The sequence below is a fragment of the Anolis carolinensis genome, chromosome 1, assembly GCF_035594765.1.
Source record: "Anolis carolinensis isolate JA03-04 chromosome 1, rAnoCar3.1.pri, whole genome shotgun sequence".
Classification (NCBI taxonomy): domain Eukaryota; kingdom Metazoa; phylum Chordata; class Lepidosauria; order Squamata; family Dactyloidae; genus Anolis; species Anolis carolinensis.
The window spans coordinates 177,430,743-177,493,079 of NC_085841.1; the positions used below are offsets into that span (position 1 = coordinate 177,430,743).

General features: G+C 40.2%; 1 protein-coding gene across 1 annotated transcript; it reads left to right on the top strand.

Annotated features, from left to right (window-relative positions):
- Positions 1-51,564: 51,564 nt before the first annotated feature.
- Positions 51,565-55,267, top strand: LOC134295596 (uncharacterized). Its single transcript, XM_062968589.1, has 2 exons — positions 51,565-52,640; positions 54,182-55,267. Exons 1-2 carry the CDS (start codon positions 52,058-52,060, stop codon positions 54,217-54,219), a joined length of 621 nt encoding a protein of 206 aa, XP_062824659.1. The 5' UTR covers positions 51,565-52,057; the 3' UTR covers positions 54,220-55,267.
- Positions 55,268-62,337: the final 7,070 nt, after the last annotated feature.

The window sequence follows — 62,337 nt, forward strand, 5'->3', positions numbered from 1 at the left end:
CACCCTGAGAATTTCGGGGGGGGGGGGGGGGCTGAAGCTCCTCAACCCCCCCCCCCTCCCCTCGCTACATGCCTGCTTCAGTGGATATACCTTTCCCACAGTTTCCTCATTATAACTCTTCCAGGAATTGATTTCTCTTTTTAGGGATATATTTCTGTCCCTTTCTGTTGTCATACTCTCATTTGTAACTATGAGTCATATGTACATAAGTTGGATGTTTGTAACTCAGTAATATAACAATAAGACCCATGTATTTGCAGAGAACATGTTTCCAGCCGGACTGCAGTTACCTGGAACTGCAGATAGGATTAAATTAGCTTACTTAAAATTTAAAAATTGTATATAATGTGATTTTATTTTGCAATGGTATCTGTTCTATATAAATTGTTGTTTTGTAGATTGTTTTATATGAATTGTTGTTTTTACATTGTTTTTCGGCATTGAATTTTTGCCTATTTATTGTAAGCCGCTTTGAGTCCCCCGCGGGGAGAAAGGTGGGGTAAAAGTGATGTAAATAAATAAATAAATAAATACTTCTGGTCTCAGCATATCATAGATTTGCATTGGAGATCTATAGGTTTCTACAGACATATTCTCTCTAGGAATTTGTTAGATACTCCATTGGAGGTAGCATTGCCTGGAAGACTCTACAAATTCCTAGAGAGTTCATCTCCCCCTAAGCATGGGTAAGTGAAGCCATGGATATGGGTTCCATAACTACAGAAATCTTAGTGTATGGCAATTGCCTTTTCTTTAATAGCTAGCACTCAACAGCTGAAAGTCTGTGGGATTAAAATCACTGGGTTTCCCCCCAAGAAAGCCCTTCTTTTGTGCATGCCAGCCTGCCTGAAAAATCCCCAAGAAAAAACAAAGTGGCTAAGCAGGACTATCTGGGCAAAGTTGATCCTTCACATAACTTGCCCCTAGGCTTTCTTGAAAGAAGCATGTTTTATTCCCCCATTCCCATTTAATCCCCCAAGCTTCCTTTTAACCTTTCCCCATTAACAATCTTTGAAACATCTGTAAAAGTGACTCTCTGGCTTTGCACCTTGCTGTTAAGCTTTTACACATACTATCACACAATGGCATTCATACTTCCATGCACATAACAGAAGAGGTAGGGAAAGAAAAGAAACAAAAAACAAATTAGAATGAAAACAGGAAAAAGGGGATAGTGTGGGAGCAAAAGAGATTGAAGTAGGAAGACAGAATACAATGAATAAAACACATACATTGTTTTACAGATTAAAACCAGGACACATGCAGCCAAGCAATATCAGAATATAAGCAAGGTGGCAACAATTACTAATGAGGAAGAATGTGCAGGATGCAACAGCTTGCTTTTGTCTAAATTTACTGTTTCAAAGTGGGAGGGGGGGGATGACAAAGAAATTATCAAGTCTGCCATTGCCATAATGGGATAGTTGGAGGGTAAGGACTAGCATAAGATCCTCTTTACACTAGATATATAGCTCCATAGTATTTCTCTCAATTTTGTACAACTTGTTTCATATAAATTTCTCTAGGTAACATTTTGGATATGGATACAATCAATTCATACTGTAGAACCATCACCCTCCCCCCCCCCCACATCCAAGAGTCAGGGTCCATTCAGGCATGCCCAAGATCTGCCTTGGTTTTACTGGAAGAGTCCAAATGACGCCTCCAATAAAAGCGAATTAATGCAGAATTAACCAAGGTTTCTCTGGTTTATTCTGTATTAGTTAAACACCCCATTAGATCCAGATCTTGATGAAGGATCCAGGTGTAATGAGGTGCTGGGCCTGTGACTGTATCATGTGTTTCCTGGGGGTCAACCTCCATAGCCATCCTGGAGCCCAAAAGGTGTGAGAGGGTGCTCTCCCGGGAGGGTGCTCACCTCCTCCCCAGCCCCTGATTTACACCCTAAAACTTACTGAAAAGGTCCCTGGCTAACATTCCATGATGGGTCCAGGGTTCCGTCTATTATCCTCATTGGCTTTGGTCATGGTGGAAAATAGAATAAACTGTCACTGGCATATTTGAAGGTTTGCGTCTGTTTATTGATCTGCATAGAAAAAGTGTCTGAGTGAAAAAGAATGAGGTATGGCAAGAAATACCGGATTTAGGTAGGTCTTGATGTCTGTGCTCTAGTCAATACAATAGATGCCAGCCAAGTAAACTAAGGGGTGATCGACGTGTTGGCGATTTTAATGGGGACCCTATGGAGAGGGTGTGATTAGCAATAGGGGTAAGGAAACATTCATATTAATAAAATTAGATCATATTGGGAAAACCTTGTGGCATACATATGTCTTCTTAGAGTATTTTGAATTAATTATGCTAAGTACGGTGTGGTCATTCCCTGAGGTATGTGGTGCTTGTGCAACGCACTAGAGGGGTTTAAGGAAATAATTCAATTACAGGGGGCTTGAAATGGGTGAAAAGGTCAACACGGGCTCTAAATTAGTCCCTATGGGGTTCATCATTTTGAGGGCCAATGTTTGATAACAATCAGACACTGGCACTTGTAACTTTACCCTTGTGACATCATTAGGCCTCCCCTTCAATGACATCACAAGAGTGTGTCCTTATGCCTTATATTTTGGAGCTATAATTTCAAAGCCTGGGATAGTGCTGATCTGGCAAACCTCTCCAGAATAGCATTCAAAGGTGCAGCTATGTACCCAAAGTGTAACATAGGAAAAAGATTGAACATGCACTTAATTACTTTAATGAGCTTTTTTAAAGGGTCTTTCTTAAAGAAAATGAGATGATATGCCAAATATCCAAAACGGTAACAACTTTTCTGAAGAGGATATAATCTCCATCTAGATCAGTGGTTCTCAACCTGTGGGTCTCCAGGTGTTTTGGCCTACAACTCCCAGAAATCCCAGCAAGATTACCAGCTGTTAGGATTTCTGGGAGTTGAAGGCCAAAACATCTGGTGACCCACAGGTTGAGAACCACTCATTTAGAGAAAGATGGGCCTATGGTTCTCTTGCCCACCAAATACATAAAATGAGCTTAGTTGCGCATGTAGTCTACTACTTACTCTGAAAATAGGGACATTTCTAAACTGCATATGATGGCTGGTATCTTTAGCACTAAAAGGAATAGGACATCCCACATCCATGGATACTTGCAACCATAGTTAATAGGGAATCCTATATTTTTACCATACTTGGAGTGCAATCATATCATAGAATAGCAACAAAGGATCTAGAGTGGCCCACAAAGATTTCAGAGATATTTAATCTGTGGATGAGGTTGCACTGTTTTGCAATATGTACTGGCGAGTGCTTATTTCAAAAATTTGCATCTGCACAGGAGAAGTAGAAAATTCCATAATAACTGTTTGACCAAATGTAATCTACTAACTGGAAATCCTTAGATTATTTCTTGCTCTCCACTTTTGTTTAAAGAAGCTAGTCCAAATGTTTTCAATAAGGTCTTGTTTTATATTTCAGTTGAAATGAATTTTTACTATACTCAAAAGAATGCAAAGAATGGTCCATTCTGTAGAAGGTACGCCATCCCACCTTCAATAGTGGATCGTAAAGTCCAGTGTGATGTACTGAAATTTATAGGTGTACATACGATGGCTTTTCCACATTTAGACTATTAATGCCATAATTATGTCTAACTGATGATAAATGAAAGGCAGGCAGAGAGCTTGCTTGCAATTAAAAACAAAGATTGTATATGTTCAAATGCTGTGATATTATTTGCATATACTTTAATTCATCTGAGTGAAAAGATGAAGAAATATCACAGTCTGCATTGGCTGAAAACACTCCCTGCCTTTGATGTGTCTCTCATAAGCTTAATACAAGAATTTGGAATTGGGGGGGGGGTCTTTTGCTTGTAGTGCAGCTTCAGTTTAATTTTATTTCCCCACATCTAATTATGGAATTTCTCATTAAAGTAACAAGAAGCACATCTAGTTGAATGTCCTGCATGTGTTTTCACTTTTGAAAATCAATGCAAACCATATGGAGTGACTTTTTTCTTCTTCCTTCCTCTTTACACCAATGGTGATGTGCCTTTGAACACTGCCCAGCTTTAGCACTTACTGTGCCACTAGGAACCAGACAACAATAGGTTCCCATCCAGTTATTATGTGTTGTTGCTTATTCATTCAGTCGCTTCCGATTCTTCGTGACCTCATGGACCAGCCCATGCCAGAGCTCTCCGTCGGCCGTGACCACCCCCAGCTCTTTCATGGTCAAGACAGTCCCCTCAAGGATACCATCCATCCATCTTGCCCTTGGTCGGCCCCTCTTCCTTTTTCTTTCCATTTTCCCCAGCATCATTCTCTTTTCTAAGCTTTCCTATCTTCTCATTATGATGCCAAAGTACTTCATCTTTGCCTCTAATATCCTTCCCTCCAGTGAGCAGCCAGGCTTTATTTCCTGACTGGTTTGATCTTCTTGCGGTCCAAGGCACTCTCAGAATTTTCCTCCAATACCACAGTTCAAAAGTGTCTATCTTCCTTCGCTCAGCCTTCTTTATGGTCAAGCTCTCACATCCATAGGTTACTATGGGGAATACCATTGCTTTAACTATCATGTACCAGTTAACAAAGTTCTTTTGCCAGTGGAAGGACACTAACAGGCTATGATTACAACTTACTACCTAGGCTCAGAGTTGGCTGGGTGGAATGTTAAAGGATCAGCCAGTGCCTAGAACTGATGTCACATTTATTCTGTATCCAGTCTCCCTCTCAAAATATGTCTCAGGGTTCATCTACACCTATAAAAAAATCTGGGTATAAATGTTCCAGACTGCTCCCAGTGGTGCTCTGATGTAGCAGTGTGGAGGAGTACAGCTGGTCTGAAAATGATTTGCTGGACTGCCACCCTTACCTTTCCTGTTGCCCCTGACACCACAGCAAGTGGCCAGAGAGGGCATTGCTGGGCAAGTTTGCTGATATGATCATCACTTCCTTCTGCCTGGTCATGTGGGCACTTTTGCTCATCTCAGAACTTCTGAAGACAGCCAAGAGCTCTCTGTAACTCTCCAGCTGTAGCTGTCACAACAATGGAAGTGACACATCACCGATCCATCCCCTTTCCCCTGCATTGGACCTAGTCTGTTGTCAACACACTGCCTTCAATATTGGGTGGCTTCAGAATTTCAGCAAAACTTCAGAGCATGCCCTGACTTTGCTCAATGCAAAATTGAAATGGTTCAGTCTAGTTTACCACATGTTAATGGCTAGACATCCCTGGACATTACTGAAGACAGCCAGGAAAGACTTCTGATCCATTCTGGATTTTAGGGCTGGTCCTCAATTAACCTATTTTTACAACTCTTTGGAGCCACTAGTTCGTATTCCAGTTTACTTCTAGCAATCAAACTACTGTATACTGTTTTGTTCTATCTTCAACATCTTATCCTTGTCTTCCTGGTAGTGGCGTTATGGAGTCTGCAAGAGATAACCATAGAGTATAGGCAGCAAGTTAATAAATCCCTGCCATTTTCACACAAACTCATAGTATGATCACAATGTGCCAATGAGAAAAAAAATGCAAGTGCTGGGAAACACTCTTATGAGGATATACAGGACTATGAGTTCTCAAATCAGCACAATTTCACAATTGAAGAAAGATGTGACATTGAAGGTGCCCAGGCTGGGATGTATCTGACAGCATGGTTGGTTACATTGGAATATTAGGTTCCTGCAATACAGTCCTTCCTCCCAGCTTCCTTCTCATCCACCTTCTAATCTTCAGAGCACTTTATCTCAAACCAGGCATAAACTATGCTTGTAGTTTTTGTATGGATTTGTTTAGATATTCTTTCCAAAAAAGTAATGCTGCCATGTTTATTGGAGCGGAACACATTTTTGACAGCAACTATTGCTAGGCTCTCAAAGTCTTAACACTGTTGAGGGCTTGGCAAATTTAGTTTCATCCTTTGCACTCCCAGGCCTCTCCTGCTCCCCCCTTCAGTTGTATATTTTTTGCCACAAACAGCATAACTAAAGACACACCAGACCTGTTCCATTTATTTATAAAGCCTATTTAGATGCCAAAATGCTCGGAACAATCATTTCCGTTCAGTTTACAGGAACATTCAAAGTACTTCGAAGCATATTTTCAATGTAACTCATCACTTTGAAGGTTTGTCCAAGCGTTTGTTCACATTTATTGACAGGAAGTTGTTTTCATTGCTCAAATCAAAAAAAGGAGGTATTGCCAAGTGCTGCTAAACACACATCCTCTGAAACCCGACTTACTTTCTTGGTTTGTGCATTTTGTTCACCCATGCAGCCGATCTCTCAGATGTTACCCTCCTTCTTTACCTCCTATCATCATCATCATCATCATCATCATCATCATCATCATCATCATCATCATCATCATCATTTTCAGATGGAGAGCCTGAAATCTGCTTTCTTTAGAAAAATGTTGATGTTTATTATCAAAGGATTCAGGTGGCATAAGCTCTGGTTGTATGTCAAAGCTACCTCTGGAGAAGACTGTCCATGGAATTCCTTTGTGGAAATCCTTGTGTAATTGGGATGCCTGCTCTATGGAAAAATTAAATACATTGCTTTAGGACAGTGGTTCTCAACATGTGGGTTCCCAGGTGTTTAGGCCTTCAACTCCCAGAAATCCTAACAGCTGGTAAACAGCTGGTAAACTGGACAGGTTGAGAACCACTGCTTTAGGACATGTCTAGCTGAGGGGGGGAAGCTCATGATTGTCTAGAATTACTGTTCAAAGGACATATCTACCTGGGCCAAATAAAACAGATTCAGCTTGCAACTGCTGTGACAAACACTTGAGATACAGCTGGTTTAACAGCAGAACTGCTTCCAGCCATTAATCTAGCACAAGGAAATTGGAATATATTCTGAAATGACTAGGAAGCTCCAGAGTGATCCCAATGTTTTTGAGGTGTAGACAGTTGAATCAGATGGAATCCAGCCTGATCCAGTGTCTGCACATCCAACATTGCTGTGTTGGTGGCTGGAAGCAACTTCCTAGCAGAGTCTTGCTAGTGATGTTGCTTCTGGTGATCACATGGCTGCTGTGACCTCATCAGAAGTCAAGAGAAGTGGAACAAGAGAAGCAGATTGGGAGAACTGCCATGCAGTATATAAGAAAAGCAGAAGAGACTGGAAGTGCCAGGAAGCTGAAAGGGGTCCTATTGACTATGAGGGGGAAAAGAAACTGCCTTGCTTTATCTGACTACAGTCCACCAAACTTGGAGCTGTCTACGAATTGGACACATATTATCAGGTGCCTTCCAGATATGTTGGAATATGCATCCCATCAATATGGCTGATAGTCTTAACAGATGGTCATGATAGGAACTATAGGCCAATAGAGCTGAAGGGAGCTGATGTGGTGCAATGTTTTGAATGTTGGATTATAAATTTTAAATTGAAATGTTTATCAGATTTTAATGTGTAATGGTTGTGTTTTAGTCTAATGTTAATGTGATTTTAATCTATGTGTTTTAAATGGTTTTAGGTGTTTTTAGTTATTTATTTCAAGTCTATGTTGCCTCAAGTCTTGGGGAAAAGTGGGTAAGACATAATGATGATAGTAACTATTATTTCTCCAACCTTTCCCCCCTTCTTGTCACCTTTCACGAGCTGACCATAAAAGAGGCTGTGCTGGCTGTATGATAATTATGAAGGGCCAGCGAGTGGCCAACTGTTTTGCATGAGGAACTATTATGACACATATTTACAGTCAGCACCCCACATTCAATGCAATTAGGGGCAAAAGGTGCCCTCAAAAGCCGAACCATGATTTCTTAAGAAACCCTCTTTTACCTGAAAGAACATCTATCTAGCAATCTTAGGTCTTCCACTGTAATTCTATGGTTAACTACTTTCTCAAGACATTGACTATAAAATGATGCTGGAAGAGAACCTAAAAAGGTGTAGAGAAGTCTTATCTCCAGGAATCTGTAGGTTCTCTAGTGCAAGTCTACAGACAATTTAGAATCATATTGGAAGATGTAGAGATCCCCAGAGAGGTGATATTAATCAAATCTACAAATAATCATATCTGAAAAAGTCAAACCCACAAGTGTAGAGCGCCAGCTGTATTTGTAATAGTATGCTTTTTTAAAATGATGTTAATGTTGTGTGCTCCTCCAAGGTAATTTAGCAATGTATTTTGGTAAATTATCTTGAAGGACCACCCATCATCTGTTGCCTAATCTAATTCATGGCATTAGAATTAAAGCAAAAACTAAATGTAATAAGAGATAACAAATCAGGAAAGCACTCATGCCTTTTTATTGAGCATGGACACATAGGATAAAGGATGCTTGCTGCCATCACTATTATACCCACACAACCTTTGAAAATCTAGATGGAAAGAAAAGGGCTAAATCCAAATTGTTCTTTCATTTTTCCCTGAACTGCTACAGTTGCCTCCTTCTGTTGTTGTTGTTGTTGACCTTCAAATCACTTCTGGTAACCCAAATATGAAAATTTCATTGGAAGGTTGGCTGAGAGAGTCGGACTTGCCCAAAGTCATTATATGTGTGTTTCCATAACTGATGACCTCATCACATTGCCTAAAATTGGCAGCATACATTAGTTCCTCTCTATTTTCCCTATGGAGTCCGCCAGCTCCCATCCCATGATGTAAAGCTCCATGGTGCATATGCCGCCACAGTGGCAACACGGAAGGCTTTGCTGTGTTGCATTAGCAACAATGGTGGGAAAGCCAGGTGGAGGATGCTTCCCCCAGTGGGATGGGGTTAGGGGTAAGTCGGGTGACGTGGAGCATGTGACGACAGGTTTCCTATGCCCACCATTGGGCACCGCAAGATTCATGACAATTCTGGCAGCAAATGTGATGAGGTCATAAGTGAAATTTGAAGCCTGATCTTCCAAATTGCTAGTCCAAACTACAATGTCATATTCGTTTCTTTAGTAGGACAAGCTCCAGAAAAAAAACAAGAAATGCAATGCAGTGCAATGTGACTGTGATAAAAATGGAAGGTCACTTGTGATATCTCATATTCTATAGACATTGAATCCAGGACAAGTGAAACATTGTGTGTGGTTCCCTTTATTTGCCCTGCATCAGTTCTCAGTACTTTTTGAGGAGGATGAACAAACATTCTGGATTTTCTTGTGGGTGATGAGTGGAGAAGCCAGTGATCTCTCAAAAACAGAGGTGACTTACAGATATTTTGACAGAAACTAATATGACTGCTATGTTGGGATCAGGAGGGTGAAGCAGTCCTGCTCAGCTGGTAAAAGCATCATCCAAATACCATCTGCTGCCTCAGTCAAGAAGCTCAGGGGAATTAACAGGAGCTATAAAGAAAGCTGCATGTGATATAAAGAGCCGAGAGGCAACTTTCATCATGTTGTGCATCATATAATGTTGAAAGTTGCCTTTGGGCTCTTCATTTCACACTTGGCAAAGGGGAAGTTGGACTTTTCTGCTTTTTGTTAAACAGCCAATCAATTCTTGAATACCATTCCATAAAGGAAAACATAAACATTATTTTGCAATGGTTTTTATGCCCTCTTTTGACCTACATTCAACTTTATGGCCATTGCTGAAGGTGTCCTGCTACTGGAATTGGCCTCCAAGCACATTTTCTCACAGTAGCAATTATGCTACAATTGGAATTTGTTGGAACACCATCTTATTTCCAACTTCAATGTGATGCTCAGTATAGATGGGAATAGAGTTGGCATTTCTCCTTATCTCTTCCATATAAACAAAAGATAGGCTATGCAGTAGACAAAGATCCAAACCAAATCCTTCAGGATGCCGTGCATGGAAAAAGAACTGTAAACAGATCAACTGGTATTTGTCCCTATAACATTCACAGACTTCATGTGTTTTTAGGGTTAAACTGGTCCTGTCCTGCTATAGGCAAGTGCGGGCAATGCTCCAAAGTTTGCTAGAAATTCTTGATTTCAAGTCAATCTGGGCGATGGAATTGTGACCAATTTGGACAGATCTGCTGTCCAGGTGAGACACCTGTGCCACCATCTGTCCTTGCACTCATCAGCACAAGGAAAGGGGATGGATCATGCCCATATCTCTGGTGCTACCACCATTCCCAAGCCAGAACTTGTGCAAGGTCCTGGCTGATATCAATAGAGGTGTCTTCATGACCAAAAAGAAGGATGGTATTTGACTCTTTCCTTCTTTCTGGTCATATGGGCACCTCTGCTGATGTCAGAGCGAGATGTCCAAGACAGGAGCTCTTTGTCTACCTGAAAGCACTGGTGGTGACACAGAGGTTGAGATGATGGTCCAGCAGTGTTACAGTTTCAGACTGGCTGAACTAGTTAAGTGCCAATGTAACATCACAGGAAACTCAGCCAGGTGTGTTTGGTCACCTCCAGGGCAGTCTAGAGCATTTATTATTAAGACTGACCCTGAATTTAGCGGAAAGTGTACACTCACCCAAAGTGAAATATATCCATTACATATGGTGTAAATTGATGACCCATCAGCTTTTTTGATTAATAAAAAGAAGTTGCACTATTCTATTTCTGTGCCAACCAATCTGAAGTCCCTATTGAAAGGGGCCTTTAAAATTTAGAACCCAGGAAAATGCTACTTTTTAAAGGGCTGTTCTTTATCAAATTAGATTTGTAGAATTTGGTAGAAATCTTATTAGATTCATCTCCCTATGGCCCTGTGCTTTGGGGTGTAATTTGCATCTCTGTTTTTTTCAGAAGGTGGGTTTGGAAGATAAAAACATGTCTAAAGAAGAAAGAGGTAGACTCATAGAACTATAGAGTTGGAAGAGGCCTCATGGGCCATCCAGTCAAAACCCCTGCCATGCAGGGACACAGAAGGTGTGTCTTATGTTTCTTCAAGGTCAACCAGTGGGGATAAATGTTTTTGTAAGGGAGCTGTTCCTGAAGCTCAGGGCCAAAAATGAAAATGGTCATGTGTCTGTGAAAAAGAGACAGATGATTATCCACACTGCTCAGGTATAGCAGTTTGATACACCTTGAATAGCCATGATTCCGTTCTAGGAAAATCAAGAGATTGGTTAAGGGCCTAGAATTCTCTGCTAGGGGGTTCTAATGAACTCCCATGAATTAACATTTTAGTTGCCAAAGTTTCCCAATATGATCCTCAAGTCTTCTATTCAGGGGACCTTGGAAATTGCTCTTCAGGCTCAGCTTCTTAGGACCTCATCAGGCGGGTTAAATTGCCCATCATACAACAGTCCTAGTCAACCCATGGAGCTCACCGGCTCCCATCCAACAACGTCAAACTACTTCCGGTGGGGCTCCATGGTGTAAGTAGAGTAGGAATGTTTTAAGCCGGTACTACGACATCACGGGAGGCTTCCTATGTTGCATAGCCAACAATGGGGGGAAGTTCAGTGGGAGATGCTTCCCCCCATGGGTAGGGGATAAGGGAAAAGCCGGTCAATGCAGAGCGTGGGGCAACAGGTTCCCTATGCCTCATGCCAGATTCACCACAATGCGTGGTGAATCCCATAGTAATGTGATGTGGTCATAAGAGAATTCTGAGGACCCCACCAAATTATACACCCATGAAGCCATGGGAGTTCAAGTGGCATCAGACTGTTCCAAATAGGCAATCAGCACATCTAGAAATCCGAAATTTATCGAGGCTCTAAAGTTGCATTTCTGCTCCACTCCATTCCCCCTCATTCAAAAAGGCTTCCCACAGAAGAACAGATGCCAGAAAAAAAGCATGAGGAAGTCAGAACTTCCTCCAATAGCTACAGCTGCTAGTTCTCTTATCCCTGCTGGACCATAAATGTTTTCTTATCACAGATCTGGTCACTATCATCTCTCCAGAAAGGACCCGCTTGTTCAAGTTGCTGGTATAAGTTGTAAGGTTATAGCAACTTTAAGACTATATAAAAGAAGGGATTTTGTCAATCTGATAAAGTGACAGGAAATGAAAGGCATACTCACATAATTCAATGGTCCAAAGGCCATTGTGTGACATTATCACTTCCCTCACTAATGGAATGCGGGCAGATATAACACTCAAAGGTCATACGGTAAAGATTTCATTTTTATGTCTCATGATGGTTTAGACCAGCCTCATGAAAGTGATGTCCTGATTCATGTGTTTAGGTATTGGTTACAGACAATGCTATTAAAAGTGCCTAAAACAAGGATTTATCAGAGCTGGACTTTTAGAACTAGTGAGAAATTATGGGAGGGGAACTCAGCTGAGAGTTGACTGGCACATCTTGAAACATTTCATCCATACTGATAGCAAAAACAATAAGCACAAACACCATTTTTAGGTATTTCTCCTGATTTATAGTGCCGTTCTCTTCTAAACTGACACCTCAAAAGCTTGGAGATTTTCAGATATTTTCCTTCTGTTCTTTCATGGTCACTCATCTGTAACTGCTATAAAGTAAGGAAAGATGAAGGAAAGAGTTGTCCTAGCAATCCAAGACAGCTGCAGATGACTATTAAGGGCATGGTTCAGTTACACAAATCCTTTTCCTTATACTTTTCCTCACCAAGTTAGCAAAATTTTGTTTCTTTCGCCATATTTGAGGTGCTCTGTAGGAATTTCGTCAGAGGCTGATTATGATTTTGTAAATGTTGCCATGCTATTTTGCATCCATGCCCACTATTATTTATTTGTGAAATAAAACTATTACATGCTGACTGTAAGATGGAACTTGTTACATCTTGATTTTGGGTTTTTTCCCCCTTTTCTATGCATAAGAAGAAACAATTTCTGGAGAATGCTAGAGAATTCCAAGATCCTGATGTCTGGGAAATTTTCTCTTAAAATGATTGACTCCTTTTATCCAATGGTGTTGAGTTGAAGAAATTACAACTGTTTTGGTGTTGAAAATGCAAATTTAACATAAAGTATTGCCACACATATGTACACACAGAAACTAGGCCAAGGGAGAAAAGTACCCTATATACTTATGCATAAGTCTAGAAATTTTAGTTAAAAGGTTACTTATCCATAGGTCAGTGAAAGTACTGTAAGGTCACTCTTATCCCAGAAAAAAAATGGGAAGAACTTTGGAAGAAATGACTACAATTCACAAGAAGCTATACTGTTGAAGGAAATTTTTATAAAATGATTTACAGATGGTATATCATTCCAGAAAAACCTTTGAAGATATACAAAATATCAGACTTATGCTGGAAATGTAAACAAAAAACAGGAACTTTCTACCATGTCTGGTGGACCTGCCAAAGAGCTAAAGATTTTTGGATAAAAATTCACAGTGATATGGAAATTATACTAAAAAACAAAATAACACCAAAACCAGAAACCTTTTTATTAGAGTTAGTAGACAAGCAAATACCGAAACTCAGGGCTTCATCCCCATGTAAGCCATCCCGAGTCCCTTTGGGGAGATGGAGGCGAGTTATAAGAAATATATTATTATTAATAATAATATTATTATTATTAAGATAGAATTTTCCTCTATATAACAACAGTAGCAAGAATTGAATATGCAAAATTATGGAAGCAACAAACTATATCAATAGCAGACGATTGGATTACAAAAGTTTTCGAAATGGCTGAAATTGACAAATTAACTTTAATTTTACAACAAGCCAACTCACAGAAACTGCAAGAAGAATAGAAACCTTTTATGGACTTTGTAAAATAATCAGAAGAAGATAATCATAACAGGATTTGTGCACTAAAATAATATAAATAATATTAGTAATATTAATAATATATGATTGTATACTGTATTCTAAAATACAAAAGATTGAAAATAATTGTTGTGTTAATATTTCAAATAACATAATAGAATTTCCATGATGTGGCTGCTATATATATACACACACATACACTCATATATATAGAATCTGCATAGAAGATAGATCAGTGGTTCTCAATCTGTGGGTCCCCAGGTGTTTTGCCCTACAACTCTCAGAAATCCCAGCCAGTTTACCAGCTGTTAGGATTTCTGGGAGTTGAAGGCGAAAAACATCTGGGGACCCACAGGTTGAGAACCACTGAGATAGATTAATAAAATTACTATATGCATTACTAACGTATTGACAAAAGAACTGACTTTGAGGTATGTTAATGGATGGAATATTAAAACTAGGGGGGAAACAGTGCATGTATAAGCAAACTGATAAAATAATTAGAAGGAACATTTATTACACAGGCTCAGAGGAGAAGATAAAAAATAATAATGGGACAATATAAGAAGGATCAATGTGAATGTCAAATGACATTTGCTTTTGGAATAGAAGATACTGTAAATGGAACTCTTTAATATGTTAAAGAAGATGTATAATAATTTCCTTCCTCTTCACATCCTTGGTGATACAATAGACTCATGTATAGAATTAATTTACTAACAAAATTCTGTGACCAACTTATCATATTTTTCTACTATCTCCCATCTTTTCCACCCTTCCCTTGTTCCTCTTTTTATGTCATAACAAAGTGAAAATGAAATAAAAGAAACATTGCTTAAAAAAAAACACCCCCATTGTCTGAGTCAAGTGGTGAAAGACAAGAGCTTAGTCCATCCTGAATGAACCTTTAAAAAGCATTAACGCCTTGACTCTCTCTGCTGTGGCACCACTTCTGTTCCCCCCCCCCCCTCCTTGGCCATGGAAATAGTGGTGGTGACTTGAAGTGGCATTGATGCTTTCCCCGCTCCTCGAAATGACCCCCATCTTATCCATGAATCATATCAAAATTCAAATTTTTGGCCACAAAACCTGCCCTGAACTTATACATAAGGTTGATTTATCCATATGGTACTTCTCAGGGCAGAAGAGACCTATACTCTACATCACTATATCTGGCTCCAGATTAAACCTTTTGGGTTTTGAAAGGGGCTCTTCTTTGACAAAAGCATCCCAAATGACTAGATTAAGACTTTATGAAAAATGGATTCTAGCAAGGACAGTGGTCTGCATTATCAGCTCTATGATTAAACAGCATTGGGTAAAAGGAGACAATCACCCTAAGATTAATGAGAGTAAGCATTGTTAAATTCTGAAATTTGAGAGACTACCTCCCTGTCTCACTCCAGCTGTTAATCTTTGTCATATCATCATTTAATGAATTTTATAACTAGAATTAGCCTAGATTATTATTATGCTCAGTTTTTAATCCAGTTCATCTATCTTTAGGGATCCATGTGCAAGTGAGGATGATGAAATGCTTTCTAGGCTGCTTTCCTGGAAAAATGAGTAAAGAAAGGAGGGGATTATTTCCCTCTTTTCCTTAGGTCACGTGTAGGCTTTATGGCATCAGCAACAAATGACAGCACAGGAAAGTGCCGTCCTTTTTCTCCTGCATTACTGAGCACAGGGAAAAGGAGATAGTGGCATTCTCCCATGTGGACACGTTAACCGATCCAAATTGGAACTGGCTCAGCTGCCCAGATCAACCCTACACCAAAGTGCTGGGCTGCTCCAGAGTTTTGGGGAAGCCCCAGAGCATCCCTTAACTACTTCAAATACATGGTAAAATCAGCTTCATAGGTTTTGCCCTGCTTTAGGGGCCAGAAGTCACTGAACATTGTGTGGACATCGTGGAGTGGCTTCTGGTCCAATTTGGAGCTCGTGGCTTGTGTTGATATGCCCAGAGAGAATGAGAAAGAGAAAGAAAGAGAGAGAAAGAGAGAATATGCGACATATTACACATTTTTTCAAGATGCCTATTTTAGTAAAAGGTAAAGGTTTTCCCCTGACATTAAGTTTAGTCATGTCCGACTCTGGGGGTTGGTGCTCATCTCCATTTCTAAGCCGAAGAGCCGACGTTGTCCGTAGACACCTCCAAGGTCATGTGGCCGGCATGACTGCATGGATCGCCGTTACCTTCCCGCTTGAGTGGTACCTATTGATCTACTCACATTTGCATATTTTGACCCGCTAGATTGGCAGAAGCTGGGGCTAACAGTGGGAGCTCAACTGCCCCCCAGATTCGAACCAATGATCTTTCGGACAGCAAGTTCAGCAGCTCAGCGGTTTAATCTGCTGCGCCACTAGGGGCTCCAATATGCGACATATTACACATTTTTTTCAAATGCCTATTTTACTATCATTGCATTATTGAAAGAGATTATAAAGGGCCATTTCTTCGTGATGTGGGTGAGGAAATAGAGGGGAAATGTGTTAGAAGTCACATCTGAAAAACATGAGGCCATGCTTTTCAATGATGTAAATCAACATTTATTTCACTCTAGTCATTCTGACACTCAATGGCTAAGGAACTATCCCAACATTTTTTCTGTACTCTGCAGTTATGCTTTATGATTTAAATAGTTTTAATTAAATGCAGCCTGTCACAGTAAGAGTCCAGAGTCCGTTTCCGTTACTCTTGAAGTAATAGGAATATATTTTCATAACCTGTTAAGATTATGATTCCAATATGGTTAAACATTCATGCAGAGCAGTAAAAACGCAGAAGACTAGGGGTTTATGTGAACAGAGGTAAAAAGAAATTAAACAATAAGACAAAATATCCAGCCTCCCTTTCCCTTTAAAAGGTCATGCGCATAAAATAAGCATCAGAGACATCAAATAAAATAGCAAAAATATGTTTACTCACAATCTTGTATGATGATGGTCATACAGGCAAAAACATCTTAGTTCCAAAGAAAAACAGTTCAGGAAACTACATATCTCTTAACAGACAGGAACATCAGCATGGCATGGTCAGGAGCAAAGAGGAAGAGACAGGAAGAGGCATCTGTACATCACTTCCTGTGTGTCCCCAGAAAGGATACACCCATTTCCCAATTCATATGCAAAACCCCCTAAATGGTGTCATCAACTCTGGAATGTAGCTTGTCAGGTTACTAAGCAACAGACATAACTACTACATAAACCATCCCACATTGAAAATGCATGCATGATTGCTTAGATAACCCAACAGCCCTCCTCAATCTGTCATGCATTTTAAACAATTAGTCCCATCTTGACACAGAGGTCTTGGAAACCATCTCTAGGTAACGGTTTAGTCAAAATGTCCGCCACCATCTCCTTTGTTGGACAGTATGTCAGTTCAATCATTCCATCTTGAGAAAGTTTGCGTACAGTATGGTACCTTATCCCAATATGCTTTGTACGCATCATCATCTTCTCAGACTTGGCAAACTTGATACAACTTTGGTTGTCCTCAAACACTTGAATAGGCTTCTGCTCATCAATTCCAAAGTCAGTCAGAAGTTGATGAAGCCACAAAAGTTCATCTGATGCTAGGGAAATGGCTATGTATTCTGCTTCAGTAGTGGATTTAGCCACTAATTCTTGCTTCCGGCTGGCCCAAGTGATAGGACCATTTCCGTACATAAAGAGATATCCGCTAGTTGATTGACAATCTGAAGAATCACTAGCCCAGTCAGTATCTGAGTAACAAATCAATCTTGGTTTGTCACTTACTGGTAACTTCAATTGTAAGTCCATTGTTCCTTTCAGGTATCTTACAACTCTCTTGACAGCTATCCAATCTCTCTGAGTAGGTGCACTGACCTTTCTGCTTAGAATTCCAACAGCAGACAATATATCCGGTCTGGTACTGGTAGCTAAATATAGGAGCTTTCCTATAGCAGTTCTATACTGGTTGTTGTTTGGCAAAAGTTCACTTTCTTCATTGTTTCTCAAGAAATCTGTAGTCATTGGTGTAGCTACTGTTTTTGCATCTTGAAGTCCAGTAACTTCCAGCAAATCTATAATCTTTTGCTTCTGACTCAAGAGAAAAGATCCATCTTCCTCTCTCTTGATTTGTATTCCAAGATAGTACGTAGCATCTCCAAGTTCTTTCAATTCAACTTGTTTGCTCAAATGTTGTACAACCTCGGTGTAATCACCATCTGATTCAGTTGAGACAATAAGATCATCTACATAGGTCAGAATAAAAGTACAATGTCCATTCTTGGTTCTAGTGTACAAATACTGATCTGCTTCTCCTTGCTTGAATCCCAATTGCTTCAGCATTTCATCTAATTTGTCATTCCAGGCTTTTGCTGATTGACGAAGTCCATATAAACCCTTGTGAAGTTTACAAACAAGGTGAGGTCTTCTCTTGTCCTCAAAACCAGGTGGTTGTCTCATAAATAGACTTTCCGTAATCTTTCCATGCAGGAACGCAGTCTTAACATCTAGATGTCGTACAGTCATCTTCTTTGAAGCTGCAATACTTAGAAGTAGTCTTATGGTGCTGTGTTTCACTACAGGTGCAAAAGTTTCATCATAATCCACTCCATACTTCTGAGAAAATCCTTGAGCAACTAGTCTCGCTTTGTAGCGCTCTATTCTTCCTTCTGCATCTCTCTTTAATGTGAATACCCATCTGCATCCAATTGGCTTCTTACCAGGTGGAAGTTCAGTTAATGTCCAAGTTCCATTCTTGTGTAGAGCATCAATCTCTTCTTGTGCTGCTTTCCTCCACTGTTCAGCTTCTGTGGCAGGTAGCATCTCAATTTCTTCTATAGTAGACGGTTCACTGGATAATTTTGACTCTGCAAGGTAAGACAATCTCGAGGGTGGTACACCTCTGTTAGGACGCAATGAATACCTGTGAGTTTGTTCTGGAAGACAACCTACCTCCGCAGATCCATCTACTCCAGGACACAACTCACCAGCATCATCTTCTGGCCCTCCTGTTTGCGTACTGCCTCTAGCGTCTGTGGTGCGTTCCTTGCCTCTCTGGATGAACTCCGGTGACATTTCCAGTGTGTCAATTGAAGAAATTGTTGGTACATCATCAATGGACTCTGTAAGCTGTAAAGTAGTATTCTCTTCTTCATCTGAAAAATCTAGCACAGTCCCTTTTAGATTGACTTTGCTCTGTTCATCAAAATGCACTACATGTCATGTAGATACTTCACCAGTCATTAAGTTCATGACTCTATAGCCTTTATTTGCAGGTGCATAACCAACTAAAATAGTTTGTTCAGATCTACAGTCCAACTTGTGCCTTTTCTGCTTGGGATTGTAAGCATAAGCTATACTTCCAAACTTTTTGATGCGTTTCATACTTGGCACATTACCAGTCCACAACTCAAAAGGAGTTTTAGTAGCACCTTTCGTTGGTAGACGATTCTGAAGAAAAGTAGCAGTGGCAAAAGCTTCACCCCAGAGGCAATCTGGAAGATTTACATCTTTTAACATACACCTTGTCATCTCAACTAGAGACCTAAGCTTCCTTTCAGCCACTCCATTTTGCTGAGGAGTATAAGGAACACTCTTAATATGCTGAATTCCATTCTCTCCCAGGAACCTTTGTGTGTGATGTGAAGTATACTCACTACCACAGTCAGTTTGAATAGCTTTTGGTGTGTATCCAAACTTAGTCTTCACCATAGCAACATATCTCTGCAACATGTCTTGAGCTTCAGATTTGTCTTTCAGAATATAAGAAACACAAAACTTTGAAAAATCATCTAAGAAAATAACTGCATAATTATTTCCTCCAAATGAAGTTTTAAAGGGACCACAAATATCACTGTGAATTAAATCTAGAATCTTAGTAGATCTCTTTTCTGTTTTGACTGGAAAAGAGGGACTCACTGCTTTCTGTTGAACACAGACTACACATTTATCAAAAACTGTATTGCTTATCTCAATGTTTGTAGCCAAATTGTCCTTCTGCAACTGCAGAATTGCATTTGCATCTCTATGACCAAAACGTCTATGCCAAATTTCAAGATTCTTTCCATCAACATGTGTCTTAACCATGTTGGCTTGCTCAGATGAAACACACAATTCATACATTCCATTCTTTTCAAAAGCTTTGGCATATAAAACACCTTCTTTTGTAATATCACATTGACCATTCTCAAAATGAATTGCAAATCCCTTCTTGTCCATGGAACTAACACTTAGCATATTGCATTGAAGTGAATCAATGTAAAGAACATCTGAAATCTCAGTTACAGCAACCTCATCAGGCAAACTACATTTCACAATACACTTTCCAGATCCTTTTATTTTCAATAAATCTCCATTAGCTATTCTCAAATCACCTTTAACTCCCTGATTCAGTTCAACAAAATTCTCAGAGTTATTTGAGCTATGCTGTGTTCAACCTGAATCAACAATCCAAACATCTTCTTTGTCTTTGTTCTCATTAATTGTTAAAATAGAATGAGCAGCCATCAAGCCTCTTTGTGATTGTCTGTTTCCAGCAGGCTTGTTTGTAAAAACTTTCTTTTCTTGCTTTACTTGCTTATTGCCACCAGATGGTGTACCATCTTTCTTTGGTAGGCGACAAAATCTAGCAATGTGACCAAATTTTCCACAATTAAAACATGTACTCCCCTTTGGGCTGTCCCTTGAAACTCCGCCCCTATGAGGGTGGCGACTTGACGCCATGTAACTTGATTCATTTGCTTTGGGGCTATCCACATGTGAACTTCTATGCTGATCATTGCAGAAGTCTCTGAACCTTGCAACGGCTAAATTAAAAGTTATATCTGGATTGGACTCAATTGAAGACAAAAATGGGTCAAAAATATTTCCCAAAGAGCCGATCAATAATCCAACCTTATGAAAATCTTCAATGATAAAACCAGACATCTTTAACTTATCAAGCATTTCTGTAAAATTCTCTAAATGTTTATCACACTCTTTCTTATCATTAAGCTCTGTTTTCATAAGTCTCTTCAACAATCCAATAGCAGCCAGCTTTGAAATATGGCCAAATGTGCGTTTTAGTGCATCCAGCATATCCTTGGCTGTTACACAATCTCTTACATACATCATTTGCTTAGTTTTCAGAGAAGAAGTGATCAAATATCTGGCTTTTGCATCCTTCACTTTCCAATCTGAAATAGCATCCTCATTAGACTCTGGACATGTTCTCTCAATACAATCCAACACTCTCTCATACTCAAGGAGTATCAACACTTTATCATGCCAATAATGAAAATTATGGCTGTTCAAATCGTCTCTCAACAAATACACTCTCTCTCTATCATCCATCTTTCAAACAAAATTCCAAAAATCAAAATTCTTCAATCAAAAAATATAGGAATTCCAAAAAGAATGAAAGATCAAAATCAAAATCTCAAAATATTGGCTTAAAATGAAAAATTTGCCAAAAAGAAAAATCAAAATGGTTCTCTGATAAGCACATGCACAGGAGAAAGGAGGAGGAAAAAAAGTGTCCTTTTAAAAGTCAAGCCTCTGGCTGGCAAGGCCTGCAAACATTCAAATGGCGACCATGCAGCCAGGCTATTTACAACACAAAGGCTTTGCCTTCAGGCAATCTTCAAGCCTCAGCCAGAACAAAAGAAGCAGGAAATGCCTTCTCAATGTGTGTGAGCTCTCTTTACTGTAGAGCTCAGAAACTTCTCTCCAAACAAAGAGTCAAAACAAAATTTTACCTCTTAAAATTCCTCTTTTAAAAATATATCCCCTTTTTGTGTCTGAGCCCATAACCTAATAGGAATATATTTTCATAACCTGTTAAGATTATGATTCCAATATGGTTAAACATTCATGCAGAGCAGTAAAAACGCAGAAGACTAGGGGTTTATGTGAACAGAGGTAAAAAGAAATTAAACAATAAGACAAAATATTCAGCCTCCCTTTCCCTTTAAAAGGTCATGCGCATAAAATAAGCATCAGAGACATCAAATAAAATAGCAAAAATATGTTTACTCACAATCTTGTATGATGATGGTCATACAGGCAAAAACATCTTAGTTCCAAAGAAAAACAGTTCAGGAAACTACATATCTCTTAACAGACAGGAACATCAGCATGGCATGGTCAGGAGCAAAGAGGAAGAGACAGGAAGAGGCATCTGTACATCACTTCCTGTGTGTCCCCAGAAAGGATACACCCATTTCCCAATTCATATGCAAAACCCCCTAAATGGTGTCATCAACTCTGGAATGTAGCTTGTCAGGTTACTAAGCAACAGACATAACTACTACATAAACCATCCCACATTGAAAATGCATGCATGATTGCTTAGATAACCCAACATGAAGTTTGAATATTCTTTTTAAGAGGGGGCAAGTGCTATGGTTTTGTTTATTTATATGATACCACCTGAATCATTTCAATTATTTCAGGATGTTCGATGTGAAAATGCAGAGAAGGGTGAAGGAAGAGACTCCCTGTGTTGTTATAATTATGTCCAGAACTGGATGCCAGTGTGTCCATCACTGAAATGCTCCCCTTTGATGCTCCTTGACAAAAGCAGGGAAAAATATGAGAGAAGTGGGCAGGATAACAAAGCTGAAGAATTATGTCCCTGAGCCGAATTCATCTTCAGACATGCCTTAGTGTATAAATGGAGGCACTATGATGTCTCATTCATAACTCTAGGCTAGAAGCCAATTACTGCCATTTAGGATGTGTACATATGAATTTCATAGGGCTTCCTTAGGCATTGCCTTCCACTGTAGTAAAGCCTACAGCTCCTGATATTCCTTCACAGCTCGCTGCCTCTCCAAGTATTATTATGGCCCTGCTTTACAAGCAGAACATCACAACCCACAACTTCGTGCCAGCTAAGCATAGCTGTTTAATACAAAATAACATGTTTGTAACCTGTTCATAATGATGGGTGATGTTAAGATGCTAGTCATTAAAAATGACTAATGCCAATTTTAAAAAATGTTCCTATAGATGCCTATAGATCCTGCATATGCACCCACTCATTCAGCATTACAAGTCCAAGAAGCGATTAGAAGGAAAATTGTTCTCATTCCATTATATGAGCTATACCAGATAATTGGGGAAGTTTGTAACCACACTACATTTATCGCAGCCACAGATATCATCATCTGAACAAACAGTTCCTGACACCACCATCAACAACATACCTTGAGAAATTAATATTTTCATTTGGCCAAAGATGTCACCAAGATTATTGCATATGCCCAACCACAGCAAAAAATGGGGTACAAGGGAGTTACACTCCCAGTGCAATGCTGTTTCATTAATAACTAATTGGAAAGATTCCAAAGGGAAACATTTATGAAGTGATTTTTAAAATATCTATGAATAACCATGTTTGGTAACATAGCCACATTGCTGGTTTACACATATAAACCATTGCATTGTAAGTCCAATTACATTGTATAGGTTCATGCTTGCTTGCGGTATGTCCATAAGGACTATTGCCTTCTAGAATATCAGTAATATTACATTCTTACAGGCTTTTTCTCTCATAGATGTCTGTTTGGGATTTCAAAGTGCACATAAAGTTTGAGGACAAGATGTGAAGAGAATTCAGTCCTGTCGGTGTATATTTGGTATGACATGATTGCTGCGCTTCGTAGTCTGCACAAAGTTGTAGCACTTCACAATCTCTATGTGTTACTGCATATTTTCCTGACTTTAGAAAATCAAATAACATGATCACCGCGATTTTTTCAAAATACCCACCACACCTAAAATTCATTTTTCTTCTCATTTAAAAGGAGAAAAGATATCAATTTTTTTTCATGCATTTTATAATATTCACTTTTCTTCAAGGCTTGTTGTTGAACTCATACTACCACATGTGAAAACTCCCAGATTCATCAGAAAACAAAGGCTGTGTCCACATGGTCAAAATAATATGGACTCACTACTCAGTTGCTGTAGTGAGTCCAGATGTTTTATGGGATGGATTTGCAGTACCTCCGGTGTACTCAGCCGTTACTCTGTGATAGCGGAACACAGGACTTTCGCTGGCGCACATCTACACTAGAGGTTGAAGCTGCCTTCAAACTGCAGGGCTTAGAAAACACATGCTACAAAAGCACAATGAAGTGAGAATTATGCTTAATTACAATGGCAGTTCAAACAAAACAAACTCTCAGAAGTTTGCAACTGCATTATACAGTCAGTGTAGATCCATATTTAACCGCATTGAAATGCATTATGGGCCTACATAAAATCATAGAATCATAGAATCATAGAGTTGGAAGAGACCTCATGGGCCATCCAGTCCAACCTCCTGCCAAGAAGCAGGAAAATCGCAGATGGCAGTCCAGCCTCTGCTTAAAAGCCTCCAAAGAAGAAGCCTCCACCACACTCCGAGGCAGAGAGTTTCACTGCTGAACAGCTCTCACTGTGAGGAAGTTCTTCCTAATGTTCAGGTGGAATCTCATTTCCTGTAGTTAGAAGCTATTGTTCCGCGTCCTAGTCTGCAGGGCAGCAGAAAACAAGCTTGCTCCCTCCTCCTTATGACTTCCCCTCAGATATTTGTACATGGCTATCATGTCTCCTCTCAGCCTTCTCTTTTGCAGGCTAAACATGCCCAGCTCTTTAAGCCGCTCCTTGTAGGGCTTGTTCTCCAGGCCCTTGATCATTTTAGTCGCCCTCCTCTGGACACTTTCCAGCTTGTCAACATCTCCCTTTAGCTGTGGTGCCCAGAATTGGACACAGTGTGATTCCAGGTGTGGTCTGACCAAGGCAGAATAGAGAGGAAGCATGACTTCCCTGGATCTAGACACTAGACTCCTATTGATGCAGGCCAAAATCCTGTTGGCTTTTTTTGCCATCGCATCACATTGTAGGCTCATATTTAACTTGTTGTCCACGAGGACTCCAAGATCTTTTTTTGCACATACTGCTGTCGAACCAGGCATCCCCCATTCTGTATCTTTGCATTTCATTTTTTTCTGCCTACGTGGAGTATCTTGCATTCGTCTCTGTTGAACTTCATTTTGTTAGTTTTGGCCCATCTCCCTAATCTGTTAAGATTGTTTTGAATGCTGCTCCTGTCTTCTGGAGTGTTAGCTATCGCTCCCAGTTTGGTGTCGTCTGCAAACTTGATAACCATGCCTTCTAACCCTTTGTCTAAGTCGTTAATAAAGATGTTGAACAGAGTTGGGTAACACACGACTCCGCATTGAAGAAGTTGAGGAGGAAGTGAGGAAAAGACGGGATAAGGATGAGAAACTACGTGAGATGGGAGGCCACCCCAGAAGATAGGGAAAGACAGCAGGGAGCGAAGGAGAATGGTTCCCTCCCCTTTTCCCTCTTTCCCCCTCCTAGGACTGCAGGACTTCATAGTTTGAATCCCTATTCAAGAATGAAAACTTATTATCTTGGACAAAAGTCACAGCCTTTCAGCCACAGAGGGAGGCAATGGGAAAAAACACTTTGAACAAATATTTCCTAGAAAGGTCCAAAAACAGTGCAATAATAATAATAATAAAACTTTATTTATACCCCGCCACCATCTCCCCGTGGGGACTCGGGGCGGCTCACAATGTTACAAAAGTAACAGCGCAAATACACCAACAATATACACAGTTTAAAACACAACCCCAAATTGCTAAAGGGCTGCCTTTGTTCATTATTTTTGGGGGGTTCTGCTATTGATATTAGTGCAGTTATATTTCTGAAAGACCGACATGAACTTGTGGCAAGATTAAACATATTTATCATTGCAGACAAAAACATGCCGGCTCCAGATGTATGCAACTTATGCACAATCATTTCAGAGATATACAAGATTCCAACAGTGGGGCTGAAACATATTCTTTTCACATTCTCATTGAATACAGTGAAATCCTTAAAGTTTGCATGAATTTCAAAGACCCAGGAACGGACTCTTCAACAAAGTGCTTTTGTGTCTTTTTTGAGAGTGCTGTTTTCTTGCTATGATCAATGGCTGACTGAACATGTGCATGCATAATGCACAGAAGCATTACTTAAGGTTTTGCTCCACCTGGCATTTACTCTATTTCAGCCTGTCTGAGACTGGATTTGGAAGCATCTGGGATAATAGTAATATAACCAGTATTTTGGTTGCTTTTTTAAAAATGGATTCATAGTTATGAAGAGTGTTTTATCATTCATGAAATTGAATAGCAACCACATCCAGAGAATGGTTGGAGGACAGGGAAGGGAATTGTTGTCAAATAAGAATTCAACCCCATGAAATTTTTCCTTCAGTCCTTACATTTCTGGTATTCCAAACAATGAAACATTTCTATAATTATTCCCTACTTAAATGATTACATTTACTGAATTTGCAATCCTTGGTCATTTTGCCTGCTACTTTTCTTGGGATGCTAACTGTATTTCTAAAAGCTCTGTGGATGGTTCAAGTCATTGCAACATTAAAAAGTTCAGGTCTGAAAGACATTTTAATGAGGTAGAGAAAAATATTGGTGGGAAACAATGCCCTTATTTTATTAAAATGGCAGGGGACAGACACTGGACACAAAATAACAATGATAATATACTTTATTTATATTCCGCTCTATCTCCCCAAGGGGACTCAGGGTGGATATACAGAACACGTATATGGCTAACATTCAATGCTGTTATACAGTTAACAAGGACAGACAATACATAGACAATGTATAGACAGAGATCAGGCTTTTCCTAATCTTTTTCATTTCTGGCATCTGGAGCTGTGCTCGACTCCAGCCATGGGTGTGTGTGTGGGGGGGGGGTATGTTTCTGTCGCTCCACCTTCCATGCCAAGGACCTTTGTTGTCCATGGACATCCTCCAGATTGAATTGCCTTCTGGGCACCTTTTTTATAACCTCCACATTTTTTTAAAGCTTATCTACTCACATTTCTGCTTTCGATTTCCTAGGTGGGCAGGGAGGCAGGGGCCAAGGCTGCGTGGGAGGCAGGGCCAAGGCACGCTGGGCGGGGGGGGGGGGGGCGGCGTCAGAGCTGGCTCCGCCTCCCACGCTACTCCCGCTCGCCCGTCTGGCCTTTTCTAGCTGGCCAGACTGCAGCGGAGGTCCCTGCAGGCCGCGATTGCGGCCTGCAGGGACCTCCGCTGCAGTCTGGCCAGCTAGAAAAGGCCAGACGGGCCAGGGCGCACTGGGCGGGAGGCGGGGCACCGTCAGGGCGGTGCCCCGCCTCCCGCCCAGCCTGACGGCGCCTCCCCGGGCCTGCGCCCGAGGCGGCGGCGTCAGGTGCCTCAATAGTGGGGCCGGCCCTGATGTGGAGACATGCTGTTGCAAGCATAAGGAGTGCTTGATAATAACAACTGAGCACTTGGTCTTTAGCGTGATCATCCTTTTCTTCACATAAGAAGTCCTTTTCTCCTCCTCCCCCTTAGCAAGAGTTCTAGTGAGTGAAGAAAGTTGGGCAATTGAAGAGTGGTCTTCGAGATCACTCCTTTCCCTTTCAATGCAAAGTGTCAAGGAAAGTGTAGTCTCTTTCCGTTTGCTGGCCTTTCTTTCTTTCTTTCTTTCTTTCTTTCTTTCTTTCTTTCTTTCTTTCTTTCTTTCTTTTTCTCCCTTTCTCTCTCTTTTCCCTGACTCTTTATAGCTTCCCTTTCCATCTGCTTTTTATTATCACCTCCACTTCTAATCCCCTCCTTAGCTGTTCACATAATCACCCTTTATTTGTGAACCTGTGTTTTCACCCTTTGATCCAAGGCTTTCCTTTGTACTTTCTAGTCCTCTTTTATCCAGGCACATTTTGCCAGGATCTTTTTTGCCCTTTGTTTGCTACAGTCTATTGTTCCATGGCATGGTAGTACAGCCAAGCTTATTACAGTCTCCATACAGGAGATGAATCCCTTTTTTTCTTTTCATAGGATTTCACCAAGTCTGTTGTCTTGTTTTGTTTCCTTTCAATTATTTCTTGCTTTAATATTATGTAAGGCATATGTAAGTAACTCCAAGTTACACAAGGACTAGATCATATTTATATGATTACTTAAATCCCCTTATTTTATTCATTTTGTCTTATTGATAATCAAATATAAAATTTACACCCTAATATTTGCTTCCCAGTAAGAATATTTAGAAACTTACAGACAGCAGGCATAACACAACCCTTGTTTTAGCAGCCATTTCATTTGCTCATTTATTTATTTGCTTTTTTATTTGGCTCTTGATGTTTTGTGAGTTTTTTTTGGGGGGGAGGGGGAGGAAGTCCTGCATTTTTGTAGGTGTTTAAAAAATCAACTCTTCATATCTCACTTTCTGTATTTTTGCACCAGTTGTCTAACATGGCTACCTTCCTACACCTCAAATCTATGTATTTATTTCCTATTTTAACCAACCAAACTATTGCTCAAGATAGCTCAAAAAAAAAGAAAAAAAAAGGAAAAACTGAGAAGCATCCTAAGAAATCCGCAGAAGAAACTGGAAACATGTCTCAAAATGATCAAAAGGCCATTATTTTATTTGCAAAAATGCCTGTTGTGAGTTAGCTTGTTTATGCAATTAGATTCCTGAACCCCTGTGGATACCCAAATCCATGGATGCTCAAGTCTCATTATATATAATGACACAGTAAAATGTCCCTTTTATAAAATGGTCTGATTTTTGGAAACACGTGGAGTTTTTAAACAATACTTCCAAGCCATGGTCTTCTTCTGGGACTATTTAGGGTTTAAGTTCAGATATTGAGACAATTGCTGTGGCTTCAGGGGACGAAAGGGCAGCCGATCACAACTCCATTGTGCCTTGATCCCAGCAGCTGGTGAGCAGCTCTTGTGGAGGGTTTTGCACCTATTAAATACCCCATTAGATTAGGGCCTTCCTAAAAGATCCGGGTCTAATGGGGTATTGGGCCTGTGGGGAATCACCCCCTGAACTAACTGGAGGTGAGTCTCCATTTTCTATTTTGCATCTTTTGGGCTGTTGGAGCCCAAAGGTGCAAGATGGTGTCCATCTGCTCCCCCAAGCCCCCAAAACAAGCTTTAGATTTTACAAAGTACTGGGATGCCATTACGCTGCTCCAGCAGTCCTCCTGGTGTATAGAAATTATGTGACAGGAGACAGAAGGGAGTACTGCTGATCCCCTCCCCGTCTCCTGGTGCATCAATTTTACATGCCAGGAGGACAAAAGAACCACCCAGTAATTTTTTAAAATTTGAAACTTGTTTTGGGGGACTTCTGGGTAACTGATTACCATCCTGGTAGTTACTTGAATGGCGTCTAGACACCCTGCCTGGGAAAACCCAGCTTTCGGGCAACTTTTGGGGACATAAACCCATGCAAAAGTGCATTTTGTAAACCCACTTTGGTGCGAATTTTACCCCTGTCTGGAAGCATCCTGAGATATTTTCCAATGTATCGGATCCTCCCTCAGAAAATACCCAAATAATATAAATACAAAAGTTCAAGTTCACCTCACATCCAGAGAGCCTTATGACTCTTGCCAACAAGGGGCCGGGCTGCGGCGCAGCTGGCTAGTAACCAGCTGCTATAAATCACTACTAACCGAGAGGTCATGAGTTCGAAGCCTGGGTCGGGTTAAGCCTCTGACCATTAATAGCCCCGGCATGCTGTTGACCTATGCAGCTCCGAAAGACAGTTGCACCTGTCAATTAGGGAAATTTAGGGACGCTTTATGCGGGAGGCTAATTTACAACACCATAAAACTGCCAGCAAAACACGAGGAAAGGAATGAGGAAGTACAGCCACTACTGGACAGTGAAGCAACAGCTCCCCCTGTGGCCGGAATCGTGAAGTTGGAAAAATGTTAAAAATGCCTCTGAGTCTGTCTAATGTATGTTGTTTGTCTGTTGGCATTGAATGTTTGCCATATATGTGTTCATTGTAATCCGCCCTGAGTCCCCTTCGGGGTGAGAAGGGCGGAATATAAATACTGTAAATAAATAAATAAACAATGAATGTTAACCAAACAAGGCACGCAAATTCAACATGACAAACTCTAGGTCCTGGTTGGGATTTGAAGGAGATGACCTTGGATGTTGGAAGTTATAGTTCACTCACAAACAAAGAGAATTCTGAATTCAACCAACAATAGATCTGGATCAACTTATTTATTTATTATTTTATTATTTATTTATTTCCATAATTTTTATCCCACTTTTCTCACTCAAAGGGACTCAGGGTGGCTTACAAAACTGGCAGAATTCGATGCCAATATACAACAATACAAAAGAATAAAACATAAGCAATTAAAAACAGATTTAAAATAATACAAAATACTTGAGCCATTCATCCACAAAACCTTGTACATAAACCTTAGTCCAGATACATAGCACACATACTGAACTTTGAATACTGGCAGAGTTTACGGTAATTGACCCACAGTGTTGGGAATTGTCGTTCACCCATATCTTTTTCATTTTCTAATGGATGTATTCATAAAAATAAAAAGCAAATAATTACAATTTCTTATAAATAGCATTACAAAAAGACCTGATCTGGGCATCTCCAGGTAGCTAAGCTACTATGAAAATAAAGAGCAATTTTGCCTTGAAAGCACCAGGGACCAAGAAAGAATAAATGGAAAGCAAGGAAAGAAGTAAAGATGTGGAGATCTCAAAGTTGCAAAGCAACTGCTATACAAAAGTTCTTACCATTTAATAAAATAAAGGACATTTCAAATGCTTTTGAATTGATGTGCTTATAAATTCAGAAATGGCATCTGGAAGTGTTTTGCTGCTAAACAGTGTAAGCAGTGCAAGTTTTCACTTAGTCCTCCAGCCTTGTAGGGCCATCATTTCCCCCCATTGTTGTGGTGTCTGCAGATTATTTTCAGAAAATTGAAACAATCTATGTTGTTCCGGAGGTGAAAGCCCTTTTCCTCTGATCTAAGAGAGAGCTATTGAAACAGGCCAACAAGGCAAGGAAAAATTACTGTTCTGCTTCTTTTTCAGGGTAACCATCATGAACTCTTGAAAGGAATAGCTCCATGTTTCCTAGAAGTCACTAGAAGAGATTTGGTTGAGGAAAGCTTTATAAATGCCAAAATAGCAGTAAAGAAATAAAATTTTTATCCATAAATAATTCAAAAGTTTATATGATTTGTCTCTTGATTGAAGCTGCTTTGGTAACTATTTAATACAAAACACACACGCACGCACACACAAACCACCATTCACTTTGAGATTGGTTGGACTGCAAATCTTAGCAACCCTAGCCAGCAGAGGTGAAGCATGCTGGGAGTTGTAGTACAAAAGCATGATTTCCAGTCTTCCCTTAGGGTATTTCATTGACATTGCTATTTCAAGACACCCAGCACTGAAGCAATTTCCCTTGCAATTTTAGCCACTTTGGCTGGGATATAGTGTCACTGCTACATTATCTTGTGTGCTATTTTTGAAGAAGAACAAACTTTGATTTCTATATCAAAGATACTCTCATCTGCAACCAGGTGTCCAATGCTCCTTTTCCCAAGGGAAAAGAACTGAAACAACATCTTCGGCCAGATGCGATCCTCCCTAAGAACTCACAGGGGAAACGAGCTAATTAGCGCTCTGTCTAGCCGCTAATCGGGCGCTTTTTCATGTTTGCGCTTTCTCTGAGCGGCTAGCCTCCCAAAATTCTCTTCTCACAAAGGGGGGGAGAGGTGCTGGGAATAAGCGCCTGTTCAAGGTCCTTTTTAATGAGCTCCGGGCTAGAATTGTCAACAAAAGGCATCTGGAAAGGAACAGCCTCTTGCTGAAACGGCAGAAATCCCATTTCCTCATCACTTTGATCCATAATGGTGCCATGGTCACGACCCAGGGGCCCATGGGACATCACACACACTGGATTTGCCACAATCCCCCCACTATCACCCACAACTTTGGTGATATCCCCCTGCTATCACCTGCAATTTTGGTAAATCCCCCCCCCCTCCGCTATCACCCACAATTTTCACTTTCATGTGATAAGGTCCTTGATCTTTCAAGTCAACTGGAGAGATTGTCTTGGAAGTGTCGCATGCTTCTGAGGATAACTCAGCATTCATTTGGAATAATAGAGTGGCTCACCATTAAATATTTAACTTTTTTAAACTATTCTTTGTTTTAAATGCATGGTAAAACAAACTCAAGCCTGCAGTGTTTAATTTAATGTGTATTTCAGGGACTGCATAAAAAGTGTATGTTCAACCTCATGCCAGTTGCCCATCTCTAGTGTAGTGTATTCCTTTCTATCATGATAGGTATCTTAGGCCTGTGACTTCCACAAAACCAGGGACTCTGTGGAAGTCACAGGCCTAAGATACCTAGTATGATAGACGATATTTTAAGTAAGTGGATTTTCAGCAGTGAATGGGGGCTGGGAGGCCAAATGTGCATAAGCCTGTTCAGCCATCTGCATGGAATGGAGCAGAGACTATGTGGCGCGTACGGCATCCACATGCCAAGTGGCATCCTTCCAGCCCACCCATGTGTGTCATCACGAACCATGACCATATGCAGAACACATGTTCAGCGGTGTGGGCCATGATCATGATAGGATGAATAAATCAAAAATCACATTTACAACATGTCAATTGTGGCTTTTTGAACATTTTTTCCAAAATAGAAATCGGAGAGCCAATTGACTCATTGGGTCACAAAGGCAAGGGTGTCATTAATGTAGGACAGAAAAAGCCACCTTTTCTTCTCTTTTCCTATGTTTCAAGCCTTGGGAAAGTTATATCAGAGCACCTATATTTGGCAATCTCACAATATTCTTGGAAGCAATTCAATAGGACTATGTACTAGGTAAGCAAATGAAGTAAAACTCACAGCAACCCGAAGTAAGCTTAAACAAAAAATGTAGACCTGGTGTATGAAATCTTCCCTCCTTTTCCTACAAGATTTTCTTTAAAATGGGCTAAGTTTCTGCATGGAAGACATAGCCATGGTGACATAGGCATGATCTCTCTTCTTGTGTGACCCCCTCCCCCACCAAAAAACCTCACCTTAAAGGCTAGGCAGCAGCCACACCAACTGGAGTTCTGCAGTGATTGCAAGTGAGATTCTGGGGAGGGGGGCATTTGTGATCATGGCAATGGTGCCATAATTGTAAATGTGAATACATATACATGTTTGTCTGTCTGGGTTAAAAGGTAAAGGTAAAGGTTTCCCCTGACGTTAAGTCCAGTCATGTCTGACTCTGGGGGTTGGAGCTCATCTCCATTTCTAAGCTGAAGAGCCAGCATTGTCCGTAGACACCTCCAAGGTCATGTGGCCAGCATGACTGCATGGAGCACCGTTACCTTCCCGCCGGAGCGGTACCTATTGATCTACTCACATTTGCATGTTTTCGAACTGCTAAGTTGGCAGGAGCTGGAGCTAACAGCGGGCGCTCAAGCCGCTCCCAGGATTTGAACCTGGGACCTTTTGGTCTGCAAGTTCAGCAGCTCAGCGCTTTAACGCACTCTGTCTGGCTTATAACACTGTAAATACTCAATGGGATGTCAGGCATTGTAAAACTATTCCCAGCATAACCACAATGCTGGAGGCAGTGGAGGAAGCACAGACACAGGAAATACTTCCAAAATTTTGTCTTAGTTTTAATCTTTTGTCTTGGCTGTGACCCTTCAGACTGCAGATGAGGGCTCACTTGACGACAGGAGCAAAACTGAAAGTGCAGCTTGACACCATTTTGACTTGCAATTTTGCAAAGTCTTTACCTTCTCTGCCCAAGAACTGGTGTTTTACCAAACTACTGATTTCAGGAACCATGGTAGCCAAAGTGGTGTCCATAACATTGAGCCATGGTAGCTAAAGTGGTGTCAAACTGCATTGATTCTACAGTGTAAATGCACCCTGAGAGAGAAACTCCAGCACTACACCAGAGACATATGCTTCAGATGGAGAAGGTCCTAGGTCAGTGGTGGTGAACCTATGGCACGCGTGCTAGAAGAGGCATACAGCACCCACTGACATACATGTCACCACCTGCCCCTGCTCACCATCCCACCCCCCCCGCTTACTCGCCCACTTGCTCGCTTGCCGCCTGCTCATCTGCTCACTTGCCTTCCACCTGCCCCCCACTCACATGCATGCAGCCATGCCCACTTGCTTGCTTGCCCTCTTGCCTTCCCCTCTGTTTGCTCTCCCACTTGTTTCCCCATCCCCAGCTTGTCCCTTTTGCCTGCTTGCCGGCCCACCCCCTGCTCACTTGCCCTCTCGATTAGTCATCTCCCGCTTGCTTGACCACCTATCTGCTCACTCACCTGCTTGCCCACCTCCCTGCTTGCTTGCTTGCTCACCTGCTCACCCCTCGCTCGCCTGCCCGCTTACTTGCCCACTTGCCTGCCCTTCACTCACCTAATCCCCCCGTTTGCCCCCCCCCCCCCCGAGTTACCCCACCTCCACCCCCACCCCTACTTTGGGCGTTTGGTCTCTAAAAGGTTCACCATCACTGTCCTAGGCTGAGGATTTGGCACTCTCTATTTCTAATACTCTGGAGAGCTTTCTATCTGTCAAGGCAGGAAATACACTGGAATAAACAAATCAGTAATGTAATAGCTTTCTGTAGAAGGCTTCCTGGAAAACAAAAATGGTTAATTACTGATAGAAAACGACTATCCATCTTTGCTGTGTCTTTCTAATTGCATTTAGGCGATCCTCATTTATTGTTTTTCCTATGGGTTGGACACAATACCATATTGCTATTTCAATTTTCCATTTCCTTCCGGGTTTTAAAATATCAAGGGAATGTTCCTCAAAAAGTAACCAGCAGCATGTGTATATGGTATTTGTTAAAGCTATATATTATGGCAAACCACAAGGTGTAATTCTTTGCTGATTTTATTCTCAAAGGAAGCAATGAATACATTTAGGATTTTCTTCTCACCATGACGAAGTTTTCACAAACTGTTCAGTTTTCAAAGGCTATTTGAACTTCAGGACTTATTTTGTGAAAAATTGTAAGTGGTATGTTTGTGCAGAAATGGCATTTTTTGTGGAGGGTTAACCTCCCATGAAGGGTTATAAACTAGCCAGATTAGAATGGAAAAAATACAAACACAGCATAAGAGACGGTGCCATATATCAATTTTGTCTCCAGGACATCTGATAATGCCTCTGAACATGCTATGCTTTGGGAGGTTGTAGAATAACTCTTACGATCACCAGTCATTGAAAGAAGCCACACCAGTGAATTTGCCCTGTGTTTAGACCAAATCAAAAATGCCTATCAATGCTTTTATGACAACCACTTTGAGATTTGACTATCCTGTTCTTTTCCACCCCAGGACATGCTGCCAATCCTTTTTCATCCAATAGATCTAAAATCTAACCTTATATAGGAGACATTAATATTCATTCTGCATGATTCCTTTTTTTTTATAAACATACATCAAGCATTCCTTCTATTTAAAAAAAATGAAAATCCACAATTTCCTTAGTATTATTATCCCCATCTTCCTCTAAAATTTAGACCACATCCTACAGCGTTACAACATGGAGTGGAATGATGTGGCTGTTTTGCTGATGGAACCCACCACCCTCCCCTGCTCCGGCTCAATGCAGTTTATAATGTTTTCTAGTCTGGATTCCTTCATTATATTCTAATTTATTAGCTTCCAGTGGTAATAATTATAAATGTTTCTCTTTTAAAGAAAAATAATTTCCCTTTTATACCTTGAATATTTATTTCCTGGTATCTTAGTGCTTCGAAATAAATTTAGCTTTTAAACTATTCACATATTTTATTTTGTCATACATGTAATATGATCATAATAAAAGGGATGTGTCAGGCTCATTAATGAGAATCAGATCTGAAAGGTAGCTTAAAAAATATTGGCCCAAAATCAGCTGGAATATCCAACACCATGTCTACTTATTTTAAATCAGTTAGTATTAGGTGAGGCCCAGTGTAATTTGAATTAGTTGACATTGTTGTTGTTGTTGTTGTTGTTGTTGTTATTATTATTATTGACACAACGACGTTGTATGACACAGCAAACAAGATAGATATGCTGGATTTCGTTTCACAAAATCACAAGTCGAACACTTCCCAAGTGTCTAGGACTGTGTGATGTATTTTCGGATGATGCGTGCAGATCCCAGTAAGGTGGCCTTTTGCAGTTGGCAGATCGTAATTTTGTCAATGTCTATTGTTTCCAAATGCCGGCTGAGATCTTTTGGCACGGCACCCAGTGTGCCCATTACCACCGGGACCACCTGCACTGGTTTCTGCCAGAGTCTTTGAAGTTCAATCTTGAGGTCCTGATAGCGGCTGAGTTTTTCCTGTTGTTTTTCTTCAATGCGACTGTCACCTGGGATGGCAACATCAATGATCCAAACCTTGTTCTTTTCCACAACTGTGATGTCTGGTGTGTTGTGTTCCAGAACTTTGTCAGTCTGGATTCGGAAGTCCCACAGTATCTTTGCGTGTTCATTTTCCACAACCTTTGCAGGTTTGTGATCCCACCAGTTCTTAACTGCAGGGAGGTGATACTTGAGGCATAGGTTCCAATGAATCATTTGGGCCACACATAGTTGTGCCTCTGTTTGTAGTCTGTCTGTGCAATTTTCTTACAGCAGCTGAGGATATGATCAATGGTTTCATCGGTTTCCTTGCACAGTCTGCACTTTGGGTCATCAGCTGATTTTTCGATTTTGGCCTTGATTGCATTTGTTCTAATGGCTTGCTCCTGGGCTGCAAGGATCAGGCCTTCTGTCTCCTTCTTCAGGGTCCCATTCGTGAGCCAGAGCCAGGTCTTCTCTTTATCAGCTTTCCCTTCAATTTTGTCAAGGAACTTTCCATGCAGTGTTTTGTTGTGCCAGCTGTCAGCTCTAATTTGTAGTGCGGTTTTCTTGTACTGGTTTTTTGTCTGCTGTGCTTTGAGGAGTTTCTGATTTTTGACTTCAATCAAAGCAGGTTCTTCACTTTGCTTGACATATTCTGCCAGGGCATGTTCTTCTTCTTTGACTGCTTGTTTTACTTGTAAGAGTCCTCTGCCCCCTGATCTTCGAGGCAGATACAGCCGGTCAACATCACTGCGAGGGTGCAGTGAATGATGAATGGTCATGAGTTTTCTTGTTTTTCTGTCCAAATTGTCCAGTTCCACCTGTGTCCAATTTATAATGCCAGCAGTATATCTTATGACAGGTATGGCCCAGGTGTTTATGGCCTTGATGGTGTTGCCTCCATTGAGCTTGCTTTTGAGAATTTTTCTGACCCTTTGTGTGTATTCTTTACTGACCACAATCTTCACATGTTCATGCTTGATGTTGTCCAGCTGTAATATGCCCAGATATTTATAGGCCTTTGGCTGGTGACACTTTATTGTTTGGCCATTGGGCATATTGATGCCCTCACTTTCAATTATTTTTCCCTTCTTCAATGCCACTGTTGAACATTTGTCCAAACCAAACTCCATGTTTATATCAGTGCTAAAAATTCGGACAGTGTTGGTCAGAGATTGGATTTCAGTTTCCGTTTTCCCATATAGCTTCAGGTCATCCATGTACATCAAATGTGAAATTTTGTGAGAATTCTTAGATGTTTGGTAGCCGAGATTTGTTTTTTGTAAGATTGTTGACAGAGGGATCATGGCAATAATGAAAAGCAGAGGGGACAATGAGTCTCCCTGGAAAATTCCTCTCCTGATGTTGACAAGTCCATAACTTTCATTTCCAACAAACAGTTCAGTTTTCCAGTGCTCCATCATGTTTTCAATGAAGGTGCCAACGTTTTTACTAATCCCAATGGCGTCCAGGCACTTGATGATCCAGCTGTGTGGGAGTGAGTCAAAGGCCTTTTTGTAGTCAATCCACGTCATGTGAAGATTAGCTTTTCGGCTCTTACAGTTCTCCAGAATCATTTTGTCAATCAATAACTGGTCTTTTGTGCCCCTGCTTTTCCGTTTGTTGCCTTTCTGTTCATCTGGCAAGATGTTTTTTTCTTCAAGATAGTCTTGAATTCTGTCAGCTATGATGCCAGTCAGTAGTTTAAACATAGTGGGCAGACACGTTATTGGCCTGTAGTTTCCTGGTGCTGCTCCTTTTGCTGGATCCTTTTGTATCAGGTATGTTCTTCCAGTTGTTAGCCATTCACTGATACTTCCTTTCTGCAGCATCTCATTGAATTGTTGGGCCATTTTTCCATGTAAACTAATCAGATGTTTGAGCCAAAATCCATGAAGTTGATCACTACCAGGCGATGTCCAGTTCTTGACTTTTTGCACTCGTTTGCTGATCATTTCAGTTGTTATTTCCATCTGTTCCATTTTGTTCTGTGAGAATTTTCCTTCAAACTCCTTTATCCACCCAGCGTTTTTGTTGTAGTTCTTATTGTTTTCCCAAAGCTCTTTCCAGAACTTCATTGTTGCAGTTTTTTCTGGTTTTATGGTTACTGTGTCTGTTGTTTGGTTCAGGCTCTGGTAGAACCGTCTTTGGTCTGATTGAAACAGTTGATTTTGTCTGTACTGGATGATTCTGGCTTCATACCTTTCAATTTTTCTGGCTGTTGCTGTAATTTGTTCTTTCACAATTTCCAAAGCTTCTTCAATTTTTCTGGTGTTCAGCCAGTACTTTCGGATCAGGTATTGCTTGATTTTGTCATTCTTCAGTTTCTTCTCTTTCATATTTTTCAGGTTACTTGCATCTGATCTAAGCTTTTTGATTTTCAACTCTAGCCTGACCTTCCACTTTGGTTTTCCAGTCGATTTTCTTTGGGGCTGCCTTGGTTGTAGGAGCCCAAGCTCTTCTGTTACTATCACTGCTGCACTGTAGGCATACTGGTTTGTTTGTTCAATTGATGTTATTTGGACAGTGGAGAGTGCTGCATTCACATCTTTCATGAGAGGCGCCAGTTGTCTCTTGGGCACTGTTTTTAGAGTTGGGAGCCGCTTTCTTATTGCATTTGCTGCAGCATGAGCCATGATCTTATCCTTGAGCTCTTGTTGTCTTGCTGTCAAGGTTCCTGGTGGTTCAGCAGATGTTTCAAGTGCTGGTTCATGAAATTCTTGCAAAAGCTCCACCCTTTCTTCTGGTTCATTCTGTTCCACCATTTCAAGTGTTGCTGGAGTCTCTGCTGCTGTCTGTGCTGTGTTCTGATGGTAATTTACTTTGCAAATTTTCTGGATTTCTTCGAGTTCAACTTCACTGAACACTTTGTTTCTGATTATGAATCTTCGTTGGTCAGCCAGTCGGGGTTCTGTTATCTGTGAGTCAGGGTACTCTTGTTTCCATAGCTGATGCATCCTTTTTTGGTAGCCACGCCTTTGAGGTTCAGATTTGTAGTAGCATTTCATAATTGTGCGGTTTTCTGGCATTGTGTATTTCTGCCGCTTCTGTGACTGTTCATTTGGGTTTTGATGATTCCGTAGCCCACTTGTCAATGGATGTCCAGAATCAGCAGCATCCACCGCGGTCCTTTTTATCCTGGGCAACGACCGAGCCAGTATAGACTTCGTTTGGGTTTGATTCTCCATAATGCTAATGGGTTAGGTGCTCTTAGTTCTGCTCCTCAGCTGAGGCCTCTCTGGCTTGGTTGGACCTACCGGTAGTTACACTACCGCCAGCACAGCCCTCAGTCATCATTGGAGCAGGTAAGCCCCCCCACCACGTCAAGGTGGCACCTGCGGAGGGGGTTATTATTATTATTATTATTATTATTATTATTATTATTATTCCCTGCTTTATCTTTCCCTATGGAGACTCAATATGGCTTAACATAAAAGCATTAGCATACAATTTTAAATATACAAATATGCAAACATTAAAACAGAATTAAATATAAACAGCTATTTTGCACAAGCTCCTGCCTTGCCCTTTAGTTGAGTAAATGGCCGCTATGCTAGGCTATTAATTGTTTGCTAATGGTTATGTTTTTATAATGCTTATTATTTGTAAATTTTACTGTGTTATATTTTAACCTGTGTTGTCTGGACTTGTCCCCATGTAAGCCACTCGGAGTCCCTCTGGGGAGATGGTGGCAGGATACAAAAATAAAGTTATTATTATTATCATCATCATTATTATTAACAGTGTTAAAAATCCAGAGTTAAAATCCAATTAAAACATATTCAAGTTAAAACAATAGCACCCCCTGACTTGATCTTTAGCACTGTTAGCTGCTCTGAGTCTCCTCTAAGAGAGGAAAGGAGTATGCAAAAATAACAACAACAACAACAACAACAACAATAACAACAACAACAACAACAACAACAACAATTAGTAGTTGTTATAATAGTCATAGTATTCCTAAAGGAAACACATTGCTATATTCCTTCGATTCCAAGACACACTTTCCTCTCATATAAGCATCTCTAAAAATAGGATAGAATCGCAGGTATGTCTTACACATTCTTTTTGTTGGTGGCGATACTCAGATTAGTGTAATAAAGTCACAAATAAATCAAACTTGCAAAAGTCAAATTTGCATATGTGGCGAGCCAACTGTTTACTGTGTTATTTAAGTTTCTCTGCAGCCAGAATAGCTTTCCTAAAGGAACCGAAGTTTCACTTTTCAACTCATTCCCATTTTCTGGAGAGTGGCCACCAAAACAGACTCAATACACTCCCAATATGAAACCAGATCGACATGCGCTGTCTCTCTACAATTAACCATGTTGTATAATCCCAGCCATACCAACATATATAAGAATGCTGTTTTCTTTGTTCAAATAGAACTCTAGGAGAGTGTGATTCAATAACCAAAAGGCATTTCAATTAGCACAGAAAGAATAAGCATCAATTTTAACGTGCTATCTTGCTCTGACTTTCACATTTTCCCAAGCTTTTCACACAGAAAAGGTTGATTAGTCTAAATAAAGAAGCATTAACTACTAGTGCTGAGTAATGGATAATGTCTTGCTTTTTATGCTGCCAGGAAACCTTATGGCATTGCACATTCAATTTATTCATTTCAATGCGCATTTTGGAAGGACTTTCAAGTGTTCCAGATTATTATTTTTAAAATGGAAACAGACGTATGCTGAGTGGGAATAATCCAGCCTGGTATTTATAACTTGACCCTTCTAGCGCACAGGAATAATTTTCAAGTATATACCTTTTCCATTGTTCTTTTATGAAGACATTTTAAAATAGTTTCCTCAAAATACTCTTAGAGGTTACAAACAGAACCATGTGACAGGAATGCTATAAATGCAGTACATAGAAATTTTAGCTAACCAACATTCCTAGATTTCAAGATACAGAAGGAGTTGGGCAAAAGTGAACATCATGGAGAATTGCAAGGATTTTTAAAGCAGATGTTAAGGACCCTGGTACAAATTAGGGTTTTTTTCCCTTTTCTCCAGATGTCCTTCAGCCTTATTGTGACACCTCTCACCTAGTTTCAGGCATGGCTTTGCACTGGTTTTGACAAGGTTCACAAGTTGTATCCCCCCCCCCCCATCCACCACCATGCTATTGTTCAGGGGAGAAAAGTGAAGAAACAAACATCTGGAGAACAGAGCTGCTTTTTCCACTATTTTGAGCTTTCCAATTTGGGAGGGGGTGTTGTTTGCATTTGATAAATGTTACAAAGCGCTGCAGGGCAAAGATTGCAATCAATAGAAAGTGTGATTCACTACTTTATTACTCTTGACTATATATAAGTTAAACCCCGCTAACATTAAGTGCCTTACTCCTAGAGGAACTTTGTTCTTTTGTCCAATGCTGAGGTAATTGTGAGCCCTGGCCGGCGTTTTGCTGGGAAGCGGATGGGGTCCAAAATTTGCTAGCTGCATTGCTCATGTCACGGATATCTGCCAACCCTTGTAATTCTGATTTTTTTTAATAAAATACACCGGTTGGGAAACAACTTTATGGATGCACTGCTCAGCATATTGAAGTACCGTATGAGGATCACGACACAAAAGGGTAGATGAAAGTGTTAGTAAGCAATGTATTAAGAAAGGAAGAGCTGAAAGCTTGGTGGACAGAGTATAAGCACACTCTCAATTTGCTTTTGTTGCAGCAAAAACAACAAAAGAAGGCATTTAATTAATGCATGGTGGTTTCAATAGAAGAAAGAAAATACCAGGGAGATGATATAAGGCAGTGGTTCTCAACCTATGGGTCCACAGATGTTTTGACCTTCAACTCCCAGAAATCCTAACAGCTAACAAGTAAACTGGCTGGAAATTCTGAGAGTTGTAGGCCAAAACACCTGGGGACCCACAGATTGAGAACCACTGAGATAAGTCAACCTGGGAATTGGGGGGGGGGGAGGTTCTGGCCCATCTCACCTGTCTGAATGTATCTCCTCCTATGAGCCTTCTAGAACTCTTAGATCATCGGGGGAGGCCCTGCTCTCGGTCCCACCAGCCTCGCAGGCACGGCTGGTGGGAACGAGGGACAGGGCCTTCTCGGTGGTGGCTCCTTGGCTGTGGAACACCCTCCCCAGCAACATAAGGCAGATACCAACTCTCCTAGGCTTCAGGGAAGCCTTAAAGACATGGTTGTGCACGCAAGCTTTTAATGAATGAGAACATGGACTTTACATGACCTGTAACAAGACTTGAGGATTCTGGATGAATGGATTTTAATCTTGGACATTCTTAAAATTTTATATAATGTGACTTTATTTTGTAATGATAGCTGTTTTATATGAACTGTTGTTTTGTAGATTGTTTTATATGAATTGTTGTTTTTACATTGTTTTTAGGCATTGAATTTTTGTCTATTTACTGTAAGCCGCTTTGAGTCTCCTCAGAGAGAGAGGTGGGGTAAAAGTGATGTATATATATATATATATATATATATATATATATATATATATATATAAAGATATATCAGCGGCACCTATGCTACGACATCATCACATGGATGCCCCCCATGCCATTTCACCAGCCTCCATGGTGAGACAGCACGGATGTGGGCAATTCCATCACCCCGCTCTTTGTTCTGGGCAGTGATGCTTCCTCATCACACAGAGGAAGCGTCACTGAACATGGGAGCCTTCTCGTGTTAGGAGGGAAGTGTCCTACGATGCTTCCCCTCCAAGTGTGGCTGGGCCTTCAACAGAAAGTCCAGCGTGCCCATCCATCACTCTCCTACCCCTTTAGAATCCCGGGATGCTAAAAAAGGTAAGTGTGATGAGGTCCCCAGTCAACCTGAACATTTGCTGGAGTTTATTTTCTATTTGTTTCAGCCAAAATCATTCTCCTCTGATGACTCTTACCAAACTGTGCAGACTCAATGAAGATTCAAGAATGTGATGCCATGACAGTTAAAGTCATCAGAGTGCTTCAATGATGGTGGTAAAACATGTTCAATGGTTCCATATTAGAAATATTGATATACCTCCACATACAAAAATCACCTGCAAACACATTTCTTTGGCCCCTTCTACACAGCCGTATAATCCAGATTATCAAAGCAGATTTGTCTCCTATATCATCAAATGGGAGCACCCCTCAAGGTCTAACTGCCATTCTGGACCAGGATGAAGAAGGCAGGGCCAGGAAGACATCTTTCCACCATGTCTCCTGTATCAATTTAACAATATAATAATATATAATACTCATATTATACTATACAAATATTATAATATATTGTATATACATATAACATTGATAATAATATGATGTAATGCAATGTAATAATAATAATAATAATAATAATACACTATTATAATTGTATATTTATATTACATGTAATATTACTAATACTATTGCAATATAGTTGTATAGTACATTATAATAATATATAATGCTTATATGATGCTTATATTGTGCAAAACTAATAATATAATATATTGTATGTATATATAACTTGTAAGCTACCCTGAGTCCCCTTCGGGGCGAGAAGGGCAGGATATAAATGTTGCTAATAAATAAATGGGGCCCCTGGTGGCACAGTGTGTTAAAGTGCTGAGCTGCTGAACTTGCGGACCAAAAGGTTCCAGGTTCAAATCCTGGAGCGGAACGGGCGCCCGCTGTTAACCCCAGCTCCTGCCAACCTACCAGTTCGAAAACATGCAAATGTGAGTAGATCAATAGGTACCACTCTGGCAGGAAGGTAACGGCGCTCCATGCAGTCATGCCGGCCACATGACCTTGTAGGTGTCTATGGACAATGCCAGCTCTTCGGCTTAGCAATCGAGATGAGCACCAACCTCCAGAGTCTGACACGACTGGACTTAACGTCAGGGGGAACCTTTACCGTTTACCTAAATAAATAAATAAATAAATAAATAAATAATGCACATTTGCTTTGAACTGGATTATATGAGTCTATCCTGCCATATAATCCAATTCAAAGCAAATAATCTGTTTATATGGCAGTGTAGAAGGGACCTTAGCCAAGACATCTTTTTGACTGAATAGACAAACATCAAGTCATGCGAATTCCCATCTGAAACAGTTCCCTCTTTCAAGTAATACATCCAGATGCAGGTTTACAACTTTAGTAATATCTAAGAAAATAAGATAAAACACAGAAGGCATAGTTACAAAGAAGTACCCAGGGAATCTCAAGCCATCTCCGTTACATTTTCTTCAACATCATTCCCTACTTTTGATATTTGGGGAACTATTGTTCCTGTTTTAGACTGTGAACATGTGCTGCACTTGTCCCATAAAGCTTCAACAGGTGTCAATCAAATAGGTATCACCCTGTAAATCTGCTTTAACAACTCGGTTTTCAAATCTAGGGCCTAAGGGTAGGTTTATGAGGTACCTTAATAGCTATGCAGGTGCAGGGTAAAGAAGAGAGTAAGGAACGAGGTCAAGAGCACAAGCCGTAAAGGGAAGTAGGTTTTTTTTTTTCATCTCCGTGACTTCGATAAATTCATATTCTTTATGAGTAATATAACCGGCTAGAACAAGTATTCGTTTATATAATTCAGATCAGGATATGTACAAAGTGCACCAAACTATTCTTTCTAATCTAATCTGTAGAATTAATGCAGTTGGACACCACTTTAACTGTGATGGCACATGGAATCCAGGTATTTGTAGTTTGGTGAGGCACCAACCCGCTTTGGCAGAGAAGGATAAAGACTTGTAAAACAACAGTTCCTAGGATTCAGTGACAGTGAAACATGGTACACACTGTAAAAGTACTGCAGTTTGACACTGTTTTAACTTACGGTTTTGCAAAGTCTTTAGCCTTCTCTGCCCAGGAATTCTGGTGCCTCGCCAAACTACAAATCCCAAGATTTCATAGCACTGAGCCATGGCAGTTAAAGTGAAGTGATGTCAAACTGCAGTGTAGATGCAGCCTTGGTAATGGATCCAAACATTCTAATTATTTGGCTGAAATGCTATTGGAAATGGGCAGAGTGTAATGCTGTGCCAGCATACCTATGCTGGAGGTCCAGAAGGTGAAGATCCTTTTCCTCCCAGACGGGCAGTAGTAACCAGAGAGTGTAAGGCAAACATACCTGTTTGCTGATGGGCAGCTAGTAGACGGGCATGGCATTGGTACTTCTTTACATAATGATCGGAAAAGTCCTTATGAAAGAACATGCTTCTGAAATTACTGAAAGGATTCCAGCTGTTCTCTGTCACTATGTTTTGTTTTATTGCTACAGAGAAATTGCCTGAATTCCCTAGTATTTATTGTTTTTGTGTTTCTTACTCATATTGTCACTTAAATTTTCTCTTTTAATTCCGAAATATCTTTCCGTTCTGATGAAATTTCCCACAGTCCATGGGCCAAAGTCTTTCAAAATAACTCCAGTCTCAGTACAACGAATTCTAACTTTTAGAACATGGAAATGCATCAGAGGCATTCAAGTCTGCAAACATGGCCAGTCTTTGCCTGGTGGAATGAAGGAGATGTCTGCGGAGCTCAATGAATGCCTGCTGGACACAAGATTTATTAGAGATAAATATTACCTAATGCTGGTGGAGGATTCTGCATAATCATTTCTTCTTTCCCAACCCAGTGTTTCATCTTTAATCCCAACATTTATGGGTAGAGAATAATCATTGTCAGCTGACGTTAGTGATAAGTGAATGTTAATAATTCCTTTTTGTTGTGCTTCGAGCCAGCTATTACCCTGTTTCCCCTAAAATAAGACATCCCCAGAAAATAAGACCTAGTAGAGGTTTTGCTAAATTGCTAAATATAAGGCCTCCCCCGAAAGTAAGACCTAGCAAAGTTTGTGTTTGAAAGCATGCCCGCCGAACAGAACACCAGAGCATGCAGGATCGGTAAATGTACATACCATAGAGTGTTGTACATGGAAATAATGGTAGTAACAAGAAATTCTTGATAGGATTCACAGTTTGTCTGTTATGCTGGTTTGTGATGACAACTACTGTAGAGTATATAATAAATGTTCATTTTTTTGTTCAACAATAAATGTGAATTCTTCTTCATGGAAAAATAAGACATCCCCTGAAAATAAGACCTAGAGCATCTTTGAGAGCAAAAATTAATATAAGACACTGTCTTATTTTCGGGGAAACACGGTAGCATTTGCTGCAAAGTTGTCTTCATCTAAAATAATCATGTAATGTATTTTTGCATTGTATTTGGAGACTGCGCATGACTTAAGAAGGCCATGTAAAACACTGTGAACATGTTTCTAGGAGATCCTACTTCTGACATGGTGCTAGATAGGTGTTGGTTATATGTTAGCCTTCCTTCCCAACCTGCACCTTGGTGGTAATTTCTAACCCACCTGATATGGGCCTTTGTAGCATGATGCCACTGTCCTATGCCATTTGTACAATCTGGGATAGTGGCAACTTACCGACAAAGATACTCTATTGCACCACTGCTTCATCAGTACAAGATCCCATGGCTGCACTTCTGTGTGAGAGAGGCTATTCCACTCTCCCACTCTGCCACTTTTCCTAGTATTTTTTTTTATCTTTTAGACACTTGTTGGTAGAGTGGGCTTAATAACAAAAGACCCTCCTCATAAATATACAACTGAGCAACTCATTGGCATCAGATTGACCAGCAGCACCAGTAACCCAAAGTGATAAAAAGGTAAAAAACATACAGACCAATGTTATATCTTCCATAGGAGGCTTTTCTTTGTAGTAAAATAATATAGTTGCACTATTTACAATAACAAGGTTTCCGCAACACGAATAAACAAATACTAGTAGCTTTACACGTAGCAGCCTTCACACTCTGAACCCTATTTCCCCCTCAACACTCAGGGGGTGCTTTTATTGTGCTTTTCTTGCATGGCAGAAGGGAGTTGGATTGGATTGGGTTGATTCTTATTACTGACACCAAGACAGAGTATGATACAGCAAATGAGATGTATATGCTGGATTTCATATTAAAAAATCGCAAGTCGAACACTTCCCAAGCGTTTAGGACTGCGTAATGCATTTTCGTATAATGTGTGCAGATCCCAGTAAGGTGGCCTTTTGCAGTTGACAGGTTGTGATTTTGTCAATGTTTATTGTTTCCAAATGCCGGCTGAGATCTTTTGGCACGTCACCCAGTGTGCCAATTACCACCTGTATTGGTTTATGCCAGAGCCTTTGCAGTTGAATCTTGAGGTCCTGATAACAGCTGAGTATTTCCTGTTGTTTTTCGTCAATTCAACTGTCACCTGGGATGGCGACATCAATAATCCAAACTTTTTTCTTTTCCACTACCGTGATGTCTGGTGTGTTGTGTTACAAAACTTTGTCAGTCTGAATTCGAAAATCCCACAGTATTTTTGCTTGCTGATTTTCCACTACCTTTGCAGGTTTGTGATTCTATTATTATTATTTTATTATGACACAGCAAACAAGATAGATATGCTGGACTTCATATCACAAAATCACAAGTCAAACACTTCCCAAGTGTCTAGGACTGTGTGATGTATTTTCGGATTATGCGTGGAGATCCCAGCAGGGTGGCCTTTGGCAGTTGGCAGATCATAATTTTGTCAATGTCTATTGTTTCCAAATGCCGGCTGAGATCTTTTGGCACGGCACCCAGTGTGCCGATCACCACTGGCACCACCTGCACTGGTTTCTGCTAGAGTCTTTGAAGTTCAATCTTGAGGTCCTGATAGCAGCTGAGTTTTTCCTGTTGTTTTTCGTCAATGCGACTGTCACCTGGGATGGCAACATCAATGATCCAAAACTTTTTTCTTTTCCACAACTGTGATGTCTGGTGTGTTGTGTTCCAGAACTTTGTCAGTCTGGATTCGGAAGTCCCACAGTATCTTTGCATGTTCATTTTCCAATACTTTTGCAGGTTTGTGATCCCACCAGTTCTTTGCTGCAGGGAGGTGGTACTTGAGGCATAAGTTCCAATGAATCATTTGGGCCATGTAGTTGTGCCTCTGTTTGTAGTCTGTCTGTGCAATTTTCTTACAGCAGCTGAGGATATGATCAATGGTTTCGTCGGTTTCCTTGCGCAGTCTGCATTTTGGGTCATCAGCTGATTTTTCGATCTTGGCCTTAATTGCATTTGTTCTGATGGCTTGCTCCTGGGCTGCAAGGATCAGGCCTTCTGTCATTATTATTATTATTATTATTATTATTATTATTATTATTATTATTATTATTATAAAAAAGCTGGGTGGCCATCTGTTGGGGATGCTTTAGTTGTGCTTTTCCTGCATGATATAATTTGTCAGTGGTGACCCCCTGTTTGTGGAAGTCCCTCCCTAACAAAATTGGGTTGGCCCCCTCCCTCCTATCCTTTAGGGGGAAAAAACTTAAAACATGGTTGTGGGACCAAGCATTTGAGTAGCAGACGCAGAGATAATAATGTAAAGGATTTATGTGACTGACAATGGACAGACCTCAGATTATGGCTTTGAGTTTGTGTAATTTTAAGTGGATGTTTTTATAATTGATGTTTTAACAAATAACAAATTCTATGCGTATCAAATTTGTAGTGCAAAAAAACACACAAAAGAACAATAGAATATTTAAAATGAAGAACAATTTTAAGCAACATAAATGTACTAGTAATTCAATGGAAAGTGTGGGCCTGCTTTTGGCTGATGAGAGAGTCAAATGAATTAGGATTGTTCTTCTTGTTGTGTGCCTTCAAGTCATTTCAGACTTAGAGTGACCCTAAATCTAAAGTTCAGGGCAAGTGGCCAGGTAAATGGCCTTGAAAAGCTCCATCCGGCCTGTGGGCTCTAGCAGCTATGGTGGAGTAGAGAGGAAGACAATTTGCCACAGAAGTACCTGGACTTATTTCACCAGGTAGGTTGCAGTACTCTTGCATGATCAAGGGCCATTGACAGGTTCTGCCCATCAAGAGCAGGGACAACTTTGTGGTGGGGAAGTGGTAGACTGGCAATTGATACTTCACATCCTGCTTCTATGATGGTTTATCACCTCCATGTAATAAAGCCCATAATAGTACTCCTAATGCACCAAACCAGGATACATCATTGTCTGGTAAGGTAAGGTTTTCCGCTGACATTAAGTCTAGTTGTATCCAACTCTGGGGGTTGGTGCTCATCTCCATTTCTAAGACAAAGAGCCAGCATTGTCCGTAGACACCTCCAAGGGCATGTAGTCAGCATGACTGCATGGAGTGCAATACCTATTGATCTACTCATATTTACATGTTTTTGAACTGCTAGGTTGGCAGAAGCTGGGGATAACTGGGGGAGCTCACCCTGCTCCCCAGATCCGAACTGCCATCCTTTTGGTCAGCAAACTCGGCAGATCAGTGGTTCAACCTGCTGCACCACAGGGGGCTCCAATCATTATCTGAACAAATCTTTAAAACAGACAAAGCTATGATTTAAATACTGAGGAATTGGTGTTTTCCAAACAATTTTCTCTCCACAGTTTGCCAAATCTTTTTCAGGGTGATGTTACCAAGAAATCTATAAATACACAAATAGGACTGCCTTCAATGCTATACGTGTTGATTTCCACTCATGCAGTGGAAGCTGTCTTACCCCTCATATCCTGCCAATCGGATTTGGGGATTAGAGGGAGCTGTGGGTGAGTGGGAAAGATTCCCCCCATCTGCTGAATGAAACCTTCCATTGGCAGAGTGACAGTAATTGGATTTCACCTCCTAAAACAAAATATGTATGGCAAGTTTATATTAACATTCTCAAATGACTAAACAATCACACACTTGGTGAGGAGGACTTGATCCAGGGCTGGCTCCTGCCAAGAAAAACAAGCAATTGGTTTCCCTAAAAGGGACTTAATATTGCTGATGGTGGCAAATCATAGGCACATACAGCTCCTTCTGCCTCCGTGTCCAATTGGCAGGACTCCCTGCACCAAAATAATTCCTAACATATTCTTATGGAAGCCCTTCTGAAAGAGTTTTCAGAAAAGCTTCTCCATTTCCCAACTTTCTGCTTAGAAAATGACATTCCTGATACTGTCTAAATAATTCACCAAGTGTGTGATTGCTTAGTCAATCTCATCTGCTATGTTTTGGATGTGTGACTTCTTATACTTGTCATGTTTGCAAAGTACAGGCTTGCTGTTGATTTCACTCATGTACATTGTTTTTGCAGTACTCCTTTCAGGGGTCATCTAATTCTTTTTTCCTTCTCAGCCATTTTTTTAAAAATTGTATCAGAAGCGACTTGAGAACATATTGCAAGTTGCTTCTGGTGTGAGGGACTTGTCATCTATAGAGACATTGCCTAGCAGACACTTGGATGTGTTAGCTGGGAGGCTTCCCTCATGTCCCCACAAGATAGAGCTGACAGACGGGAGCTCACCCCATTCTATGGATTCAAACCAGCAACCTTCAGGTCAGCAACCCAACCTTCAGGTCAGCAGTTCAGCCAGCACAAGGGTTTAACGCATTGCGCCACCACGGCTCCTAGCCACAAATTAACTGTGTATTTATTTAGAACATTTATCTTCCACCTTTAAGGGTACAGAAATACAAATAGAAGAGTGGAAAGAGGCATAGGTCCATATCTATATATGTCACTACATTCACACTAGGCCTGATGCACAATTTTAGAATTAGCAAAAGGTGGAATTCCACACTGTTTTTACTGGCAGTGGCAGTATGAAGTATTTCTGTAACTGTTTCGGCAAGACATCCTGCAGCATCTTCTACAATAGTCTTACTGAATCACAGCTACTTGCACAAAGCCATGTTACAGTACAATTTTGCCAGCCAGAGATTTTATGTGACCAGCATTTAATTGGATTTAGATTACAAAAGTTACAATTAACAGAACCTTTTTTTAAAAAAAAAATACTGTACTAAATGGAATCATCAATATTTGCTCAGCTAATCACTCCATCAGATTAATTGATTTCTGAACCAATACTGTCTTAATTTGCCACTAGTGTATTTATAGAGAGCCTAATGAACCTCCCACAAGAGAGAGTTTGATATCTCAGACCAGGATATCTGATGATGATGAATTAAGTAAATCAGCAGATAGTGGCATCTGTAGGTGGGTGGAGGGTATGCACACTGCACCGGATGGATGACACCAAAACGACTGTCTGTATTTTTTTGTACAGTTTTTCATGGGAGATTCTCTATGCTAAAAAGATGGTCACCCATGCTTTCCCATCTTAATCTGATGATGTTGAAAGTGTCAGTGGGTGACACATAAATCAGATTACAGTGTTCCCTCACTTATCGTGGGGGTTAGGTTCCCGCAATACGTGAAAATCCATGAAGTAGAGACACTATATTTATTTTAATATTTATATATTATTTTAGTAGTCATACACTATTTTAAGTTTTTATCAACCAATTGTGTGTTGATAAATCGCCTCCTTCTCCTCCTGTTGCCGATTGTGCTCTTTTTCTCTCCCTTTGGCTTCTCCTTCCTCCCTTCCTTAGGCTGTAGATTGTAATTTTTTATGATTTATAATAGTCTTTTAGAGTTTATTGAAAAACCGTGAAACAGCGAATCCGCAAAAAGTGAACCGCAAAGTAGTGAGAGAACACTGTATAAGAGTTGCCTTGTAAGATTTGGTAGTGCATGTGACAGATCCATTGAATCTTAGAAACTCTATCATCTCAGTTCAGAATTTTAGACTTTCAGAAAAACTGTGTCAGCTCTTTTGAAATAATATTGGATTCACTAGGTTTTAGAAGACAGTAGTACCATCAGATGTTGATTCAACACAGCAGATTTGCATTGGTGGCTCTCCCAATCCACTTATTCCTATTTTTTAAAATAATACAGAGAACACAAGTGGTGTTGCTGCATCAAAGGGGAAGTATCATATGTTTCTGACACCATTGTAATGGGATAGATTCCAGTTGTTATGTTTTTGATTCAGTTGGCTGTATGTCATGTGCTTAACAGTACTGAAGGGATGAAGAGAAGCACTTTATTTTTTTCTGTTCCTATAAAAACAAAGTCTGATCCATAAAGAGAAGACAAAGAGTAAAGCAAATGAATTCATGGGCACACTTGGTAATGTCATCAAAGGTTTTTTAAACCTAGAATTCAGTAGCAAATAAATTATTTGTTTTCAAGAGATAATAGAACAAGAGTGGCCTCTTAGGAAGATACCCAAGTATTTAAAGCTTCCAGTCCTCCCAGTTTGTAATCTGGAGTAAAGCAATACAGGAGTTTGCCTAGAGCAGTAACAAACCTAATGTAAACTATTTTGTTCTACATTAGATCCTCAGACTGCTTTTCTAATAAAATTGAGGACGAAATCTGTGGTTCAGCAACAGATCAAGGGCTGACACAATGGAGTTGTCCTTTTTCAGTTGTGAAGAAGATTCAACATCAGACTGGCCATTCTGGTTCGATGAGGAGTCGACTGACCAGCTCTCTGCTCCGTCAGGAAGTTTTGTAGATAACTATTCTTATCTTGCAGGTGAAGGGTCTTCTGGGATGCCTACTACTAGTCAATCCTTATTTCTAGATGTGCAAATACCACTCCTAGACTTAGGTGGGCAGATTCAGCCGTTTGAGGGTAGTGCTGAATTGGACAGCTCCTTGTTGGTTCAATCCGATGATAGTGATTTACAGCATAAATTTCATAGATTCCCTCCTGCTCATCCTTACAGTATACAACGACATGCTGCCAACATTAGAGAAAGAAAGCGGATGCTCAGTATCAACTCTGCCTTTGATGAACTCAGAGGCCATATACCTATGTTCCCTTATGAAAAGCACCTCTCCAAAATTGACACCCTGCGACTGGCCATTGCATATATTGCACTGCTTAGTGATATCTTGACTTCAGGATCCGACCCCAAATCCTATGTGCAGAAATGTATGAAAAATGGATATAAGGGTAATCAGGATGCAATCTGGAACACAAGTGGTAAGTCTATAAATCATATGTTTTTCAATATGCATGTTTCCATTGCAACATTGGAATCAGAGCAGAAGATTCAAGAATCAACTTGAGTTAGCAGAATATTCTCATGCACATATTAATCAGATAATAGAGCAAATGTGGGAAAAGATCGTTAATAATGCAGTGTATTAAAATCTTTTTGTGATGTAAAACCATCTAGTTTTAACTATTGTTTAGTATGTCAATGTGTTTTTAGGCATTTCATTGAAAGATAATACTCCCTAACCGTGAACATGCTTTCAGTCTGATTTGGAAAATCATGCATGACATAATTCATTCAGGTTCCATTTTAGATACTTCACAACTTATAAGAATTGGGCTTTTCTTATAAGGCATTAAGTTGCTTTCTCTTATTTTCATCCATTGAAGATTACAAAAAAATCACTAAGCTTTTTATTGTATTCAGAAAAGACGATCTTTGTTGTTATAAGAATTGTAGCAAAGTTACTTACAAACCTTACAATAAAAATGATATTATAAAAAAATCACTAAGCTCTGCTAAATAAGAAAGCCATTTAAGCAAAGGAAAAACTATACAAATACATAGTGAGTGCTCTGTAATGCTTGGGACTAAAAGTATTTTGTATTTGGGATTTTTCATATTTTGGAATATACATACATAATGAAATGTTTTGGAAATTGAACCTAAATCTAAATACAAAATTCATTTATGTTTCATAAACATAGTGTTGGGTCACTGGCTAGGAAGTGGCAACGCACTTTGGTAGAGCCTGATGAACATTGGGACACTCTTGTCAGTGCCCTGATATTTTTCTTCTCAACTCACTAACAGGGTTCCTTAGTGTCTCTGGTACCTAGCTCTCATATGTGTCTCTCATTTCTTGCAAGGTATCTTCATCTGTCTTCCTTCCCTTCCAACTTGTAGGTTCTTTCTGCTCTCCCTCATTTTCTATCTATCTTTATTTTTCTTAGGAATTGGCCTTTATGGGGACACTGAGCTCATTGTGTATTCAGTGGGGAGGTGAGAAGGGCAGGGACCATGAATGACATCCGCAAGTTTCCAGTCAAATTTTGCCTCTTCCATGAACTTTGGGCAATTGGATATAAAATCCCATCCAAATGCCCAACCTTGGTATAAATCAAAATAGAAACCCGTGGTTTAATTTTCACTGATAGAATGAGATAAATCAGTTCCTTAATTAACAGGAGAAAACTGTATGTTAATTAATTCCTTTCAATCATGTTTTCCCCTATTAGTTTCTTCAAACACAACGTAACAGATGGCAAAAGTAATTGGGAGATTACCATTTAGCGTGCTCCCATCTTTCTAAATTAAAATACCATGTTTGTCAGACGGGTGTGTTTTTGTTGAGCTTTTAGACATCTTTTTTAGCTGAAGGGAAATGTGAATAATGGAGGCTGATTCCTCAGAAGAAATTAGAGTTTGTTTCTTCTGAGGCACCTAAGAGTGATTGTGAGCTTTCCTCCCTTTGTCTGGCTTATTACTCTTCTCTCTTCTTTTCTCTCTTTCTCTCTTCCTCCAGATCTAATAGCCCGCTTGTCCTGGGTGAAATGGAATTAAGAGATACCCTGTATACAAGGGAGTGGGAAAGGATCTTCTTCAAAGGATTTGGCAGCTTTACACCATCAGTCACATTCCCATCATCCATAAAAGTACAATCGTGATTTTATTTCTCTTAGAATTCATTGGATCTGGACATGAACAACTAGCAGTGCTTGTACAAATACCAGGGTAAATGCATCTCCAGCTTATGCCACTTTAATGCATAAGCTGACCTGTCTGAACCTATCTCCCTTTATGATCCAGTACAATTGTTAAAATCTTTTGGAGAAGCCCTGCTCTCAGTCCCACCCCATCACAGGAGCAATTGATGGGAATGAGAGACAGGGCCTTCTTGGTGGTGGCCCTTTGGCTGTGGAATTCCCTTCCCAGTAACATCAGAACAACACCCTCACTCTTAAGCTTTAGGAAACAAAGCTCAGCTGGTACTAGACCTCTGATATGTTTTAATCATCTGAAATATTATTTATAATTGATATGTATATGTTTTTATAGTTTTTAATATTGTGTTTTACTGTTATTGTTATTGTCTGAATCTGGCATTGAATTATTGCTTGAATCCCCCTACAGAAGTGGGAAGGGTGGGGTATAAGTTCAGCAAATAAACAAAGAAATAAATGCTCATTTTAAATGTATCGAAATGTGTTTTGGCATCATGTCTAAAAAAATGGAATAATCTTAGCTGATTATCTTCATAATGGTAGGACAATGAGGTACATGTTCTAAATGTTTAGAAACTGGAAGCCAAAATGCTAATAGTAATACAAAGTTTGTTCATAAAAAACTGATATCATAGGCTAGAACCCACCACCTTAATAGAGCCCTGGTGTGCCTTCCATGGTCAGTATGTCACAGTATCTTTTGATTTCCATTGATTCAGCTACATATAGTGTTGCCCCTCTCCCCCATGTACATGAATTTTGCACCCACAGATTCAACCATCCATAGCTGTCATAATTTCCGATGCTTACAAGTACATCTGGACTTCTAGGCCATCCATATACTGCTGTTAATGTTGTTGTGTGACTTCAAGACATTTCTGACATACGCTAATTCTTGCCAATATTTGTTCAGTAGACATTTGTTATCACTTTCAACTTGGAGTCTTCATGGACAACAAGTTGAACATGAGCCAACAGTGTGATGCATCAGCTTAAAAAGCCAATGGGATTTTAGGCTGTATCAAAAGGAGTACAGTTTCTAGATCAGTGGTTCTCAACCTAGGGTCTCCAGGTGTTGTTGGCCTTCAACTCCCAGAAATCTTAACAGCTGGTAAACAGGCTGGGATTTCTAGGAGTTGTAGGGCAAAAACATCTGGGGACCCCAGGTTGAGAGCCACTGGTTTAGATCAAAGAAAGTCATGGTGCCTCTCTATTCTGCTTTGGCCAGACCTCACCTGGAATATTGTGTCCAGTTCTGAGCACTACTATTTAAGAGAGACATTGACAAGTTGGGATGTGACCAGGGGAGGGTGACTAAAGTGATCAAAGATTTGGAGACCATGAATCCTTATGAGGAGCGGCTTAAAAAGCTGGGCATGTTTAGCCTGCAAAAGAGAAGGTTGGGAGAAGACATGATAACTATGTATAAATATTTGAAAGGCTGTCATAAGGAAAAGTGAGCAGACTTGTTTTCTGCTGCTCTGGAAACTAGAACTCAAGGCAATGGATTCAAATTACAGGAGAGAAATTCCACCTGAACACCAAGAAGAACTTCCTGACTTTAAGAGTTGTTTCATCAGTTGGAATTCTCTGCCTCAAAGTGTAGCAGAAGCTCCTTCCTTGGAAGATTTTAAACAGAGGCTGGATGGCCATCTGTCAGGGGTGCTTTAATTGTGTTTTTCCTGCATGGCAGAGGGTTGGACTAGATGGCCTATACAGTATCTTCCAACTCTATGATGCGATGTGATGATTCTATGAGGCTGAGAGAATGTGACAGGATGCTGTGTTCCATGCAGTTTTAGAGTGGCATGTATATATACTAGCATATGCACACAAAGGCCCCTTCCATACTGCCATATAAAATCCAGATTATCTGCTTTTAACTGGATTATATGGCAGTGTAGCCTCATATAATCCAATTCAAAGCAGATAATGTATGTTGCCTCAACTTTCTAATGTAATTGATCCCTTTCAATCTGGATTCCAGCCTTTGTAACACTGGAGGCAGTGCTTACTAAAATCACTGATAACCTCCTTTAACCAAGAGCCCTTTCCTCACAGGCATATAATCCAGAATATCAAGGCAGATAATCCACAATATCTGTGTTGAACTGGTTTATCTGAGTCCACACTGTTATATAATCCAGTTCAATGTGGATTTTATACAGCTGTGAGGAAGGGGCCCAAGTCAAAAGGACTTATCCAGTTCTTATCCTCCCTGTCCTCTCTGCAGCCTTTGACATAGTTGATCATACTCTTTGTATGACGTAGGATTGATCGATTAGTATTCAGCTAGTTTATGTCTTATCTCACCGGTCAGTCATTTAATAATGGTGATCATGTAGCTTTTCCTTTTCTACAATGTTCTAGCCCTTATTTTCTTTTATTCTTATGTAATCTTATCAGTTCATGTTGGTTTCAATATTATCTTTATCTTATCAGTTCATGTTGGTTTCAATATTATCTTTATCGACAACACATTATCTTTATGCCAATGGCACTCAGCTGTATTTCTCAACGGCAGAAGTTTTTTTACATCAAACATAATATTACAGCATACCTTTCAAATATTTCAGCATGAACGCTTCATCATTGCCGAAAACTTCACATGACATAGACAGAACTCCAAAACCTTCTTTACAACATGTGTTCTCCATCACTGTTAATAATGTTCCCATTGGCTTTATTTTTCAGTCTGCTTCTCACAGTGAGGCTATAGCAAATTCATGTCATTTTTTTCCTTTATAACATTGCCAAAATCAGATCTTTTGTTCTGTTTCCTCTAAGACTTTAGATCATGCTTTGGTCATTTTCCGCTTTGATTATTCTAATCTTCTTTCGATGGGTCTTTCATTATCCCACCTTAGTTCTATGGTTTCCATTCAACTTTCTGTTGTTAAGAGTATCTTTTTGCTCTTTCTTTTGATCCTGTTTTCCCACATTTTATTGTTTTCCTTCTCCAAGGGTTCAGAATAAACTTCTTGTTTTAATGTTCACAGTTCTATACACGCTAGCTTCCCCCCTTGCATTTTTCAGCCCCCTTTTTTTTTTATTAACCTGCTCAAGATCTGAGTTGTGGGAACTCTAGACTTCTCACCCAACCAAAGATTTCCTCTTTCTTTGCTCAACTTTGTCTGTTTCTTACTTTTGGTCCATACGCTAGGAATTGTCACCTTGAACATTTGAGGCCTGCTCCCTTCTGTCATTTTAAAATCTCAATTAAAATATGTTTTGGTATCATAATGTTGGTTTGATATTGTTTTAGAATCGTGCATATTTTGATTACATTTATTGGTCCCTTTCCTTCATATTATATTGTGTTTTTTGTATTAAGTGGATTGTGGTGTTGCCCTAAGTTAAAGGTGACTTGACAGCAGTTAACAACAACCAACACTTGTTTTAACTTTATATTGTGTACTTTTATTTTTTATCGTTTCTTCTTTCCCTCTGTGTGTATATGTGTAAACACATATATTATACATTGCATACCTTCACTGTTTTGAGTTATTTTATTTTTAATAAAATAGGGTAAAAGTAAAGGTTTCGCCTGACATTTAGTCGAGTCTGATTCTGGGGATTTGTGCTCATCTCCATCTCTAAGCCGAAGAGCCAGCGTTGACCATAGACACCTCCAAGGTAATGTGGCCGGCATGACTGCATAGAGTGCTATTACCTTCCTGCCGGAGTGGTACATATTAATCTACTCACATTTGCATGTTTTTGAACTGCTAGGTTGGCAGAAGCTGAAGCTAACAGCGGGACCTCACCCTGCTCCCTGGATTTGAACCAGTTCAGCAGCTCAGCGGTTTAATCCGCTGTGCCACCAGGGGCTATGTTGATAATGCTTTATTAATAAATGTTTAAAACCATGATAGCAATACAAATTGGCAACATTAGTAACATGTGCCTCTCAGAAGAAAATGTCAGAAGCAGGAGCCACCACTGATGATGCCTAATCGCCATTACCCAGCCTTCCGAATCTTAACTATAGGCCAATGAGTAGGGCCACAATAATGATCTGGTTCAAAAGGGCCAAGAATAGAGGTACCAGGCTACATCACATGCAACTAATATAACCCTGAAATCTATTGTGGGCTGGATGATAGTGGCAGACAAACACATCTTGGACATGACCACAACCCTTAGGCCTTCATGCCCTGGTCCTAAGCTGCGGGGAAATTCCAGCTAGTATTGCATCCAGGAATCCAGATTTGCTGCCTTGTAGCCTTCACATGTTGAACATAGGATCAAAACAGTGTACTTATTATTTCTCCACCAATTGGATGCACCTTGAGCCATCTGCTTCTTCTTTAGCAGTATGGAGTATATTTCGGTATATTGGGAGCTGCTCCATCTGCATTCCAAAAAAGAGTATTGGGCGTATGTGTAAATTATACAGGAATTGAAAAATATGCTATCATGATGATAGCATGCTTTTTTGGCACTTCAGCCCCCCTTTTCTTCTTGTAAGTCTTGTGTCCACTGAGTGTATCTGTACAGTAGGTCAATCCCTTTTACCATCGAACTTAGGCAAAGACTTTTCTCTACTGTACTATTTATTTTCCCCCAATGAACTTTTCACTCCCCAGCTTCCTTTCAAGAAGAAACATGAGACATCACCATCATCTTCAACATCTCACAAAGTGGGCAATGGACCTGTTGGGCATGTCATTGAATGGTGTTAAGTAACTGTATGTTTTAAGCTTGACTAATGTATTTTATGGATTATTGTTAATGGTTTTAGATGTGTTGCTGTTTTTATTTTCTGTTTGGCATTGAATTTTGCCGGTTGTTGTAAGCTGCCCTGAGTCCCCTTGAGTGAGAAGGGCAGGGTAGAAATGTTGCAAATAAATAAATAAATTAAATAATTGACTGTTTCAGAAGACCAGAGGAGTGGCTTTGAGCAATGTGGAAAAAGAAATACCAACCTCTGCACCATGCAAAGAAAGAGTATATGCATATGCAAACTTATGTGCGCTCAGGGGTGGTTCAACCATTAGGCGAGCTAGGCGGTTGCCTGAGGCGCCATCCTCTTGGGGGTGCCATTGAGGCAACTCCGCCCAGGCATGGCCTCCGCCCAGGCTCGGCCTGTTCTGGCCTTCTCCCTCGAGGCCAGATCTCCGGGCTGCCTGGCCATGTTCCAGAAACATTCTCTCCTGACATTTCACCCCCATCTATGGCAGGCATCCTCAGAGGTTCTGAGGTCTGTTGGAAGCTAGGTAAGTGGGGTTTATATATCTGTGGAAAGTCCAGGGTGGGAGAAAGAACACTTGTCTGTTTGAGGCTAGTGTAAATGTTGCAATTGGCCAGCTTGATTATTTATTTATTTATTTATTTACAGTATTTATATTCCGCCCTTCTCGCCCCGAAGGGGACTCAGAGCGGATCACATTATAACACACATAGGGCAAACATTCAATGCCCATGAACACATCAGAGACTGAGAGACACACGCAGAGGCAAGTTAACCTTCTTCTGAGGGGATGTTCGATTCTGGCCACAGGAGGGAGCAGCTGCTTCATCATCCACACTGATGGCACTTCCTCATTCCAGGCCGTAAATTAGTTAATCTTGCCTCCCCACTTATAAGTGGTACCTTATCTCCTACTTGATAGATGCAACTATCTTTCGGGTTGCTAGGTCAGCAACAAGCAGGGGCTATTTTTTATTTTTAATAAATTATTTTAATTGACGGGTGCTCACCCCGCCACGGGCTGGCCTCGAACTCATGACCTCATGGTCAGAGTGATTTAAGGCAGCTGCTCAACAGCTGCGCCACAGCCCGGCATTTAAAGGCCTTGCAGATTCAAAGCCTGGCTGCTTCCTCCCTGGGGGCATCCTTGGTTGGGAGGTGTTAGCTGGCCCTGATTGTTTCCTGTCTGGATTTCCCCTGTTTTCAGAGTGTTGTTCTTTATTTAGGATTTTCTTTAATCCCTCCTTATTATCCAACATTTTCACTTATCCAACACTTTTATTTTTCAGTGATTGGTTTGGGGGGAGGCGCCAAAATTCAGTTCGCCTACACTTGAAAATTACCTTGGGCCGGCCCTGTGTGCGCTCATGTCCCTAATAGAATGATAGCCATCATGACATTACAATCTATGTTTTTTACTCCATCACATGAGTGGAGGGAAAGTAGGGGAAAGTGTGGGACAGTGTGGGACAATGCAGGAAACCGTCATACTCTGTTCCCTCTCATTGAGGTTCATCTTCTTCCATCCCACACCCTTTCCCCTTAGAGGTTCATCTCTCCCCCACTTTGTGCCATTTGGAGTCAAATAACACTCTGGGCTCTGTTTCTCTTCATTGCCGAAATACAGCCCCACAGAGTCCAGCTGGAAGTTGCTCTGTGTCATGTGATGGACTCCGTGGGACTCTTGTTTTGGCAGTGGAGAGAAATGGGGAGAAGGCATAGAGAAGACTGAGTCTGATGAGGTCATATGTCAACTTGTTTTTGCATTTCTTTTGCACTCTGTATACACTTCCACACATATCTGTTCTCATGCATGTAAAAGTATTTTCCCTCTCATGCTCTTCTTCATGTATCTGAAGAGGTGAGTTAGAAGCACCAAAGCTCATGCTAAAATTAATGTACTAAAACACAGAGAGAGAGACCTCTTGAAACAGACTAATATGGTTCTCTTGTTGAAAACTGCTGTATGAAACCTGGTTCAGCTGGTGACTTTTAGCTGACCTGTTGTCCCTGTAGCAGCTGGCTAGATAGCTCTGACCATTTGCTTGAGTCCCCTCCGGGGTTGAGAAAGACAGGGTAGAAATGGCATAAATAAATAATAAATCTGTGCAGCCAAGGAGAGGGAGGGAGATTGCTCCCTCTTTGTCCCAGGTCAAGCTTAACCTGTTATTTATGTTATTTTATAGGCAGGAAATACTGGGTGTCAGGTGGATATCAACTACATCTGGTCCAAATAGGCGGTTTGGACTAGTGCAGACAAGACTTGACTGGGCAGTCAGAAGTATGACCAACCATGAAAGACATGTTTTAATTGCTCTTACTCATCATTGTGTATATGGAGTGTATTTGTTCATTATTTCATTTTATATTGATGTCTCACAATATATAAAGACTTTTGAAAAATTTCAAATACATTATTTTGAAGAGTCACTCTTTCAAGTGAAATTTTAAAAAGTTGTTATAATAATAGATTCTGTCACTTTGTACAGTGTTGCTAGGGCAGATTCAAGACCTCTGTTCTGGCAGCTTGCTCCCAATGTTGCAACAAAACAAGGTGTTTGAAAATACACAGATACTAATTCTCAAACTTCGTTGTTGTTTTTGTTATTTTATAAAAACACTGGATTTACTGCAAATGGTATTCAGAGGTATGCAACATGTGAGCACGGATGTTTGGAAAAAATGGTTGGACTATAACTCCCAGAATTACAAATCCAGCATGAATATTGGTTGGGAAATTGTGGAGGTAAGTGTAGGTTTTTTAAAACTCCCAAGCTCTTGTTCTTTCATAGTTGTTGTCAAATGTACTTGTGAATCACTTTGAATTTTCTCCTTCTCAACACAATTCTTGAAATAATCTAATAATCTACCATTCAATTTGTTTGTCAGAAATATCATTTTCTTCTCTGTGAAAAGGCCTTTCTCAAAATAAAAACAGTCAGAGATAAAATAACGCATTCAGTTGTCTATATGCAAATCTAGCTGCTTAGCATTGCCCTCTGGTGGGCGATCATAAAAGCTTTTTTCCCCCATTGGGATGAGAAAAACTATTTAGAAGAGATAGTTAGTAGAGATTATCACACCGTTTCCACTAAGTAATGTTCCCAGTTTTCCATGGATAAATACCCTTACATCGTTTGAAACTAATGAATTATACACCCCTTCAAGAAGATCGCTGATTACAATATATAGAGGTTCCTTCTGGAAGAAAAAGCATTTCAAACAGAGACCCATCAGAGAATTCCCACTAGCATGAAGAAGGGC

Excerpts from the sequence above, each read along its gene's own strand:
- LOC134295596 (XM_062968589.1), top strand. The coding sequence starts at position 52,058 with ATGGAGTTGTCCTTTTTCAGTTGTGAAGAAGATTCAACATCAGACTGG. Across the intron at positions 52,641-54,181 it reads TGCAATCTGGAACACAAGTG|ATCTAATAGCCCGCTTGTCC; the intron begins GTAAGTCTATAA and ends CTCTTCCTCCAG.